The sequence below is a fragment of the Psammomys obesus genome, unplaced genomic scaffold (assembly GCF_907164565.1).
Source record: "Psammomys obesus unplaced genomic scaffold, mPsaObe1.curated_primary_1811, whole genome shotgun sequence".
Taxonomy (NCBI): Eukaryota; Metazoa; Chordata; class Mammalia; order Rodentia; family Muridae; genus Psammomys; species Psammomys obesus.
In genome coordinates, this window is record NW_026590701.1 from 6926000 (window position 1) to 6997344 (window position 71345).

Here is a 71345-nt window from a genome sequence, read left to right on the forward strand (position 1 = left end):
CCTTTAGCAACTGAATCCCTTCATAGGCCCCACTGGAATCTTTTATGATGTTGTTCATTTTTAAATAATGATCTATTATATTGTTTATTTGCAGTGCTGAGGATTAAACCCAGAGCCTGGCACATGCTAAGCTTTAAGTGTTGGGTTTATGTGACTTATTTTGGAGAAAATATTTGTAAATTCCCAAATTATAGTTACATTAGTTGCTTTCTTTCCTCTTTCCTTTCTTTCCCTTTTTGGACTTTTGTTTTTGGATGGATTTTCCTTTTGCATTTTTGACATAGATCTGCTGCCACTGCCTTCATAGTGCCGGGATTAAAGTCACGTGCCATCACCACCCTGCTCTTAATAACTTAACATATTATGTATAGCTCTGTCTGGCTTGGAACACACTGTGTAGACAGGCTGCTGATGTTTCTACCTCTGCTTCCTAAGACAAGCATATGTCACCAGACTTGCCAATATAATTTTATTCCTAAAAACTGAGTATGTGGAAGTTAATATGATGCAAGAGAGTTTGTTTCTGTGGTGATGTCTACCAAGTTGCCAACAGAGTTGTTGCTCTGTACCATCAATTCAAATAGAAAACCAGTAAAAAGATAAAGAAATTTTGTATCATTAATTTTTGTATTATTAATCTGGCTGTGTAGCTCAGGCTTGCCTGAAACTTGTCTCAGCCTCTGAAATATTGGGATTTTATGGGTGTAACATCACACCTTGCTACATGAAAATGATTTTTAACCTAGAGACCACTGAAAAGGTCTTTAGGAATAGTTGAGACAGGGTCTCAATTCCATAGCCTGGGGGCCTGGAATTCCTGTCCTACTGTCAGCTTGCTAAATACTGGGCTCGATATAGAGCACCATACCTGGGTCCAAGATAGGGTTTTGAGTGGACTTTAAAGGATTGACACAGATTGGTGTGCCTGTGTAGTTTTTCAGAGACAGGGTTTCTCTGTGTAGCCTTGGCTGTCCTGGGCTTAATTTGTAGACCAGGCTGGCCTCAAGCTCACAGAGATCCTCCTGCCTCTGTCTCCCTTGGTGCAGGGATTACCATCATGTGCCACCACACCTGGCTCTAAAAGCGTATTCAAAGGTAGAAACAGAGGATTCCTCCAGATCCCCAGCCACTAACATCTTCGCTAGAAGAAAGGCAATTCAATAACACAGGTGTTTGTTTTGTTGTTCCCCTCGTGTTTCTCTGTGTATGAAGAGGTGATATGTGAATAGGTGGTTTTGTCAACACTGCTCTTTGAAAGGGGGAGTTTATCTATCACTGTTGTAAAGAGATATTTAGGTCTTTGAATTTGTCTGAAAGTAAATATAAGAGGAAGGCGTGGTGGCTCACTGGAGATGCTGAGGCAGGAGGATTGCTAGTCCAATGCTATCCTTGCCTGTAAAAGCCAGGCCTTCGGGAGTTGCCTAGCTAGACCCAGTCTCAAAACCACAAAACCACATACAAATAAAACAAGAGACCTCTCATGGTTATTTGGATTTCAATAGTTGCCAAATTTGGTGGGTTCTGCACCCCTTGATCTCAGGGAACTCTGTTGCCTTATTGACAAGTGTGCTGGGCTATGAATTACTTTGACAATTGAGTGCAAGGCTTCGCTATTCTCGAAGCATGGCTCCCCACGCTTGCCGTAATCTGGACGGGACCATTGCATCCTGCGGGTGTGTTTTTGCAAGAGGCTGAGAGAGGGGAGCGGAGGGTGTTGTCGGGCAAAGCCCGGAGCCCTAGAGGACAACTGGCTCCCCGAGCCCGCCACCTGTCCGTCCTCCTCTCCTGACCCCGTCCCGCCCCGCGGTAGCAGCCTTGTCTGCACGGCTCCCTCGGGAGCAGGTGAGTGGCGGCGCCTTGCTCCGAGCACCCCCGTGGCCCTGGGGCGGTGGCGGTGGCCGGCCGGGGAGGTGGCCTCGGCGCACAGTAATGGCAGCGCTGTGAGCCGGGGAACGCGAGCTGACAGCCGCCGCCGCCCACCCTCCAAGCCGGGGGCTTCGTCCTTCACGCCTGCGGGTTGCCTCCCTCCCCGGGCCCCTGTCCTCGCCCTGCTTTTGCAGAAGGTAACCCCGCTGAAAGCTGGGAGCCGGGCTGCGGGCTCAGGGAAACTTCCCTTCCCGGCGAATGGGTGGCGGGGATGGGGCGGAGGAACGGAGTTAGGGGCGACCTGGAGGAGGGGAGCGGGCTGAGAGCTGGAGGCGCGGCAAGATGGTGTCCTGTGAGTGACCTCGGCTCCCCGGACTGCTGACCCTTAAGCCAGGCAACCCCTGGACCAGATCCGAGGCCTCCCGGATCCACTGCCGGCCGCCCCTCCCTCGGCCTCATTTTCCTCTTAAGGAGGGAAGGTGAGAGCGTGCTCTCGAGCTTATTTACGTGCGCACACGGAGACCAAAGTCTCTGTTAAAGGGGGTGGCTTCAGTCTCATACATCCTAGCCACGAGTATTTTCACTTTTGTTTCCGCAGACAGTGAAGATTGATAGCTTTGGGGAGGAGTATTCTACGTGCATGCTACACCTCCTGCCTCAACACTTATGGGCTGGTGAAATAAGAGCCTGAGAGTCTCTCCAGCACTTGTTTACACAGTAGAGTCTAGACCCTTTCCTACCTTTACGTGCATGCAAGTAGAACGTCTTTGAATTTGTATTGCTATCATAAGTTATCCCGTCCTCCTTGGCTAGTATCACTGGCTGGATGGCAGCACCTTCTAACTTTCAATTTGAAGACAACTACTGAGTTGCAGATGTAGGTCAGTGCTACAATACTTGACTAGCATGCAAGAAGCCCTGGGTTCTACCCCAGCACCGCCTTCTGCAAAAAAAGTGTGTGTGTGTGTGTATTGCTTATTGATTTTTCAATAGAAAACATCCGTGCCCTATAACTTACTTCAAACCTACATTCATACACAATATGGGAGATCACTTTATTTATTCTCTTCTCTCATCTCACAAAAGTGACCCAAATCACCTAAAGTTTGGTTCTTTTGCCCATATAGAGTATTTGGAAGTCCCTTCACAAATGAGTTAATAGTAGTGCACAACTTTTTTTTAAATTACTCCCTCTCCCCCCATGGTATATATGAGGTGTGGGAGGGTTTGGTGTGTGTGGCGGAAGGGGCACTGTCTGCTTATTTTGTTTTTTGAGGCAGTGTCTATTATAAAGCTCTGGCTGTATGGGACCCCTGTGTAGATCAGGGTGGCTGCCTGAGCCTCCTGCCTCTGCTTCCCTACTACTGGGATTAAAAGCTATCACAACCAATTTTCTTTTGAGGGTCTTGTTGCGTAGCCCCGACTGGTCAGTTAGTTACTCAGTGTGTAACCTAGCTAACTCCTTTCTTGGGAGTCCTACCTCAGCAGGTACTGGGATTGCAGATATATGCCACCAGGCCCTGCTTCCTTTAATTTTCTATATTTTATCAATATATTGTGTAAAGACATCCTTTATCCATGTCTTTTAATCTTTCACCATGTGTAATTGAGCTTATCTGTATACCATCTTTAAAGTTAGTTTTCCCTTAAAATGAACTGCTTTCTGTGCTCAACAGTATTGTAGCAGTATTGTAGGCCTTTTTTAGTTTTGTTTTAGAACTCTGCTTCCAGAGCACCAGGCCTAATTGTGCACCACCCCCGTTTGCTTGCCTGCCTGTCCCTCCTTTCTTTCCTTCTTTCTTTTCTGGAGACAGGGTTTCTCTGTGTAGCCTTTGCTGTCCTGGACTTTGTAGAACTCAGAGACCAGCCTGCCTCTGTCTCCCTGAGGGATTATGAGAAATGGTTTCAGATACAGTGGTTAGGAAAAGCCAGTCTGAGGTGACCTTTGACATATTTGAAAAAGCCAGAAAGAGCAGGTCTTTGGAAGTTCTGAAGAAACTTTCTGGAAGAAATGCAAATGGAAAAGCCACAGGTAGGGTAGAACCAGAGTCCAGCCCAATAGAAGCAGCGCAGTGAGGGTGGACCCTGCCATAGCCAGGGGCAAGAGTTTGGTTTTTTTTTTTTTTAAATAACTGTGCCCAGTCTCCTGTTCTCCCCCTCCCCACGTTTGTAACACAGCACAATCATCACTTTTTTTTTAAAGATTTATTTATTATTTATACAACATTCTGCCTGCACAACAGATCTTACTATAGATGGTTATGAGCCACCATGTGGTTACTGGGAATTGAACTCAGGACCTTTGGAAGAACAACCAGTGTCCTTAACCCCTGAGCCATCTCTCCACCCCCCCCAAGAGTTTGGTTTTTAAAACACATTTAAATTTTGGATTTTGATTTACATTTTATTGTTGTTAAAAGACCCTCCCCCCCTTGGGTCAGAATTTTGTCCTTGGAATATTAAAGGACAAGTATCAAGGTCTCAAGTTTTGAAGATACTTGTTGAACATCTTATGGTGTAGATAAGAGTGAAGTTGGTGGAGATAGGGTGTCGCTTAGGGCTCAACTGGGAGGATGATGGTACCATGTACAGGGATGAGGAAAGGGTTAGAGAATCATGAGTTTATATAGCATTGAGTTGGATTGTGTGTCTTGAGTTGACTCAGTTCAAGTGTTGTCCAAGTATGAAGTTTAGTGCCAAGGTTAAGGACTCATTCAGTTTGTTCTTTGATTTGAAGAGTTTTTTCAAACACCAACTCTAGAATTGGCAACTGGGATAGTGAAAAGTGAGACAAATCTGTGCCCTCATGAACAGTGGGAAGAGAAAGATGGATGCAGGGAGTTTTATCAGTCTTTAACTGGTAGTCCAGATTCAAGATTGGAAAGCGTAAATAGGGCATAGAATTAAAACCCTCTTGTGTCCCTGTTAGTTTTCCTTGGAGCCAAACAGGGTTAACTTTCTTACATGTTTCCAAAGATATATTTGTTTGCCTTAAGCAGGTGTGTAAAAATGGTAGCACATTTTACTCTGACACTTTGTATTTTTCACAATATTAAATATTATTTTAAAAGTTACAAAGAGGACAAGGACGCCTGAAGAAAGACTAGGGAGAAATGTAGGGAACTGCAGCATTCTCTAATCTGGTCTTTGCCCTCTTTGAGTATTTGACTTACAGATGGAAATTCTGAGAGAGAGCGTGTGCTTAGTTAACCCAGGCAAACACATGAACCTTGTAGCTCAGACTGGCCTATTTCCTGCATCAGCCCCTTACCTGAATTAACATGGATTACTGGTGTGTTCACATTGCCAGCTCAGATGTAGGTTTTTTGAAAAACATTTATTTATTTACAAGAAACTTGTACTTTTCTATATTGCCTGCCATTTTATGTGTGCCAGAAAATGTTCAGTAGTGATTAAGAGAAACCTTTTATGTGTACTATCTGCTACAGTAAATTTTTTATCACAGGACCAAACCCTGAAATTTAGTATTAAAAGGACTTAAAACTGGTAAGGTAAAAATGAGGAAAATGCCAGGCCTGGTGGTTCAGTTAGACCTGTGATTCATCCTAGCTACTTGGGAAACTTAAGTAGGAGTACAAGTTCAGGATCTGCCTCTGGTACGGAATAAGTTCAAGGTCAGTTGGAACTTGTTTTAAAATAAAGGGCAGTGGTGGCACACCCCAAATAAACAAGTAGTGAAAAAAGGGGTTTCTTTGTGTGACAGCCCTCACTGTCCTGGCTGGCCTAGAACTCGCTGAGATCACCTGCCTCTGCCTCCCCAGGGCTGGGTTAAAGGCTCCAGCCACCACCACCCAGCCTCATCTTACTTCTAAAGTGGTTATTTAGCATGCATGAGGCCTGGGTTATACTCCTTAATACTGCACAAAAGCAAGGAAAGTTAAGAGAAGAATTTTGGAATGTTGGAAGTTGGGAATTAATTCAGTGGTATACTTACCTAGTCCTGTTGACTCACCAGCATCAGAAAAATAATTGGAATATTAGGAAATAAAAGGTGACTGGTGTTTGAGGTGTGTGGCTGATTTATGTTTTGGGTATCCTTCCTTCCGTCCTTCTGTCCTTCCTTCTTCTTTTTTTCAGGCAAGGCCTTACTATGTAGCCCTGCCTAGCATGGAACTCTGAAGGAATCTCCTGCCTCAGCCTGTGATTAAAATGTGTGCCAGCACTCCTGGGCCTGAATTCATGATCTACATAGATTGAAGTCTTAGTAATATATCATGTTAAATTGCAGAAGTTATAGCATAATTCTTGTGTTGCTGTATCTAAGAGTTTTGAAACCAGATGTGGCTAGCTTGCTTGTCTAGTGTGCATGAAGACCTGGCTAATTCCAGCACTGGGGAGGTAGAGGCCTCAGAAATTGAAGGGCCTGAGTTGTGTAAGACCATACCTGAAAAAAGAAAAACAAAACATTTACATATAATTTTTAATTGGGACAGACTTACTGGGTATTAGAACATAATGAGTCTTACTTACAGTTTTAGGACAGTTGTTGAGATTTTTGTTTGTTTGTTTGTTTGTTTTTTTGAGACAGGGCATCTCTGTAGCCCTGGTTATCCTGAAACTCACTACATTAGACCATGCTGACCTCAAACTCAGATCTGTATGCCTCTAAAAGGTGACACCCACCTATGATTCTTTAAAAAAAAAAAAATTACATATATTATTTTTATTTTTTTATTTTTTGGTGTTTAGAGATTGAGCTTCTAACACAACCTGATCTAGAAGTTACTAAGGGATGAAGAGTAGCCTTGAACTTTCCCCTACCCTCCACCTCTGATTGAGATTAAGGAGTGCTCTGCCACATCCTGTCTTGTTTCTCTTGTGTTTAACTCTCTTGGAAAGTTGTTTACTGCTTTGAATTCTGTCAGCTGAAAATTTTAGAGCAGGGGATAGAGGTTTTTTTTTTTTTTTTTTTTTTTTTTTTTTTTTTTTTTTTTTTTTTTTAAGTTGCCTTATACTTTATCTATTTTAACTTGACCTGGTCTTGCTGCACTGCTTAGGCCTGCCTAGAATTCATCACTTCTCCCTGCCTAGGCTACAGGTGTGTGCAGCTAGATGCTTGCATTTTTACTTTTCTGAAGAGCTAATTCATGCTCTTCTCTGTGTTGTATTTGTTCTTTATCTTTTTAACTTTCAGTTAGCCGTCTTAGGTGAATCTGTATGAAAATTGGTCTTTTTTTTTTTTTTTTTTCTTTTTTGAGACTGCTCATTCTTCTTCTTCCCTCCAGAGTTGCCTGTAGTTTAGGCTGGTCTCAAACTCAGGCTATTGAGTACTGTCACGCATGGTTTTATAACCCATGGTTCCCACATGCCAGGCAGGCACTCTTACCAACTAGACATCACCCTGCTCACAAGATGGTTCCTGACTAAAAACTATTTAGTCCACATGGACTTTTTGTTGTTACTGCTGTTATTTTTGCCTCTTTGTTTTTAATTAATTTTTTAAATTAATTACAATTTATTCATTTTGTATCCCAGCTGTAGCCCCCTCCCTCATCCCCTGCCTCTCTTTGTTTTATGAAGATTAAACAGTCAATTTCTAGGTCAGAGAAACACAATTTTGAAAGAAAGTATTTAATACTTTTTGAAGTTATAGACAACAGTGACTATAAGACAGACATTAAATGTGTTGTATGTTATGCTTAAATCTCTTAAAAAATTAAGGGTGCAGATGCTAATGTCCAATTTGAAGGTTTTAGTTAATCAAGGGACTTTCTTTAGACTTAAACATTGTTAGCCATTCTTAGTGTCATTAAATTATTGCTTCATTAGCATATGTCAGAATTTCCCATAAAACAGGTTGACAGTTTATCATTTATTTCTCTAATCTGCTATAAACTTAGACTTTGTAACATCTCCAGCATTCTAGAATACACTAAATATTTAATAGGTATCTACTAACTCAGTAAAGTTTTTGTTCCAGTGTATTTGTTTTTAACTGGGTCTGTGGTGATGGGGAGCACTTGATAAAGCCTGCATTTATGTGTGAACCAGCAGTTTATACCCCATTATTTTTGCATTATCAATTTTTTTTTTTTTTACAAACTGAGTAGGTTGTATTTCTGTATTTAGATATTAAGCAATGATTAAGGAGTAGAAACACACAGACATACAACTGCAAGTCCAAAAAACTCATTAATTTGAAAGTGAGCAAAAGGATTCGGGGTATATGGGAGAGAGGAAAGGAATGGGTAATGATGTAATTATACTATAATCTCAGAAAAATTTAAAAGTTAAAAATAAAAAGATATTCACTTCTTAATGCAGTATATAATGGTAGGGAGCCCTGCTCTTGTGTAAAGCCAATACAGCTTATTCCTAGTACTAATTATCACACTTAGTATTAAGTGTGATAAAACCTGTACTACCTGACTATTTCTAGCAACATATGTAAACCTCTCCTTGCAGCAGCAGTTTTATTCTCATACTTTCTAGTGCAAGGCTAGCCTGCTTGCTAGCTAGTTATCTGTCCTATAGGGGCTGTCTGTGACATGAACTCAGTGGCCTGCTCTTTGATCACCTCTCCCTGGGGGGTGGTGCAGCCTTGCCAGGCCACAGAAGAATATGCAGCCATTCCTGATGAGACCTGATAAGGTAGGGTCAGGTAATAGGGGAGGAGGACCTCCTAGGGAGAGAAGAGGGAAGGTGGGTGGGATTGGGAGGAGACAAGGGCGGAACCGCAGTTGGATACAAAGTGAATAAACTGTAATAAATAAATGAATGGTTGAATGAATGAAAAAGTTTCTTTTGCATTATTATTTTAATGTAAGTTGCTTTTCAAAAGAAATGCCCAGCTTACCATATTTGTATATTTTGTGAGGAAGTGTTATAGGCTACTTTTTAAAATCTTTTTTTATTTAATTATTTTTATTTTTATTAATAATTACAGTTTATTCATTTTGTACCTCCCTCACTCCTCCCCTCCCAATCCTACCCTCCCTCTTTCCCACCTGTGTCCCTCTCCCAGTCCACTGATAGGGGAGGTCCTCCTCCCCTTCCCTCTGATCCTAGTATATCAGGTCTCATCAGGAATGGCTGAATTGTCTTCTTCTGTGGCCTGGTAAGACTGCTACCCCCTCAGGGGGAGGTGATCAAAGAGCAGGCCAATCAGTTCATGTCAGAGACAGTCCCTGTCCCCATTATTATGGAAGCCATTTGGATACTGAACTTCCAAAGGCTACCTCTGTGCAGGGGTTCCAGGTCATCTCCATGAGTGGTCTTTGGCTGGAGTATAAGTTTCAAAAAGACCCCTGTGCCCAGACTTTTTGGATTTGTTGCTGTCCTTGTGGAACTCCTGTCCTCTCCAGGTCTTACTATCTCCCACTTCTTTCATAAGATTTCCTGTACTCTGCCCAAATTTTGGCTATGAGTCTCAACATCTGCCTTGATACCCTGCAGGGTAAAGCCTTCTAGAGGCCCTAATGGTAGGCTCCTGTCCTGTTCCCTGTTTTCTCCCTCCTCCGATATCCATCCTCTTTGCCTTTTTGAATGAGGATTGAGCATCTTAGCCGGAGTCCTCCTTCCTAATTAGCTTCCTTAGATGTACAGATTTTAGTTTGTTTATCCTATATTATATGTCTAGTATCCACTTGTGAGTGAGTATATACCCTGTGTGTCTTTCTGCTTCTGGGATACCTCACTCAGGATGATCTTTTCCAGTTCCCACCATTTGCCCGCAAATTTCATGATTTCCTTGTTTTATATCTTTTAGTAATATTCCATTGTGTAGTTGTACCACAATTTCTGTATCCATTCCTCAACTGAGGGGCATCTGGGCTGTTTACAGCTTCTGGCTATTACAAATAAAGCTGCTACAAACATGATTGAGCAGATGTCCTTGTTGTATACTTGAGCATGTTTTGGATATATGCCTAGGAGTGGTATAACTGGATCTTGAGGAAGCGCTATTCCTAATTTTCTGAGAAAGCACCAGATTGATTCCCAAAATGATTGTATAAGTTTACATTCCCACCAGGAGTGGAGGAGGGTTCCCCTTTCTCCACATCCTCTTCAGCATGAGCTGTCATTTGAGTTATTCATATTAGCCATTCTGATGGGTGTAAGGTGAAATCTCAGGGTCATTTTGATTTGCATTTCCCTGATGACTAAAGACGTTGAACATTTCTTTAAGTATTTCTCTGCCATTTGATATTCCTCTATTGAGAATTCTCTGTTTAGCACTGTACCCCATTTTTAAATTGGATTACTTGATTTGTTGCTGTTTAACTTCTTGAGTTCTTTATATATTCTGGATATTAGCCCTCCCTTTCCCAATCTGTAGACTGTCATTTTGTTCTGACAGCAGTGTCTTTTGCTTTACAGAAGCTTTTCAGTTTCATGAGGTCCCATTTAATGATTGTTGATCCTAGAGCCTGTGCTGTTGTGTCTTGTTGTTTAGGAAGTTGTCTCCTGGGCCAATGAGTTTAAGGCTCTTCCCCGCTTTTTCTTCTAACTGATTTAATGTGTCTGGTTTTATGTTGAGGTCTTTGATCCACTTGGACTTTAGTTTTGTACAGGGTGATAAGTATGGATCTATTTGCATTTTTCTACATGTAGACATCCAGTTAGACCAGCACCATTTGCTGAAGATGCTATCTTTTTTCCATTGTATGGTTTTGGCATCTTTGTAAAAAATCAGGTGTCCATAAATGTGTGGGTTTATTTCTGGGTCTTTTATTGGGCTCTATTGATCCACCATTCTGTTTCTATGCCAGTACCATGCAGTTTTTACAACTGTTGCTCTATAGCACAGCTTGAGCTGTATGCATGTATGTGCAACATGTGTGTGCCTGTAGGATCCCCTGGAACTTGGCGTACAGATGGTTGTGAGCCACCCTGTGGATGTTGGGTCCTTTGCAAGAGCAACATTGGTAAACCATCTCTCCAAATTCAGGAAAATCTTAAATAGAAAGTACAGACCACATAAAAGTAAGAAAAAATTGAAGGTATACTGTTTTCAGCAGTAGTATAGTTTTTGTTTTTTAAAAAATGAATGCATGGATAGAAAAATAATATTGTGCTGGGTAGTGTTGGCCCACACCTTTAATCCCAGAACCAGATAGATCTCAGTTCAAGGCCAGCCTGGTCTACAGAGTGAGTTCCAGGATAGCCAAGGCTCTACAGAGAAACCCTGTCTCAAAAAAATAACTGAAAGTGTGTGTATGTATGTATGTATGTATATATACATACATATATATATATATATACACACTTTGCTCAAGAAGAGCAAAAGGACACTACCTCAGCCCTGTATAGTACATTTGATGTGTACTTATAAACATTGCTTTTTGTATTCATGCTGTTTAGATGTTATTACTTATATAACCACTGCTTATTTCTTAGACCAATACTTTCTTTTAACAGCTACATTTATGTGTATTCACATGTGTGTCACACTTCCTTTGGAAGTAAGAGGACAACTTGAGTCACCTCTTTCATCACATGGCAATGCAGGGATTGAACTCAGGTTGTTGGGCTCAGAGACAAGCAACCTTGCCCCCGATGAACCTTACCAGCCCAAGACTTGCTTTTCTGATTTCTGAGGTCTAATAGACTCTCTCTTGTCCAGGCTAAGATTCTCCCTGTTGGTCTGGAGAGAGGGATTCTCTTCCTCTTTTTCTAAGATAGTTTTTACTCAGGAGCCTTGCCCTGAATTCACTATGTAGACCAACCCACCTCTCTCACCCTCCTAAATGATAAGATTTCAAACACATAAGTGAGTATATACCACGTGTGTCTTTCTGCTTCTGGGATACCTCACTCAGGATGATTTTTTCTAGTTCCTACCATTTGCTTGCACATTTCATGATTTCCTTGTTTTTAGTTGCTGAGTAGTATTCCATTGTGTAAATGTACCACAATTTCTGTATCCATTCCTCTGTTGAGGGACATCTGGGTTGTTGGCTATTATGAATAAAGCTGCTACGAACATTTTTGAACAAATGTCCTTGTTTTATACTTGAGCATGTTTTGGATATATGCCTAGGAGTGGTATAGCTGGATAATGAGGTAGCACTATTCCTAATTTTCTGAGAAAGTACCAGATTGATTTCCAAAGTGGTTGTACAAGTTTACATTCCCACCAGCAATGGAGGAGGGTTCTCCTTTCTCCACATCCTCTCCAGACATAAAATATAGGATAAACACACTAAAGTCTGTACATCTAAAGAAGTTATGCAAGAAGGAGGACCCTGGGTAAGATGTTCAATCCTAATTCAGAAAGGCAAATGGAATAGACATTGGAAGAGGGAGAAAGCAGGAAACAGGACAGGAGCCTACCACAGAAGGCTTCTGAAAGACTCTACCCAGCTGGATATCAAAGCAGATGCTGAGACTCATAGCCAAACTTTGGGCAGAGTACAGGGAATCTTATGAATGGGATGATACAAAGACCTGGAGGGAACAGGAGCTCCACAAGGAGAGCCACAGAACCAAAAAAATCTGGGCCCAGATTTTGTGAGACTGATTCTCCAACCAAGGACCAGTCATGGAGATAACCTAGAACTCCTGCAGAGATGTGGAAGCTCAGTCTCCAAGTGGATACCCTATTAAGGGGAACAGGGACTGTTTTTGACATCAGCTCAGTGGCTGGTTCTTTGATTACTTCCCTTTGGCGGGGTGTGGGAGGCAGCCTTAACAGGCCACAGACAATGTAGCCAGTCCTCATGAAACCTGCTAGGTTAGAAGGGGAAGAGGCCCTCTCCTATCAGTGGATTTGGGGAGGATATGGGAGGAGAGAAGGGAGGGAGTGTGGGATTGAGTAGGGATGAGGGAGGGGGCTACAGCTGGGATACAAAGTGAATAAGTTGTAATAAATAATAAATTAATTAAAAACATGATTTCAAGCATGTATCACCATTTCTAGTTCCATTAGTGGCGAATGGAGAGGGCTATTACTAAAAGGGCTCAGTGGAAGCCAGATAGATTTAAATTTTGTTTGCTAATTATGTGTAAATGCTTGTCTTTTTATCTTTGCTATGCCAGACTAGTGTGTTACTAATGATGGAACACACTCAGCCAAGCCTGTTTATTTGTATTTATTAGTATTATTGGGTTTTTAGTGTAGCACATGCAGATTTTTTTTTTTTTTTTTTTTTTTTTTTAAGAAAAAGTGTGAAAGAACTCCAGAGTGTGGAGAGTATGGAATTCAAGAATTATTTCTGGTGTTTGAAGACATGGTCTCATGGAGCCTAGGCTGTTTTCAAATTTACACTGCACCTAAGTAGGGTGTTGAATTCCTAAAACTTCTGCTTCCACCTTCCAAGTGCTAAGATTGCAAGCAAACTCACTAGCTAGAATTTTATCCTTCAAAATGCAGAGAATAGTAGTATCAAATGAGGCTTATGAGGAATTGAGATAACGTATATTCAGAGCTATTATATATATGTATATATAAATGTATATATATACACGTGTGTGTGTATCTGTATATTTACGCATGTATATAGTAACAGTTTCTGAGATAGATGTGTTTGGTAACATTGTTGCTATCATTATTAATGGTGCTGTAATGGAAGCTGTTAAGCTGCTCCATGTCCCTCAAAAATTGGTATGAGTGTGCATGTGCACCTGCATGTGTGTAAGTGTGTGTGTGTGCCTGCATATACATGCTGGCTTGTGTGGGCCTGTGTTGTCTGTGTGTGTGTTACTGAGGATGGTACCAAGAACCTTATGTTTGGTGAGAAGTACTCTACCAGAGCTATACTTTTAGTTCATCAAATTTCTTTTTATAGCTTGTTATGTTGGATTGCTTTTATCCTTTTTTAAAATTTATTTTTATAATTTATTCACTCATATCCCAGTTGTAGCCCCCCTACCCTCATTTTCTCCCAGTCCCACCATCCCTCCCTCTTCCCCTCTTTCTCTTCTATTTCTCAGAAAGGGGGAGCCCTCCTCCCCTCCCATCTGACCCCAGCCTATCAAATCTTATTAGGACTGCTTGTATCCTCTCCTCTGTAGCCTGGCAATGCCCCACAACCAGGGGGAAGTGATCAAAGAGCAGGCAACAGAGTCCATGTCTGAGACAGCCCCTGTTCCCCTTACTAGGGAACCCACATGGAGACTGAGCTTCCATGGGCTACATCTGAGTCTGGGTGCTGCCCATGCATGGTCCTTGCTTGGTACATCAGTACAGGAACCCATGGGCCCAGATTTGTTCGCTCTGTTTGGTCTTCTTATGGAGTTCCTGTCTGCTCTGGGCCCTTCTAGTCCTCCACTCTTTCCTACAACTTCTTGTGCTCTGACCAAAGTTTGACTGATTCTCTGCATCTACTTCAATCCTCTGTTGGGTAGAGTCTTTCAGAGGACATTTATGGTAGGCTCCCATCCTGTTCCCTCTCTTCAACCGCTTCTAGTGTCTATTCTGTTTGTCCTTCTGAATGAGAATTAAGCATTCCTAGGGTCCTCCTTGTTTATCTTCTTAAGGTATGTAGATTGTAGTATGTTTATCCTATACTAAATGGCTAATATTCACTTGTAAGTGAGTATATTCCATGTGTGTCTTTCTGCTTCTGGGTTACCTCACTCAGCATAATCTTTTCTAGTTCCCACCATTTGCCTACAAATTTCATGATTTCCTTATTTTTAATAGCTAAGTAGTATTCCATTGTGTAAATACAATTCCATTGTGTAGATACAATTTCTGTATCTATTCTTTGATTGAGGGACATCTAGATTGTTTCCAGTTTCTGTCTATTATGAAGAAATCTGCTATGAACATAGTTGAAGAAGTGTCCTTTTTGAATGGTTGAGCATCTTTGGGGTATATGCTCAGGAGTAGTATAGCTAGCACTTGAGTTAGCACTATTTCCAATTATCTGAGAAAGTGCCATATTGATTTCTAAAGTGTTTATATAAGGTTATATAATGTTTCACTACCAAAAGCAATGGAGGACTGTTCTTTGACTTGAGTTTTTAATCTTAGATTAAAAACTGATGTGTGTAAGTTGGAATCTCAGAGTCATTTTGATTTGCATTTCCACCATTCAATATTCCTCTGAGAGTTCTTAGTTTATTTTAGTTTGTACCCCATTTTTAAATTGGGTTATTTAATTTCTTGAGTTCTTTATATATTTTGGATATTAGCCCTCTGTCAGATGTAGGATTGGTGAAGATCTTTTCCCAATTTATAGGCTGTCGTTTTGTTCTGTTGGCAGTGTCCTTTGCTTTATAGAAGCTTTTCAGTTTCATGATGTCCCATTTATTAATTGTTGATTTTAGAGCCCAGGCTGTTGGTGTTCTGTTCAGGAAGATATCTTCTTTTCCTATGAAATCAGGGCTCTTCCCCACTTTTTCTTCTAACCAATGTGTTTGGTTTTATGTTGAGGTCTTTGATCCACTTGGACTTTAATTTAGTGTAGGGAGATAAATATGGATCTATTTGCATTTTTCTACATGTAGACATCCAGTTTGACCAGCACCATTTGTTGAAGATGCTATGTTTTTTCCATTATTTGGTTTTGTTTTCTTTGTCAAAAACCAAGTGTCCATAGGTATGTGTGTTTATTTTTCTGCGTCTTCAGTTCTGGGTCCACTGTCCTGTTTCTGTGCCAGTACTATGCCATTTTTATTACTGTTGCTCTGTAGAACAGCTTGAGATCAGGGATGGAGATACCTCCAGAAGATCTTTTATTGTAGAGGATTGTTTTAGCTATTATGGGTTTTTTGTTTTTCCATATGAAGTTGAGAATTTTTCTTTCAAGGTCAGTAAAGAATTGTGTTGGTAATTTAATGGGAATTGCATTGAATCTGGAGATTGCTTTTGGTAAGGTGGCCATTTTTACTATGTTGATCCTACCAATCCATGAGCATGGGAGATTTTTTCATCTTCTGATATCTTCTTCAATTTCTTTCTTTCTTCAGAGACTTGAAGTTTTTTCATACAAGTCTGTCACTTGCTTGGTTAGAGTTTTTATTTTTATTTTTTTTGTGGCTATTATGAAGGGTGTAGTTTCCCTAATTTCTTTCTCAGCTCGTTTATGATATGTATATAGGAGAGCTACTGATTTGAGTTAATTTTGTATCCAGCCACTTTGCTGAAGGTGTTTTTCAGCCATTCGCGTTTCCTGGTAGAAATTTGGGGGTCATTTCTAATAGCTATTCTTTGACATCTTCCTTTTCAATTTATGTCCCATTGATCTCCTTTAGTTGTCTTATTGCTCCGGCTAGGACTTGAAGTACTATATACTGAGAGAGTGGTCAACCTTGTTTTGTCCCTGACTTTAATGGGATCGCTTTATGTTTCTGTCCCTTTAGTTTGATGTTGGCTGTAGGCTTGCTGTATATTGCCTTTACTATATTTAGGTATGTGCCTTGTATCCCTGATCACGCCAAGACTTTAAACTTGAATGAACGTTGGATTTTTGTCAGATGCTTTTCATCATCTAAGGAGATGATCATGTGATTTTTTTTTTTCTTTCATTTTGTTTATATGGTTTATTACACTGATGGCTTTTGAACCATGCCTGGGATGAAACCATGGTGAATGATAACTTTGTGTTCTTGGATTCGGTTACTGAGTACTTTATTGAGTATTTTTGCATCAATTTTCATAAGAGATTGGTCTGATGTTCTATTTCTTTGTTGGGTCTTTGTGTGGTTTAGTTATCAATGTGACTGGCCTCATAGAATGAATTTGGTAATGTTCCTTCTGTTTTCTATTTTGTGGAATAGTTTGAAGAGTATTGGCATTAGCTCTTCTTTAAAGGTCTGGTAGAATTCTACATTGAAACCATCTGGCCCTGGGCTTTTTTTTGCTTGGGAGACTTTTGATGACTGATTCTATTTCCTTAGGGGATATAGTACTATTTAATTTGTTAACCTGATCTTTATTTAACTTTGGTAAGTGGTATCTATCAAGAAACTCCATTTCATTTGACTTTCAAATTTTGTGGCATATAGGCTTTTGAAGTAAGACCTTTGGATTGCCTCAGTGTCTGTTGTTATGTGTCCCTTGTCATTTCTGATTTTGTTGATTTAAGTAGTGTCTCTTGGCTGTTTAGTTTGGTTTTTCTCAAAGAACTAGCTCTTGGTTTCAATGATTCTTTTAATTGTTCTCTTTGTTTCTAATGTGTCAATTTTAGCCCAGACTTTGATTATTTCCAGTTGTCTACTATTGGGTATGTCTCTTTTTTTCCCCCTAGGGTTTTCAGGTGTGCCATTAAGTTGCTTGTATGGGATGTCACCAATCTCTTTATGAAGGCACCTAGTGCTATGAACTTGCCTCTTAGCACTGCTTTCATTGTGTCCCATAAGTTTGGGAATTTTGTGCTTCATTTTCGCTGAATTCTAGGAAGTCTTTAATTTCTTTTTTTCTTCCCTGACCCAGCTGTCATTGTGTAGAGAGTTGTTCAGTTTCCATGTGTGTAGGTTTTTGCTATTTTTGTTGTTGAGGCCCAGCTTTAGTCTATGGTGGTCTGATAGAGATACAAGGTAATTATTTCAATCTTCTTGTATCTGTTGAGGCTTGCTTTGTAACCTACTATTTGGTTAGTTTTGGAGACCGTTCCCTGAGGTGCTGAGAAGAAGTATATTCGTTTTTGTTTGGGTGAAACGTTCTGTTAGGTCCATTTGATTCATGATACCTGTTAGTGTCATTTCTCTCCGTTTAGCTTCAGTTTCATTATCTGTCTTTTGAGAGTGGGGTGTTGAAGTCTCCCACTGTTAATGTGTGGGGATCAAGGTGTGGTTTAAGCCTTATTTTTATTTTTTTTCTTTCTGTTTTTCAAGATAGGGTTTCTCTGTGTAGCCTTTGCTGTTCTGGACTCACTTTGTACACCAGGCTGGCCTGGAACTCAGACATCCCCCTGCCTCTGCTCCACAGTGCTGGGATTAAAGGTGTGTGCCATCACTGCCCAGAGGTTTAAGTTTTATTATTGTTTCTTTTACAAATGTGGGTGCTCTTGTATTTTGGGCTTTGCTGTTCAGAATTGAGATGTCACCTTGGTAGATTTTTGTGGACATGTTTTCATATTTCTTAGCTATGCACAAAGCATTAGGCATATGTAAAGGGGTAGCCATATTTATTCTACTTTTGTATATTGTAATTCATCATGTATATTTACATAGTGTTATAAATGGAATTTTGGTCTAGAAGTGTTTTCAAGTATAATATAAAATTTCTATACTTATGATTAGGGTTGGCTTTTTTTTTTTGCAATAACTAAATATCTTTATTTTTTAAACTTCTTCCTTTTTTTCTTGTATTTTTAAATTTATTTATTTTTTTTTGAGGGTTGTGCTCTGTGTGGCCAAGTGTGGCTTAGAACTCATGATGTCCTTTTTTACCTTCCTCAGTGGATATACTGGAGATTATGGATGTGCTGCAGGCATATGCTATCACACACTTGCCTTTTTGGTTTTTTGAGACAGGGTTTTTTTTTCCCCCCGTGTAGCCCTGGCTGTCCTGGAACTCTGTAAAAAAGGCTCACTTCGAACTCAGAGATCTGCCTGTCTCTGACTTAAGGGCTGGGATTACAGACTGGTGGTTCTTAATTTGAACACTAAGAAAACTGAGGCAGGAGAATTGGAAATTTTGGCTACACAGACACTTTCTCAGAAAAACAAAAAACAAAACCTTAGTTCATGGCCATACCACTCTAAATGCACTGCATTTTATCTGATCTCAGAAGCCAAGCAGGGTCCTCATTTTTAATCAGTGGATAGGGAACCCCCTCCCCCAGAGTATCTGTGATCCTATGTTGTTAGTTATAATTATAATAAAATTGGATGATAATGTGGATTTAACATGGACCTCACCATGCTACTCAAGTCATATATATCCCGAGGTCGGTGTTCAATCCATCTATTTCCTTTTTTTTTTTTTTTTTTGAGACAGGGTTTTTCTGTGTAGTACTGGCTGTCCTAGAATCGCCTTGTAGATCAGGCTGCCTTGAACTCACAGAGATCCACCTGCCTCTGCCTTTCCTTCCATGTTCCACTATGTCTAGCTTAAAAAAATTTTTTTTTAACTGTTCATTGGTGTTTTGCCTGCATGTATGTCTGTGTGAAGTTGTCAGAAGCCCTGGAATTGGAGTAACAGACAGGTGTTAGCTGCCATGTGGGAGCTGGAAATTGAACTCTGGTCCTCTGGAAAAACAGTCAGTCCTCTCACCCCCTGAGCCATCCATTTTTGCAGCCCCTATGAGACCCATCTTAAAAAATAAAACCATAGGTTGCAAATATTTCCGAATTATTAAGAGAGTTGTTGCCAGGTGGTGGTGGCTCCTGGAGTTCAAGGCCAGCCTGGTCTACAGAGAGTTCCAGGGCAGCCGAGGCTACACAGAGAAAGCCAATATATTAAGCCGGCCTGGTGGCACACCTGTAATCCCAACACAGGGATTAAAGGGAGGCAGAGGCAGGTGGATCTCTGTGAGTTTGAGGCCTAGTCTACAAAACAAATGAAAACAATCAAAAATTTAATAAATAGATTAATAAATAAAACAATGTGTCTCACACTGTAACTATGACTGGCTTGAAACTCATATCACTTAGACTATCTGTATTGTCTCAGCGTCCCACCAAGATTATAGATAGGAATGTACTACCACATCTGGGTCTTTTATGGTTTAGGGCTCATGGTGCTCATGAGGCCTCAGGTTATGTGTGTTAAACTCATGAAATGGAGAATGAAACTCAGAAGAAATCTGAAAAAAAAAAAAAATTAAAAAAAAAAAAAGAATTTTGCAGGAATTCAGTGGGACCCAATCTGATTGAGAACGCGAAGTGTGTTCTAGTATTTATTAAAGAACAAGAATGAACTCATGCATACATGTACTTAAACTGTGTTTCAGCCAGTGAGGGACTGATAAGCAGTGGTGGTCCCTTGGATATTATATTGCCCCATGACATCATAGCCTTCTTAGTTTGTGTGAGTGTGCATTGTGATGTCCACCCTATGGAATAGACTAATAAGTCCTTTGGAGTATATCTCTTAAGTGATGCATGGTGGTATATGGAGATTGAGCCCAGGGCCTTTCACATGGTAGGTGGCTGTACAGCCTATATTTTTATGCACCTAGGAGGTGGGAAATAGGGTTGTGGTTGGGCTTCTGAGTGTTTCTTGGCCTGTTTTCTCATCCTTCTTTAAGTTTTCCATGAATAATCCATTTGAAGGCTTTGGAGAAAATGAAGCAATTAAAAAAAAAGTTCTTTGAAGTTTTTAAAGGGTAAACAGATAATCTAACAGATAATTTTTGCGTGTTCTTTATTGGATTAGTGATTGATGTTTCACTAGGTTGGTAAACCTTGGATGTTCTCTTGCGTTTGCTTCCACCTCTTCAAGCATGTGTTATCACTATCACACACTTAGACCCATTCTCATCAGTAATCTCATCGGGGAAGTGTTAGTCTGATTTTATAAGGATAAACACAGACCGCAGCCATTAAAATTACACACTAAGAGTAATTTTCATGCATAGTGTATGTCTCCCTTATCAAGAAAGTTTCTATGAAACAATTGGAAATTTTATTAAGTATATTCATATAGGCTTAAAAAGGAAGGTTAACAGAAAGAAAAAAGTGAGACACTTTAAATGTGAGTGTGGACTCAAAGGAGAGTTACCCTCGAAAGTTTCTTAAAAGCATCTGAACATTGCTACATTTTATAGGAGTTCGGTGAATTATGTGGAGGGGAGTGTTAAGGAAAAGAGCATTTTAGGTAGAGAAACAGGAAGGATTTATGATCCAGGTTAGTGAGTCAGTCAAGTGACCTCTAAGCAGAAAAGTGACAGGATTACTGTGTCAAAGAGCTTCCTCAGAGCAAGCTGTAATGCTAGCTGCCTCGCCTAAGCCTTTTCTGTATCCCTCCCTCCCTCCCTTCCTATCTTTATTATTATTATTTTACAGTTTATTTACTTTGTATCCTGGTTGTAGCACTGTTAATCTCTCTTCCTTTCCTATCCCTTTCCCCTAGTCCACTGAAAGGGGAAGTCCTCCTCCCCTGTTGTCTGACCCTAGCCTATCAGGTCCCATCAGGACTGCCTGAATCCTCTTCTGCTAAGTCGCCCCATGAGGGAAAAGTGATGAAGGAGCAGGCAATCGAGTTTATGTCAGAGACCGTCTCTTCTTCCCTTACTAGGGGATCCACATGGAGACCGAGCTGTCCATGGGCTATGTCTAGGTCCTCTCCATGCATAATCTTTTGTTGATGCATCATTTTCTGCATTCCCCCCTGGGTTTAGATTTTTTTGTCTTTGTTGGTCTCCTATCCCCACTGGGTCCTCCTATCTCTCCTTTTTCCATCAGACTCCCTATGCTCTGTCCAAAGTTTGGCTGGGTGTAGTCTTTTAGAGGCTGTCTGTGGTAGGCTCTCATCCTGTTCCCTCTCTTCTGCTGCTTCCAATGTCAATCCTGTTTTACCTTCCAGCATCCTCCCTAGGGTCCTCCTTGTTTATCTTCTTTAGGTCTTTAGATTTTAGATGTTTATCCTGTGTTATATGGCTAATACCCACTTATAAGTGAGGATATACCAGACGTGTCTTTCTGGTTCTGGGTTACCTCACTCAGGATGATCTTTTCTAGTTCCATTATCCATTTGCCTGCAAATTTCATTATTTCCTTGTTTTTAATAGCTAAGTAATATTCTATTGTGTACATGTACCACAATTTCTGTATCCATTCTTTGGTTGAGGGACATCTAGGTTGTTTCCAGATTCTGGCTATTACAAATAAAGCTGCTATGATCACGATTGAGCAAATGTCCTTATTGAATGGTGGGCATCTTTTGGATATATGCCTAGGAGTGGTATAGGTGGATCTTGTAGCACTATTCCTAATTTTCTGAGAAAGCACCAGATTGATTTCCAAAGTGGTTGTACAAGGTTACATTCCCACCATCAGTGGAGGAGGGTTCCCCTTTCTTCACATCCTCTTCAGCATGAGCTGTCACTTGAGTTTTTGATCTTAGCCATTCTGATTGGTGTGAGATTGAATCTCAGAGTTTTGATTTGCATTTCCTAGGTGACTAAGGATGTTGAACATTTCTTTAAGTGTTTCTCTGCCATTTGATATTCCCCTGTTGTGAATTTTTGGTTAGCTCTGTACTCCATTTTTAAAATTGGATTATTTGGTTTGTTGGTGTTTAATTTCTTGAGTTCTTTATTTATTCTGGATATTAGCCCATTTTCAGATGTAGGGTTGGTGAAGATATTTTCCCAGTGTGCAGGCTGTTGTTTTGTTCTGATGACAGTGGCCTTTACTTTTTAGTTTTATGAGGTCCCATTTATTGATCGTTGATCTTAGAGCCTGTGCTGTTGGTGTTCTGTTGTCTCCTGTGCCAATGAGTTCAAGGCTCTTCCCAACTTTTTCTTCTAACAAATTAAGTGTGTCTTGTTTTATGTTGAGGTCTTTGATCCACTTGGACTTTAGTTTTGTGCAGGGTGATAGGTATGGATCTATTTGCATTTTTCTACATGTAGACATCCAGTTAGACCAGCACCATTTGTGAAAGATGCTGTCTTCTTTTCCAATGTATGTTTTTGGCTTCTTTGTCCATAGGTGCTGGGGAAAAAAAAAAAAATTAGGGAAACAACCTTCACAATAGCCACAAATAAGATAAAGTACCTTGGTGTAACTAACCAAGCAAGTGAAAGATTTGTATGGAAAAAAACAAACAAACAAACAAACAAACAAACAAACAAACCAAAAAACAAAAAACAAAACAAAACAAAACAAAAAAACCCTTCAAGTCTCTGAAGAAAGAAATTGAAGAAGATATCAGAAGATGGAAAGATCTTCCTTGCTCATGGATCAGGAATATTTGTGCTCAGCTCACTTACTCTAAAAAAAAAAAAAGTGTTCTAAAAAGTGTGTTTGTGTGTATGTGTGCGTGCACGTGTGTAAGGGCACACTGATGGAGATCAGTCAACCTGTGGGAGTTGATTTCCCAGTACCAGGTATCAAGCTCAGGTTGGAATTCCTGGTGTGTTGTACACCATACTGTTTTTGTTTTCTTTGGAAAAGGTTTAGGTTAGGCTACTTTTCTGTAACATTGGTAGTCTTTTGCTCTAAAAATCAAATGACTCATACTTACAGCCTGTTTGCCAGTTTTAGAGCATTTTTTTATCTTTAAATTTTTTGTTACAAAGTGTTTGCCTGGATATATGTATTCATACCATATACATGCCTTGTACCCATGGACACCTGAAGAGCGTGTCACATCCCCTTGAATGGAATTACATGTGCTTGTGAGCAGCCATGTGGATACCGGAAACCAGGATCCTCTGCAAGAGCAGCCAGTGCTCTTAACTGCTGAGCCACCTATCTCTCCAGCCCCCTCTTAAAGTAAATGTAAATAAACTTTTAAAAGCATTCATTTTAGGAACATTTACCTTTCTGATGCTTTATATTCCCTTGTGTATAAATAAATTCCCACATGAAGAACCCAAATAACAGAATTTGTGGTCACAGTCTTCTTACTGCTTACTCATTGTCTTTGCATATTTTTTTATGTTGAGAGTTTACTTAATTTTTTTCTGCAACATACTATATGAAGCGTATCAGTCTTTCAAACCACATACTGCTTATCAACAATTTGTTTAATGATTATAAAAAGGTGATAGCTAAATTTTGTGTTCCAGTGTTCATTTGTGATTCTAATTCTTTTATGTGTCATGTGACTCAATTATGTGGCACTTTAAATATTTATTTTTATTATTTTTAATTGTGTGCACGTGTGCTGGAGTCTGTGGAGGTCAGAGGCATGGGGTCCCCTTGGAACTGGAGTTGCAGGCGCTGTGAGCCCTCCAGCATGGGTGTTGGGAATCCTGTTCTGGTCCTGGAAGAGTAGTAGTGCTCTTAACTTCTGAGCCACCTCCCCAGCCCCAATAAACATTACCATTCTTGTGGAATTCATGTTTACATTGTTTTTAATTAACAGGTTTCAACACTAACCTCGCACAATGTCTTTAAAACCAAGAGTAGTGGATTTTGATGAGACGTGGAACAAGCTCCTAACTACCATCAAAGCTGTTGTTATGTTGGAATACGTTGAGAGAGCAACATGGAATGACCGATTCTCGTATCCTTTGGTTGAAGCCATAAGAAACAGTAAATTAAAGCTTGTTGAAAAATGAAAACAGTCCTCATTTAGAGAGGCAAATGGGATGGCCATCAGAAGAGGGGGAAAACAGGGAACAGGACAGGAGCCTACCACAGAGGGTCTCTGAAAGACTCTACCCGGCAGGGTATTAGAGCAGATGCTGAGACTCATAGCCAAACTTTGGGCAGAGTGCAGGGAATCTTAGGAAAGATAAAGGGGGAGATAAAAGACCTGGATGGGATAGGAGCTCCACAAGGAGAGAGAAAAAAAGAAAAATCTGGGCACAGGGGTCTTTTCTGAGACTGATACTCCAACCAAGGACCATGCATGGAGATAACCTAACACCCTTGTTCAGATATAGCCCATGGCAACTTAGTCCCCAAGTGGGTTGCCCTAGTAAGGGGAACAGGGACTGTCTCTGACATGAACTCAGTGGCTGGCTCTTTGATCACCTCCACCTGAGGGGTGGTACAGCCTTACCAGGCCACAGAGGAAGACAATGCAGCCAGTCCTGATAAGACCTGATAGGCTATGGTCAGATGGAAGGGGAGGAAGACCTCCCCTCTCAATGGACTGGGGGAGGGGCATGGATGGAGAAGAGGGAGGGAGGGAGGGTAGGATTGGAGGAGAGGAGAGAGGGGGCTACAGTTGGTATACAAAGTGAGTAAACTAATTAAAAAAATAAAAGAAGTATGAACACTAAAAATAGAAAAAATGAAAGCAGGCTTAAAACGTTAGGTATAACGGTTAAGATATATTTCTGTCAATTTTGTAGCCATCAGTTTATTCTAATCTTCCATCCAGCAGATCCCCAGCACCGAGTGTGTGTGTGTGTGTGTGTGTGTCACTACTGTGGTCTTTGAGGGTGTAGCAAACAAACCGAACTGCAGGCAGTTAACATAAATGTCGGGTCTCTCTCTAGCTTTCACTATTTTCAAACTCACAGGTCTCACAAATGCTGTTATTATAGATGTGAGATTCCATGCCGGGTTTTATCAACAACAATCTAGTGACAGCACTTTTAGAAAGAAGATTTAGTGAAGAAAGATAACAGGGTAAAGTCATAGAGAAGTCTGGAGTACATAAAGGCTGCTGCAGTTAAGTGAAACTTCTCTGGGTTAGTCTTGGTTATTCTAACAAAGCTCATGAGAAAAAGTGAATTTGGGAGGTTCAATCTATGGTCATTTGTCCCCTCTGCCTTGGCTGGTGGTAAGGTGCTCACAGCTTTGTGGAAACTTGTGACAGGAATCTGCTCATCTTGTGGTGGCTAGAAAGCAAAGAGGAAGGCCTTAGTAACCCAGTGTCTCCAGTGAACAGCTCTAACCAAAGTTCCCCTTCTGCTAGGCCCTACTTATTTAAGCCCCCACCGCTTCCTAACAGCTTGGCAGAGAGTTAGACATGGGCCTTTCCTAGACATTTCTCAAATCCTAGATGATAGTATTGTAGGTAGAGGGTAAATAGCAAATTTGACTAAGGTGAAATTGTTTGCTAATTAGGTTGTGTCCATTTGTCTGTCAATTGGGAGTTTTATGTAAAAATGCAGCTTTATCCTGCACTCTTACGTGACTACAGTCTGCAGGACCTCACTAGTGTTCCCTTTTAATGTTTCTGGACTAATTACTGCCCTTGTTATATGGGACCTCTCTTCTTTAGAGAAGCTCTGATTTCATAAGACAGAACTGCTATTTAGCTGAACATTGATATAATAGAGAAATTCCTTTAGACTAACAAGAAATCACTTAATTTATTATAACTGTAGTTGTCAGTGAGAATCATTTGTTTGATGTTCTGTGTCCCAGACACTGATCAGAAAGTGCTGCTGCTGTTTCTGCAAGGCTTCTTTACAGCTTGCAGTGATCTAATGTTTGTCAGATAGTTAGGATGATGCTATTACTGTGGAGATTTGCTTGTATGTAGTCTGTGTACCTCCTGCATGCTTGGTACTGATAATGGCCAGGAGAGAACATCAGATCACTGGGAACAAGTTTTGGATGGATGTGAGATGCCATGTGTGTCCTGGGAATTGAACCCGGGTCCTCAGGAAGAACATTCAGCACTCTTAACCACTGACACATCTCTCTAACCCTTATGAACTTTGCAGGGTCACAGTGGTAATTGGAACACAGACAAAAATTTAATTTTATCCAATTTTTCTTTTGCAGCACAGTATATCTAGAGTATAGTATGCATTCCTCTGAATTAATCTTTTAGGTAGTTTTCTGTGAAACATTTTGAATCATTTGGGGGACTCTAAAGAGAAAATAGATTTTGTTCTACATTTTACAGAAGTGCTGATTGGCTCATAGGTGACTTTAAACACACAACTTACCTGGAAAATTACTCTTTAAATAACTCTTCATTTTGTCATATTTTCATATGTGCATATATGTGTGTGTGTGTGTGTGTGTGTGTGTGTGTGTGTGTATACACATGTGTATGTAGGTGTATTTTTTTTCCCTGTCTGGGTATTGTGGCTCACACCTTTAATCCTAATATTCTAAGAAGCAAATGCAGGCAAAACCCAGGTTTCTGAGTTCCTGGCCTGGCCCTGTCTGGTCACAGATCAAGGTCTAGGCCATCCAGGGCTATATAGTAAGACCCTGATTTAAATCAATAAAAGTATTTACAGTTTAAAATTAGGGCACCACAAGCTACATTCAGAGGCTCAACATTTTATTTTGAAACACCTTTCCTGTAAGTGCCTTGATTCCTGTCCCCTTTACCAACCATTGTTGGTTTTCCATAGAGAAAGTTTAAATTTTTAACTAATAGATATTCATATCTCTGTTTTCTTTAATATTGACTAATGCTTTGTAGTTTAAAGTTGTTGATGGTAAATAGTTCCAACATTTTGTATTCTTTAATAAGGTTTAATATTATGTATAATGTGGATCTGCAGACAATGTATGGGTGCTTTCCGAGGCCAAAACATTGAATCCCTAGAGCTTAAAGCAGTTATGAGGGGCCCAAAGTGGGAGCTGGAATTGCATTTTGATCCTTTGCAAGAGCTGTACATTCTGTTAACAGCTGACCATCTCCCGCCCCCCATACTGTATTCTTTTAAGTAGAATATTCATTTTATAAAGGTTTATTGTACTACAGGGAACAAGTGTCCAGGTTACAGGGAACCACAGTATACAGCTTATTGTTTCCTTTTTTTGATGCTGAATATAAGTATCATGTTTTGACTATGCAAACCTTAATAATCCATCTAGAGATATCTATGCTTTATGTGTGGCCTATCCTGAACCACTTGGAGAAAGACTTTATGTGGAAACAAAGATTTTTTTGGAAAATCACGTTCGGCAATTGTACAAGGTAAGGGATAATATAGCTGTGCTATGCATAGGTTACAGCTGCAGAGTTATTTAACCAGCTTACTGATTTTCGGTGTAAAATCAGATTCCAGGTTTTTTTTAATCTTTTTTTTAAATTTTAAACTTCATTATAAGAAAAAAATGATACAAATTTTTAAGACACAAATGAAATAAACCAGACCCAAATTTCCTAAACAATCCTGGCTGTGTTTAAGATCTATGAACAAAGCATCATTACTTGCTTCACAGGGGAAATCAGTTTGGTTCTTCAGGGTTTATACCTGTTACACAATGGAGCCATCATCACAGATCTCACTTATTTAAATGAGCTGTTATATCCCTTACATGGTCTTTAGATCATTGGAACTGGAAGAGGTAAGTTTACAGCCTGAGCTGGAATCTTGCACGCTACCTTGATGGTGGGGCAACCATCAGATCTCACTTAATGGTCAAACAACACAGCCTCTGCCCTGAGAAGAAAGAAATACCCTTTTGACCCAGAAGGCTGACCACTGGAGGAAATACACTGATTTAAATGCATGTTTATTGTCCATTGTACATACTTTTTAGTGTTTTTTGTGTCTATGCATGTATCAGGTCATGATACATGCATAAAGTCATAAAGTTCTTTTGATAAGAACTTTAAAATTATTTCAGTGATTACCATGCTACATTGGGTCAAAAATTGACTATTATAAGCTGATGAACTTGGCTATTTATAGCTAATAATCACGTAAGACATTTATTAATGTTGGGATTTATTAAGTTAGGCTGTGATTATTTTTGTTTTTTGAGACAAAATATCATGTTAACCAAGATGGCCTCAGCTACTAAGTAGCCTAAACTGGATGGCCTTGGAACTCCTGAACAGCCCTACCTCCCAGGTACTGAGAAGATGGGAAAGATATGTAGGTCTTTTGTTTGTTTGTTTTGTTAGTCTCACTTAGTATCCCTGGATAGCCTGGAAATCACAGAGATGTGGATTAAAGGTGCATGCCACCATGCCCAGCATAAAGTTTTTGAGAAATAGAACCTAAGCTGCTTATGGCTCAAGCCTATAATTCCATCACTGGAGAGGCTGAGATAGGATTGCTGTGAGTGCAAGGTAATCCTAGACTACACAGTATTCTGGGCCAGCCAGAATACTGGCTATACTGGAATACTACAAAGTCACATTATCTTTTCTGTTTTGTTTTGTTTTTGAGACAAGGTTTTTCTTTGTAGCACTGACTGTCCTGGACTCGCTTTGTAGACCAGGCTGGCCTGGAACGCACAAAGATCTGCCTGCTTCTGTCTCCTGAGTGCCAGGATTAAAGTTGTACGCCACCACCACCTGGCAAAAGTCATATTCTTTTAAATAAGAGCTGAAAACTGGCTAACAGCTGGTAGATTGCTCACCTAATGTGAAAACCAGGTCTGCTCCCTAGCAGTGCACAAACTGGTTGTATTGCTGCACAGCTGTAATCCCAGCAGGAGCATTGTTACAGGCCAATCTAAGCAACAAGAGGCCCTATCTCAAAAACTTTTAAAATAATTTATGTGCAGAATATAATAGAATTTATTATTACTATTTTTGTGGTGCTGCAAATTGCACATAGGACTTTGCTCATGCTAGGTGAGCATGCTACCACTGAGCTACAATCTCAGCCCAGGTTTTCTATTACACTACAGTCGTTTGTCCTTTTATTTTGGAGAAATCTTTGAATAGTCACTTTCTATTCTAAGGCTCACATATTTTCCCAGTTTCATTTGTACTAAATATAGTTAAAATATAATTTATAATTATGTGTGATAATGCTTGATTTGTGCAATTTTAAGGAGTTTGATTCCAACTATTTTATAATTTTACTATAATGAAAATGATTAGTACTTTCAAAAGCAAATGTTTTTCTATTTAGAGAGTTCTGGAGTCTGAAGAGCAAGTGCTTGTTATGTATCATAGGTATTGGGAGGAATACAGCAAGGGTGCCGATTATATGGACTGCTTATATAGGTGAGTGCTTTTACATCGACCACTTAGCAGGACTACCTGCATTCATAACTCATTTTAAGGTTTACTTTTATGTATATGGCTGTCTTACCTGCTTGTGTGTCTGTGTATCACTGGCATGCCTGATGTCCTCAGGCCAGAAGATGGCATTAGATCCGTTTGGACTGGAGTAACGGAGGGCTGTAGATGTTAGGAATTGAAAAGCGGTCCTGGAAGAACAGCCAGTGCTCTGGATCACTGGGCCTTCTCTCTGCCCCAATATTATTTTTACTGTATATTATTCTAATGAGTTTAGGAATAAGTTATATTATCTTCCATTGGACTGTGGATTACTAGGGACAGGTACAGTCAGAGCATAGCCAGAGAAGCAGGTGTGTGGCCCTGAGGAAAAGAAAAGCAAATGTTTGTGACTCTGTTTCTTCAAATTGTCTGGAACACATATTAAAACTCCAGAGATGAGTGCAAAAGCTCAGATTGGATGATGCTCAGTGAAGCATGTAAGCCATGTTTCTAAAAGACGAAGGTACATTTCAGGCTTTCTGAGGCCATTGCTAAAGTACTTGGTAGTTTTCTTTAAGGTCCCCTGGGTATGTTAATTCAGCCATAGTCATGCTCCCTGCTCTCCTGTCGTTCTGTCTTTCCCCATACTGCTCCATTCCCTGCAGTTGCATTCCTTTCTCTGGATGAGTGGTTCTGATAGATTCTTTTTAAATTTTCCTCTTTTCTGCATGGTCTCAGGCTTAGGTCTTATATTTCTGTGGTTCCTTGAACTGATCCTATTTGATTCAGTCTTGTAGACAGTAGCAATAAGAGCGGTTGACTGTTGCATAATGATGGAACTTAAATTTTAGGAAACGCCATTGATTGTTTCAACAGCAAAGTTTGTATGTACAGAAGGTAGTATGGCTATGCCATCACTGAGCACTATAGTCTGTAGTGCTCTATAGAGCCGTTGTAAGTAGTCCATCTTTGAAAATGTCTGTCCATGACTATTGCCGAGTAAAGCAGACATTTGTTTATTGATAGAGTAATATAAATAGCAAACACAGATATGAAGTTCATGTTTCTCTTATTCTTGGGCCTAGGAGTCCTTTCTGGTAATCATTATGGCCTGATGGATGCAGCGTTTAATTTTGCCCTGTGCTTTGTGGCTTGTGTCACAGATGTGCCCAAGTTTCAGTTTCTGACCATGGAGAAGCTGAAGACTCTCCACCCTGCTCTGTGGCAGTACCTATCATAGTGTCGAAGCAGCCTCCAAGTCTCCTGGCTTTTTGTTACTCTTTGTCTTGCTGGTTATTAAGTATAGTTTACTTAATCTAATTTGCCTTTGTATAAACTGGACTTCATAATGGCACAGTGACTTTTACAAGGGCAAAAGACATAATTAAAGAATTGGTTTACCATGAAGTACAGGTTTATTGTGGCTTTAACTTTATTATGAAAGAGTGTTTCTTTTAAGTATCATGAGTTTTAATGAAGGTAACCCCCTGCTAGATGGTAAGTATTGGAATTTGGAGAGTGAGTATGTGCCATTGCTTATATGCATGAGCCTTTAGTGTAGACTGTGCACTATGCAATAGGGGTCTCCCTGTATGGTTTGGTAAAGAGCTGCTTTTGCTTTGTTAGTTTGCTTGCATGTAATTTGCTTGGTGGTCCTGTTCATCAAAATGAACTAAGAATTTAGTACTATTTTAGTTATTATGCTAGTACTAGTTGTGAGCACCTGCACATGTAAAACCAGATGAGATTGGTAGTGACTTTGACATCAGCCAGTTAGTTATGTCAGAACTGAAAAAGCAGTCAGGCTTCAGGGCTTATTCATTATGTTATTGTATAGTCTTTCTATATGCATATCTTTTTAATTTTGAGACAAAGTCTCATGAGCCCAGGTTGACCTTGAACTCAATCTGTAATTGATTATCCTAGAATTATGGTGTACACCACCCATGACTAGTTCATGTTATCTTCCATGATTAACTAATCTGTCTGTAGCACTGAAGTAGAGCTGGTGATGCCTGTGGGAGTCTCTGTCCTCTCTAGCACTGGCATTGTATAACTGATGAAGTCATTCTTTCTAATTGGATTGGTAGGGTGAATAGTAATGAGAGCCTTTTACAGATGACATAATTGATAGTATTAGGAGAAAACACCTATGCAGTGTTTTTCTCCTGTCTTCTGGGTCTTGGTTTTTTGTTTTGTTTGTTTGTTTTTTCGAGACAGGGTTTCTTTGTGTAGTTTTGGCTGTCCTGGAACTCTATAGACCAGGCTGGCCTCATAGAGATCCGCCTGCCTTTGCTTTCCAAGTGCAGGGATTACAACAGACATGTTTCACCACCACCCTACACTCATTCTTGTTTCTAGTCACAGTCTGTAGAAAGTGTATAGTGAAGTAGATGTAAAGAAAGAAATAACAGTTTCCTTAAATAGCTTTTGTTTTTCTGTTTTAGCTTTACCAGGTGCACAGTTATTTAAAAAGTTATATGAGATTATTTAATCTTCAAATTTATCATTGTTATTTGTTTTGAGACAGGGTCTTGCTCCCTGGCCTTAAACTTTGTCAATTCCCTAATGCTGCGGCTGCTGATGTGTATACCAACTCTAGCAGCCGCTTATCTGTGGCATTCATGCCTTTTACAATCTGGCTCAGGCTGCCTGTTCAAATTTGTGTTTCAATGTTACCTTTTGCAGGCTGTGATGTTTAGTCTGTTTAAAAGGAATCTTTTTAGAACTTGATAATTTCCTGCTGCTATTTTTTGATTGGTACAAGAAAGGGTCCTTACTTTGCTACCCTTATATTTCAGAGAGGAACCAAGCATTTAAAAAAAAAAAAAAAAATGGCAATGAAAGAAAAGGATTGTGCATGTGGTAGCAGATACTGTGTAGTTGGGAAAACATTGTGTTCTGTGTGGGAAGGTAGAATTAATTCAGGAGATCAAGGCAGGTCTGAAAGGGATGATACCTGAATGAGAGCAGCCTGACATGATAAGTCCAGCTGCAGGGCATTGCAGGCTATAGATTGGCTCTTGGTGTCTATTATTCCCATTTCAGTCCTTTCCTTAGCTGGAAGGCATGGTTAGGAATACTATTGGAAGTCATGAGCACTGCAGTGAGAATCAAGGCAGAGCATACCTTCTGTTTTCCAGTGCTGAAAGCTAAACCAGGATAAATTCTTTTTGTCACTTTATTCCTGCTGTCTGAAATGCCAAGTGGATTCTTGATGGTTTAGTAAGTCTTGTAGAAAGTCCAGGGTTAATAATTTACTGTTTTCATTTCTTTCTAACTTGTATATATTTTCTTTTGGAGTCATCACTGACTTAGTCTGTGAGTTTATGACCCTGTTAGATTACTGTTCTAGAGCTGTTATTTGCTTTCCTAACTGATTTTGACTTTACACCAGCGGTCCTTGCATTTGATTTTCAGGTATCTCAATACCCAGTATATTAAAAAGAATAAATTGACAGAAGCTGATTTACAGTACGGCTATGGTGGAGTAGATATGAATGAACCACTTATGGAAATAGGAGAGGTAAGAATTTGTTTAAATAACTGTGAACATAAATTTGTATCTGTCCCATGGCATGATCAAAACCCGAGGATAACTTTGTGTCATCAGCCTGTCTCCCTTCCTCCCGTACATGAGTTGTAGTAGTTGGGCCATCTCTATCTAGTATTTAAACAATAAGGATTTTATAAAACCATTTTACTAAGATTTTTCAGTGACTGTTAAAGGCCTTGCACCAGTGAGAAGGCTGTGTGGGTAAAGTACCTACCTGCCTGCTAACTAAGTAGGGCTGACAAGCTGGGTTTGATCCCTGGAACCCACCTAATGGTAGAAGGAGAGAATCAACTCCAGAAACTTTTGCTGACCTCCACATGTTCACCAACACACTAATAATATACAAGCACATATGCATATACACACAATAATAATAATGTTTTGCCGGGCAGTAATGGTGCACACCTTTAATCCCAGCAACCTCGGAGGCAGAGGCAGTGGCCAGAGTGAGTTCCAGGACAGGCAGAGCTGTGACACCAAAAACAAAACAAAAACAAAAAAAAAAAACAAAACCTTGTCTCAAAAACAAAAAATATTATTTGTCTTTAATATTATAATTTTGATGTGATGACTGCTTCTTTGAATGAGAAGTTATTTTTCCTTCAGATTTTTTTTAAGCCAAATTTGAACAAGCTTTCTTAAATACTGGCCAGGACCATAGGTGTGAAGACTCCCAGAATATGGCTTTTCTTCACTCAGTGTTTCCTTTTATTTTAAAATATCAGCATTTCAGTTGATGGGTATTTTTATTTAAAAAGAAATCCTTGAACGGATGTTAAAAGGAAAGCTACCTAATTCAGCCTTGATGATGTGTGTTTTTCCTGGCAGCTAGCATTGGATATGTGGAGGAAGTTAATGGTTGAACCCCTTCAGAACATCCTCATCCGAATGCTGCTCCGAGAAATTAAAAAGTGAGTTTGGGTTTTTCTCCTCAGTGAGCTGATTTTAGTTTATTGACTATGATCTGTTAAGTTGATCTTTATTAGCATGTAGGGGTTTTTCCGTCAATTCTGATGAATTTTTAGTTCACTTTAATTTCTTTCATCAGTTTTTCACTCTTAAGGTTTTTCTGGTTATTTCTTGCAGCTAATACAAAATGGGATTGCTTTCTTGATTTCTGATTCAGGTAGTTGGCTATTAGCATACAGCAGCACTACTGATTTCTGTATGTTCTATATTCTGGAAATGAATATACAGTTACTTTAATAGTGTTTTTTTTTTTTTTTTTTTTTTTTTTTGTACAAAATTTGAAGTATATTCTATGCCTCCCGCCCGTCAAGGCCATCTGTAAACAAATACTTTTTTGCTTTTTTGTTTTTCCAATTTGAATGCTATTTAATAGTTCTTTCTCCTGTCTGATTATTGAGGCTGGAATTTCTAGAGGTGTGATGAGGAAAAAGATCAGAGCAAGTCTGCGTCCTGTTTATCCCTTCCCCTGGAGGAAGGCTTTCTTCTCCCCATTAAGCATAGTGTGATGTAGACTGAAGCCCAGATGCCTGGTGAGAGAGCTGAAGAACTGTCTCAGGATAGTCATAGCATATCATTCCCATCAAATCCCATGTGTGAGATGATTTCTGATTTATATTAGCAATAATAATGATAATGAAAAATTGTTTCAAGCTTCATGCATTTTTGACCTTGTAATTTTAATTAGGGCATTAAGTTAGCAGCTGTACAGATGTCTGTATTCTCAAGCATATTTTGTGTTATACTTTGTTGTTTTAGTGATCGTGGTGGAGAAGACCCAAACCAGAAAGTAATCCATGGGGTTATTAACTCCTTTGTTCATGTTGAACAGTATAAGAAAAAATTTCCCTTAAAGGTAAAAAGCCTATTTCAAAACATGATATGATCTCTAAGTTCTGAAATTGTTCTAGTTTTTACTAATACAATTTTAATTGATTTTCAGTTTTATCAGGGAATATTTGTGTCTCCTTTTCTGACTGAAACAGGAGAATATTACAAGCAAGAAGCTTCAAATTTATTACAAGAATCAAATTGCTCACAGTATATGGAAAAGGTAAAAGAAAAAACACCTCATCTGCATTTATGTGTTACACACTTAGCAATATTTTATTTAACAGTTATTATATTTAATATTGTTGTACTGGAAAAGGTTCTGTTTATTCTTTCTCCTAAGGAAAAAAATACTATTTTAGTTACAGCATTAAAATTAGTATAATATGGGCTGGGTAGATTGCTCAGTGAATAAGAGCACATATAGCTCTTGTAGAGAACCTGAGTTTTTAGTTCCCAGCACAACCACTTGTAACACTAGGTCCAGAGGATCTGATGTTCTTTTCTGGACTCCATGGGCACCTGTAGTCTTATGTACATGCCCATACAGAAATACATATAACACATATTTTTAAGAGAGTCTCTAAAAAGTTAATGTAAAGTAGATATTTTACTGCTGTTAAAGTGTGGTGACCAGGTGACAACTTGAGGATCGGATTCAATCCTTCTATCATGGGAGTTCTAGGAATCAAACTTAGGTCCTTAGACTTCTCTGTCAAGGTCCTGACTCACAATCACCATGAGGTTCAAGCACCAGAACTGCATAACTTAGCATGGTGATACATGCATGTAAGCCAGTATCTATAGACATAGATCTATAGACATAGAAGATCAGTAGTTTAAGGTTTTCAGCTATAAAAGGAATTTCAGTCCAGCCCAGAATCCTATGACCCTGTTTCTAGTATAAGTAAATAAAATAAACATAAAAAAGTGGAAAGAAAAAGTAGAGGGCAAATAAAATAATCTGATTAACTCTTGGTCTGCAGAGTTTTAAACACTGTGTCAAACCTCCAGGAGAAATTTGAAACCCTATTAATATTTTCATGGTAAGTAAGAAAGTGATAGTCATTTTATAAAGAGATCTGAGAATTGTAAGTGGATTTTGCAGATTTCTGTTTCTTGATATTTCAAGGCCAAGTCTTGCTCTGTGAACTCTTCTGGTCTTCCAGTCGTGGCCTCTTGCCTTCTCCTCCTGACTCCTGGGATTACAAATATGCTATGTCTGCCTTAGCCAGATTTTGGGTTGTAATGTTGAGATTCAAACATTCTGCTTTTGGATGATTTCTCTTAGTTGGTTTAACTGAGAAGATAAAATATTCTAAGAGGACTAGCAGAAGAACACAGTGAAACACCTTTTGAAATCTAGAGATCTCTACTTTCTTGGCTGGGCAACAGTGGTGAACTTATTTAATTCCTGATCTATAAACTGACCTCCAGGACAGCCAGGGATACACAGAGAAGCCCTGTCTCAAAACAACAACAACAATCTAGAGACCATTATTTTCTCTAACTACTCATAACGCTCGCCTTACAAGTAGCTGTCCCAGTAGAATAGAAATATGGGTGTCCCTTCCCTGGCCTTGAGCCTCACTGACTGTTCAAATGAGATATCCAGATTTTCTTTTCTTTAGTTCCAAGCAGACCAACCAGCAATTTTTAAAAGGTCACATCTACATAATTTCCCTAGGGTCAATTAAGTCCAGAAACTTATTTCCTTAGCTTTACATCAGAATGGTTTCCTAGTCTACACAAGCACATTTATTCGTGCCTTGCTAGCATAATCTTCCTATCTACAGTATTGTAATTTTGTTCTTTATTGACCTGCATTTTATTTGGATTTGGTTTCTTTTCATACGGGATAATCTTCAAAAATAAAAGGTCTTGGTTGACATATTGACTCTATAAAAGCCTTTAATGTGACAGTTAAGTATTAAACACTTAGCAGTATTATTTAATACTTAACTGTAGTTCCTCCTTCATAAAAATAGAAACAAGGAAAAAGAATTTACTTCATGTAGTGATCTGTAAACTGTACTGTTTGGTGTTGGGTTCCCAGTATAGCAGATGATATGGGCTGAGCGGTGAAGGTGTTGTTGAGATGCAGTGGTGAAGACCTGAGGTGATTCATACATTTGAGTTGAAATTGGTTGTGTAAAGCTTTTCCATAACCTTAACTGCATTCTCCACAAGGCATCAAGATTTGGCTGATGTCAGACTTTGTAACATATTTCATGATATAATTCTAATATAAGGATGTATTTCTGTAGGTTCTAGGTAGATTAAAAGATGAAGAAATTAGATGTCGAAAATATTTGCATCCAAGCTCGTATACTAAGGTGATCCATGAGTGCCAGCAGCGGATGGTGGCAGACCACTTACAGTTCTTACATGCAGAGTGCCATAACATCATTCGGCAAGAGAGAAAGAACGGCAAGTGTACCCGGGAATGGGGAGTGGAAATTAAATGATAGACTTGTCCATTTTTCTGCAGTTTTCGTCTTATCTTAGCACACATTAATACTCCCGGGTATGTTGTATATTCTTTTATGACTATAGGTTAAACTTTTGGAAAAGCATTTTCAATGTACAGTTTAAAGTAAAAGATGAGTTAGGAAGAAAAAAAGATTAATTAGGAAAATGTGTTTATGCTTTTATATTTCACAAGGGCTACTTTACTTAATGTGTTGAGAATTCCTTATATGCAATATGAAATAAAATCAGGAAGGATAAAACAGAAGTGTTCGATCTAACTCAGTTTAAAAAGCAAAAGTACACTGAGATACCAGCAATGAATGCTGAAAACATCTGTGGGCTTTGGATGTTGTTTGTGTGTGTGTGTATTGTACTCATTTGCTGTGTACTCTAAAAGAATATAGGACATATTAGGAAGTATGAAGAATACCAGGAACTTCTTGTACCATGGGATGAGAGTATAAATTGATGCATTCATATTGCAAAGCTAATTCTGATACTAAAGCAATATCTATGTATATTTCATGGTCCATGAGTCTCCTAGGCATGGGACTCCTTAATGCAATGTATGAGTATATAAAAACATATAAGGGTCTTCATAGCAATGTTTTTTAATGACTAGAAGCAACCTACATGTCCAGTGATGCTTATACTAGTCACTATTACATAAGAGTAGAAATGAACACATGAAAACTAAACACAGCACAGGTGAACCTTATATTGTACAAAAAAAAATAAGATCAGATAAAAGTTGGGAATTGTTTGGGAGCTCAGCCTGTGGTTCAGTAGAGGAGCAGTAGAATTGATGGATGAAGGGCATTTCTAGGTATAGGTAATGTCTGTGTTGTGGGTATTGTGTGTCATGTGTAATAATTCACAGAGCCATATTGTTAAGAATGTATAGTTGTCTGCATGTATATTACACCTCAACATGTATACACTCAACACAGTATGTGGAGGCATCATTTCTCACCGTTAAGTGTCACAGAAACATTTTTTCTTTTTCCTAAAGATTTTTTTATTTTTATTTTATATGCACTGGTGTTTTGCCTGCCTGAATGTCTATGAGAGGATGTCAAATCCCCTGGAAGTGGAGATACAGACAGTTGTTAGCTGCCATGTGGGTTCTGGGAATTGAACCCTGGTCCCCTGGAAGAACAGCCAGTGCTCTTAAACACTCCAGCCCCTTCTTTCCTCTTAAAATTTTTTTATTTATTTATATTTTTTGTGCATTGATGCTTTGCCTGCATGTATGTGTATCTGTGTGAAAGTGTTAGAATTGGAGTTACCAAACAGTTGTGAGCCAATGTGTAGGTGCTGGAAATTGAACCTGGGTTTTCTGGAAAAGCAACCAGCTCTAACCGCTGAGCCATCTTTCCAGCTCTTACTGCTTGGCTTTCTGTTTAGAAAAATCTGCTCACAAGATTGACACATCAGAGTACCTTTAGGGATTTATACTACAGATATTCTTGCCCATATTATTGATTACAACATAATTTCCCATTAAATTTTAAGTAATTGTAATAAAGTTGTGAAGTATGTGGAATTGTTTTATGTACCAGTATAAAATACTTTTAAGATACTCTGCAGTTACCAGTAACACACATAATATACCATACCACTTGAGTAAAAAAAGAAGAGGAAGATGTGTGCATTCTTGAAAGTTCATACATCATCATTACCTAGTAAGCCAGGATGTTGCTTTCAGGGCGGGGGGGGGGGGCAGTAGGTAGCTGGCACTGTGTGTGTTCAAGTGGTGATGGCATTCATCCTCAGCTTCCTATAACCCTAAGGCATGTATTCCGTAAGAAGGTTGTTTGAGAACTTTATAAATTCTTCCTCTCAGACATGGCAAATATGTACGTCTTACTCCGAGCTGTGTCCACTGGCTTACCTCATATGATCCAGGAGCTGCAGAATCACATCCATGACGAGGGCCTTCGAGCTACCAGTAACCTCACTCAGGAACACGTGAGTCGGGGGTTAGGGTGCTTTCTCGCAGCCAGGTTTATACAGGTTTTCTTTTGACCTGGTTTGGTTATAAAATAGGATTTTGTCATAAAAAACTAATAGATATTCTAATGTTTGAAATCTTGAACTTACTGAGCTCTCTTTAGGATTGTTGAATTGTGAGAAAACCACTGTTGCTTCCTAACAACACTGATTGCCAGTAGCATTTGTTAACCTTCCAAAAGGAAATTATTTGCAGTTTCTTTACAATTATGTTGCTTTGTAAGTGGCAGTTAAAATCTCCCCTGCTTCTATGTTTGCCATTCAAAATCATGCAGTCATGTGCCCTTACCTTCCCTAACCCTTATTTTTCTGAAAAGGCCTTTGCCAACCAATGACCTTGTATTGTTGCTGTTATTGTGAGGCATGTTCAAAATTTTTTGCTCAGTTTGCAGATTCAGAGTATTGAGTGACACTGAACAAAAACTGAGCCTCATTTCAAGGTGGAGATGTAAAAATATGCATTTGCAGTGATCCTCAAATTCAGTCATTTTCTTTCAAGAGGGAAACTTTTGAAAGAGGTGGGGGAGTTGAGGGTCAGGGAGGGGTTAATTCTACCCAACTCCAGGATCTCATTCTCATTCTAGAAAGGTACAGGTTTTATAATCCTTCCTCTCAGAATCCAGTCTTTCTTTATGTAACTCTGTAGATTTAGGGATTCATCCTGTGACCCTTAAGGCATGGTGTTCCAACATGAGTGTGTGGGGTTATGTGGCAGAGGACCTGCTAGGCCTGGTGTTGAATGGCAGTTCCATTTTAGATAGAAGAGTCTTAGAGTTTTAAGACCAATGTAGCTAGAGATGCTAGGGAGTGGGGAGGCGTATAAGTATAATTTGAGGGTGTAAGCATTTATTCTTCGCCAAATTTTATTCTTAAACATCTTAAAGTGTAGCTTTATACTTTGTATTTTATCTTTTTAGATGCCAACACTATTTGTGGAATCAGTTTTGGAAGTACATGGTAAATTTGTTCAACTTATCAACACAGTTTTGAACGGTGATCAGCATTTTATGAGTGCTTTAGATAAGGTAACTTTTAAAATTTTTTTTATTTTTTGTTTTTCAAGGCAGGGTTTTTCTGTATGTAGTTTTAGCTGTCCTGGAACTTGCTATGTAGACCAGGCTGGCCTCGAACTCAGAAATCCACCAGCATCTGCCTCCCAAGGGCTGGGATTAAAAGGAAGCACCATCACTGTCCAGCAATAAGGCAACTTTTAAACAAATAAATAACACATGCAGATGACATATGTACATGGGATTTTCTTTAAACTGTGATGTGGAGTTTCAACTGGGTGTATTTATTAGGCATTTAAGTTTGAGGTCCTTAAGATACTGAAACCCAGGTTAAATTTGAGAGTTTTAAGGTGGTTACAGTGAACATCTATAGAGTTTCCTGTGTCATTATTACTCAGTTGTTGCTACACTGGTGTACATGGTCTTAGTATCCTTTAGTACTGATAGTTTCCTTGTATAGTCTGACAGTGGCAAGGCTGGCATTTTACTTGGCATTTAGGCTGTATTCATTCTTGGTTTGAAAGACACCAGGAATTTGAGTTAGTATTTGACATTGGAAATTCACTTATAGGTTGTGAGGTATTAAAATGTATTGATCACATGTCAGTAATGGGTAGCAAATAACATCCTATAATGGGGAAGGGCACAGAAAGTCTTACTTTATGATAATTTGGTTTGTGGAGTAGTCAGCTTTCCATCACTGTGACAAACACTGAGCTAAGCAGGAAGAGTTTTTTTAACTCTCGGTTTCGCAGGTTTCTAACTAATTGGCCGTGTTGCTTTGGGCTTCTTGTGGTAGGCATGTTCACCTCATGATGACCCAAAGAAGCAGAGAGGGAAAAGAAGGATCCAGGGGAGCCACTGTCCGTTTTAACATGGAGCCTTATGAGTTCCTGGGGAGATAGCTCAGTCTCCAGCACCTATGTCAGAAGAGCAGTGTGATAGTGTAATCCCAGTGCTGGGGGTGGAGAGGGGGTGCTGTTGAGCTAGCTCAGCCCAGTGTGCCCTCGGTCCCAGGGACAGACTCTGCTTCAAAACACAAGGTTCACCTTGCCTTCACATGTGCATTCACATGGATACTCCATTAGGAGAACACTGCACATCCACACGTGGACAGAGAGGGAGGTAGCCAATCCATGCTATGATAGACATGATTACACGATCCTCAGCCCTCTGTGTGCTTTTGCCTGCTCTGGAAACTAACCACTGCACTGCTTTCTTGTTTAGGCCCTTACATCTGTTGTAAATTACAGAGAACCCAAGTCTGTTTGCAAAGCACCTGAATTGGTAAGTTTAATTGCCTAAAAGTAGTCTCATGCAAAGTCAGTAAAGGTTAGTAGACCGGCAAATCAATTTGTCTTGTATACTTTTTTTTTTTAGACCACGACAATTGCCTGCACTACATATAGCTTCAATTTATGTATAGAATGCACTAGGCCATGTGCCCTTTCTTATTCAAAGGAGAAAGAATTCACAAAGAATAGCAAAAGAAAAAGAAATGCTTCTTATTATGATCACTAATTGCTGATTAGTTTTTTTTTTTGTTTTAGTATTCTGTATATTTAAAACTTACCTGAGCATGCATATTTTACATTCATAATTTTAAAGCATAACTTTAAGACGTAACAGCTCACAGTATCTGTTGAGCCACTTTTGCCTTGTTTTTGTTTCATTGCTGGTAACTATTCACTGGCTTGTTTTCATGTTTAGGCTCTTACATCCTCTCTAAGTGACCTCTGTGTTGTCACCTTTGAAGTGTCTTTCCAAAGGGTCCTTTGTAAGAATTATTACCACTTTCTTTTTGAGCTTGCTAAGTACTGTGACAACTTGCTAAAGAAGTCAGCCAAGGGGATGACTGAGAATGAAGTAGAGGACAAGCTCACCAGCTTCATCACTGTTTTCAAATACATCGATGACAAAGACGTTTTTCAGAAAGTAAGCCAAACAGCTCAAATTACAGCTAGCAGCTTTGCTTTGCTTTGACTTTCAAGTCATAATTAAAGTAACCATTTACATTTTCCTGTAGTTCTATGCAAGAATGCTAGCAAAGCGTCTAATTCATGGGCTGTCTATGTCAATGGATTCTGAAGAGGCCATGATCAATAAATTAAAGGTAACAGAAGTCTTTAGTATTATAATATCATAAAAATCATTATACCAACAGCCAAAGATGCTCACTGTATATAATGACTGCATCAATCAAGGCAGTCCAGTCGTTAATGTGTGTGCATACAGTGGGCTGTGGAAGTGGTCAGACATAACTGTATTTGCATACAGTGCTACATGTCAGCACAAGACTCAAAGGTCCAGAGGTTTTCATGATTCAGAATAACCTCCAAGTTCAGTATGATTAGAAGACAAGCTTCTGTTCTCCTCCTTCAGTCCTGGCTGATTATTCTCAGTTTGGGTTATATGCTTTGCAATTGTTCCCCAGCAAGCCTGTGGTTATGAGTTCACCAGCAAGCTGCATCGGATGTACACAGACATGAGCGTGAGTGCTGACCTCAACAACAAGTTCAACAACTTCATCAGAAGTCAGGACACGGTGATAGACCTGGGGATTAGTTTCCAAATATATGTCCTTCAGGTATGACAGCACTTTGTTTAGTTTAAGAATCATTTTGACAATGTGATATAAAGGGTCAGCAAATGACTTCTGTTATGCTTTGTCAGCTAGTGAATGGTAGAATACCCTTATAGACTTGGAATAAAATGCGTCCTGATGGTAAGGGCCATAGCACTGTCAGCATTCCGAGAAAAGAAAAAGGTGCTTCAGCAGCTCAGCATTTAAATGGTTGCCTGCAAGGTAGATGTCTGTCTACTGAACTTATTATTTTGCTGTTCCTTTTCTAGGCTGGTGCATGGCCTCTCACTCAGGCTCCTTCATCCACATTTGCGATTCCCCAAGAGTTAGAAAAAAGTGTACAGATGGTAAGTGTGCAGGAAAGATACAGGTAAACAAAGGCATTATAATGACTGTGTGTGTAAACAAAGGCATTATTGTAATGACTGTGTGTGTGTGTGTGTGTGTGTGTGTGTGAGAGAGAGAGAGAGAGAGAGAGAAAGGTGTATTTCAGTTTGGGGTCTGTCTGTGATACATAGTAACCCTACCAGCTTCTAAGCACTTGTCAAATTCATAAAAGTTTTTTTTTTTTTTTTTCTATTTTACGAAAGTCTTGGGCTAATCAGGTGGCTGTGTCACTGGGTGATGGCACCTGCCACCAAGCCTAACACCTGATCAGGCTTCCAGACCCCACATGGTTGGACCCCACATGGTTGGACCCCACATGGCTGGCACAGAACCAGCTCCTACAAGTTCTACTTTCACTTTCACAGGTGGCCCCTGGTACAGACAACAAACACTCAGTGTGCATTGTTTAGAGAAAAGAGAAAGCTTTATTGTCATTCTCTTTTTCCATTTGAATTTTGAGGCCATGTTTATGCTTCTTTTAATTCTGGTAACATTTTAATTTTCCTTTAATTGAGTGAGATACCAGAAAATAATATATCAAAGGCACGCATTCAAGTGAAAAACCTCTTTAAAGTGGACAGAAATTCTAGGAGGCTGACCTTTTATAGGTTGTCCCTGACTCCATATGTATGGACATGGGTGTGCACACACATACAAATACATAAATATAATTATGTAATAAGCAAACAGATAAATATATATTTTAAAAAATAAAATGAAATATAAAATATGAACTGGGAATATAGCTCTTGCAAGAAGCTCTGAGTTCCACCCAGCACAAAACCAAGTTTTCAGGAGGTGGGGCATCTATGTACCCAGCTAAAGGCTAGCCTGGAATACATGAGACCCTATGTCAAAAAAAGAAGAAAACATGAACAATTTGTTTTGGGACTGTTCTCTTTTACACATTCAAGGAAGGAGTGTTTTTTTTTTTAAATTTTAATTTTTTATATTAATAACAGTTTATTTACTTTGTATCCCAGCTATAGCCCCCTCCCAGTCCCACCCTCCCTCCCTCATCTCCTCCCATGCTCCTCTCTAAGTCCACTGATGGGGGATGTCCTCCTCTCCTTCCATCTGACCCTAGCTTATCAGGTCTCTTCTGGACTGGCTGCAATATCCTCAAAGAGCTAGCCACTGAGTTCATGTCAGAGACAGTCCCTGTTCCCCTTACTAGGGAACCCATTTGGATACTGAGCTGTCATGGGCTATGTCTGAGCAGGGGTTCTAAGTTATATCTATGCATGGTCCTTGGTTGGAGAATCAGTCTTAGACAAGCCCCTATGCCCAGACATATTTGGTCCTTGAGCTCCTGTCCTCTCCGGGTCTTACTAACTCCCTCTTCTTTCATAAGATTCCCTGTACTCTGCCCAAAGTTTGGCCGTGAGTCTCAGCATCTGCTTTGATACACTGCTAGGTAGAGTCTTTCAGAAGCCCTCTGTGGTAGGCTCCTGTCCTGATTCTCAGGAAGGAGTTTTTAAAATTTTAAAGATTTATGTTCTATTTAATTGTGTTTGTGTGTTTACCTATATTGTCTGTCTGTAGTTTATAGACTTCAGAAAAGGCTGCGGACTAGCACCCACAGGCCAGTTCAGAGCTGACTATAATTCCACTTCCAGGGCATGTGATATCCTCTTCAGGCCTCCACAGGGACCAGGCAAACATGTTGTGCAGGCATATATAAAATGAAACACCTGAACACATAAAACTAAATTATAAACAACAATACAACCAAGTGGTAAAAGGAAATCTATCCCGCTACCATGACCTTTATTAGGAACCCCCTTTTACCTTAAAAAGGTTGCATCTCTGTACCTGTGTTACTTGCCTTTTGTTTAACTGTATTAGAATTCAGCTTATATTAATAGTTCTACACTGTTAGTGCAAGTTTATTGAATAAGTGAGGTGTTCTGACTTTTCTCCCTACTTGTGAAATATGTGCAGGTACCCACAGAGGTTGGGGGATCCCCTGAAATTGGAGTCATGTGCAGCTATAAGCCATTTCTTGTAGGTGATGGGAACTAAAACATCATTTCCAAGAAAAGTGTGCAAATACTGATTCATCTCTGTATGCTCCTGTCCATACAATTCTAAATTTAAATGTACGTCAACAAGACTATGGGTAGAGAAATACCTTGAGCCCCAAAGCTTTGTTCATGTCATTGTTGACAAGGATGTTAAATCCTTAAAACCCTACTTTATTAACTGCACACATATGTTGGTTAAGCTTGTTCCTTTTGGGAGGCTTTGTGCTGGTGAATGTATGGTTTTCATGTTGAAATGTATGATGGTATATTTGGTCTTTAAATACAATCTTTAAAGTCCAGGTTAAGATTGTTAACAGTGATAAATTGCTATTGACATTATTTCTGAATTTATGCAAAGAACTAAAGTGTGCAGGTGCTGAGGTTTGGGGAAACTGGACAAGCTGTAAATAGAGAGCTGGGGTGGGTAGGACTGATGCTCAGTGGGTGAGGACTTGAGGACCCGAGTTAGGATTCCAGTGCCCCATGCTGGGCAGGGAGAAGACACAGGATACTGGGGATTCCTGCCTGGCCAGTGCAGCTGAGATAGCAAGCTCCAGATTCAGTGAAGTCCCTGTCTCTAAATAATGTGGGAAAGCAATTGAGGAAGGCGTACCTGTGGTCACTTCTATCCTTCACACACACAGGCTGGGATAACTAACATGCTGGCATGTCATAGCAATTTAAATTATAGCAGAGAAATATTTTCAGAGATGTGTCTACCCTGCATGGGCAGTCAGTTGCCTGAGTTACTCTGCCCTACCTTGTTTACTGTTGTTTCCCATGGTGCTCTCAAATTCCTGGGCTCACACAAACGTGTCTCGGCTTTGCATGTCACTGGGACTGTTAGGTACACATCACAGCACTTGGACACACTGTATGGGTAGAACACTTTAAGTGCACTAGTCTAGAGTGAGCAAGTCACTGCTGACCCTGCACAGTCGCCAGAGCTTGACACCAGCACACCTACATAGCAAGTGGGTTATTCAGGATCTGGAGCAGGTCCTTGGGACGAGGTATATCATTAGGTGGATTAAGATGCTTTTACCTTTTCAGTATTGTGATAAATAAGTTTCAGGACCTAAAAATAGCTTGGCATCTCTCTCTTTCAACAGTTTGAATTGTTTTATAGCCAGCATTTCAGTGGAAGGAAGCTGACGTGGTTACATTATCTCTGTACAGGTAAAGAATGTTTAATTACTTGTTTAATGATATTTACCTGATTGTGTTAATTTAGAACTACAATTACTGTATTCTAATTCTAGTTTTAAATCTAATCTACTTTGCACCATTTCCCTTTCTGGTATCATTTATAATGCTGATAATGATACTCATTTTAAGACATTCCTTGATTTTTATAATGAAAGTAAATTTTTTTAGCCAGTCAATTTTAGATATTAAGGAATTTGTTTAGAAAAGCAGACTGATGGGTTAGATGGTTTTGAATACGTGTTCTCCAAAATTTTCTTAGCCCGATCCATTGATTTACACTCTTGTCACAAAGTGTTAGAGTAGAAGCAGTTGTTCTAAGTCTCAGTGCTAAGTCTCTGCCTTAGTCTCAGCTCGCTGGAGGAGGCCAGTCAAAGCAAAGGCACATACTCTCTTAGACTTGGAAGGTCGGTAGATTAGCACTCACAGGCTAGTTCCCTACTCTGCTTCCAGGAGATCTGATACCTTCTTTAGGCCTCCACAGGGACCAGGCACACATATGCAGACATACATGCAAGGAAAAACACCCATACACATAAAACTAAGTTATAAACAATGACAAAAAGGGAAATGATGAAAGGAAATCTTTCTACCATGACCTTTATCAGAAACACCCCCTTTTACCTTAAAAAGATTGTATCTCATTACCAATGTAACTTGCCTTTTGTTTGGCTGGTTTAAGTCTTAGAATTCAGCTTATATTAATAGTACTGCACTGTTTGTACAAGTTTATTGACTAAATCAGGTGCTATCATTTTCTCCCTACTTGTGGAATATGTTTGGTCTTTGCATTTTTATTTTAATTTCAAACTTATGTAGATGAAAATAAATATGATACACTTTGATTATATTTCTCTCTGTGCTCTATATCCTCCTTCTGAAATTCTCAACAAGTTTCCTTCTTTTTTTGTTGTCTGAGTGTGCATATGTGTGACCCACTGCGTTTAATTTAATAAGAGTTGCAGAGTTGCAAGGATGAGCCCCTAGTTGACAGGGGCTGTTGATGAGCTCAGACACGTGAAAGTCTGAAGCAGATAGCTGCTGCAAGTTCATGGGTATATGTCATACCCAGAAGACAATGTTCAGAACACTTTTCATCCTCCAGTTCTTCTTATCCTATCGGTTTTGCTAGGATATAGATGTCCATTTAGGGCTGATCATTGGTAGTCCTTTATTCTCAAATTATTTTAATTGTAATTTGTGTTTGAGTTATACCTGGGTACACATGTGAATGTGTTTACACTTGGTTTGCAATGGAGGTTAAGGGTCACCATTGCCTGACTTTTCTATTTATTTATTTATTTATTTATTTATTTATTTATTTATTTACTTTTGAGACATTATCTCTCACTAAATCCAAAACTCACCAGTTCAGTTAGACTGACAGCTAGGCAAAGCCAGCAAGCTTCGGGTATCTGCTTGTCCCGCCCAGTCATTGAGAATGCAAACGTGTACCCTGGCCTACCTTTACGTGACTGCTCGAGAGTCCAACTCAGGTCCTAATGCATTTGCAGCAAGCACTTTATCCTCTGACGGTTGTATGGTTTTGTTTCGAACTTTAAAAAAATTGCCTGTTAGTGGAAGGTGGCACCTTTAATTCCAGCACTTAGGAGGCAGAATTAGTTGAATCTCAGTGAATTTGAGACCATGTTGCGCTCTCTCTCTCTCTCTGTCTCTGTCTGTCTGTCTCTCTCTCTCGTGTGTGTGTGTGTGTGTGTGTGTGTATGTGTCTGTCTGTCTGCCTGCCTGTCAGTGTCTGTGTGTGTGAAGTACACCCAGGCATGTCACATCAGCATGTGAACATCAGAGGAAAACTTTGAGAATCTGTTCTCTTCTTCCACAGTGTGGGTACCAGGGTTGAACTCATGCCATCACACTTAGAGAATGCACATCCGTTGGTGGTAGTTCCTGGTTATCTCTTTCTGTCCTTTTCCTTCTTCAACCCAGTTTTGTTTTGCCTTGCCTCCCCTGCCGGTCCTCGTTAGCGTTCCTGTTGTTTTTTATCTAGAGTTACTGCTTAAGCTCTGACAAAGTCAGAATAAGTGAGCTGTTACTACATGCTGCAGCCAGTACTCCAGCCTGACAACCCCCATGTCCTGCCAACAGGAATTGGAATGCCTGCACATCAATTTTAACATGTTTGCTCTTTTAGGGGAAACAGTCCAAAATATCAATTATGACAGCTTTGAAATGAAAGCAATTTGGATGATCAGTGTTCTGTCAATTTCTGTTTTAATTGTAGGTGAAGTTAAAATGAACTATTTGGGAAAACCATATGTAGCTATGGTTACGACCTACCAAATGGCAGTGCTTCTTGCCTTTAACAACAGTGAAACTGTCAGCTACAAAGAACTTCAAGACAGCACCCAGATGAATGAAAAGGAGCTAACCAAAACAATCAAATCACTGCTTGATGTGAAAATGATTAACCACGATTCAGAAAAGGTAATGTTCCCAAACCTCTAAGCACATGAAGGCTCTTTTCTGAGATATTGGCAGTTTTAAGGTTTGTGTCATACATGTGACTCTGTAAATTAGCTTAGTGACTTCACCACGAGGGCAGGCTTTGCCAAAAATGAACACAGTATGATTGGGGGGTCAGCCTGATGCGTCAGAGCCTCCGCAGCAACAGTGTCCTTTAGAAACAGCTCACTCGTCATAGTGTGCTTGGTGCAGCATTTTCAGACAGACAGTAGATACAATGGCTGCACCTGAAATTAGCTTCTTTCTAGAGAGAAACTGATTTAAATTCTGGCAAATGTGAAATCAGAAAAAAAAAAATTTTGTTTTAAATATAGGAAGATATCGATGCAGAATCGTCATTTTCATTAAATATGAGCTTCAGCAGTAAAAGAACAAAGTTTAAAATTACTACGTCGATGCAGAAAGATACACCACAAGTAAGTGCTTGTTTGAATGTCATTTCTTCTAAAAATACTTAAGCAGTGGATCGAATGAATCCATTTTATACTGAGATCAAGCAAACCTTTGCACTCTAAAATATGATAAAGCTTTTCTGGCTTATTCTTGCTTGCATTTGTTGGCCTTACAATTAAGTGCCAGCTTAACCAGTATATTAGTGTTTAGAATATAGACATTTTAGGTAATGGTGCTCTGGCTCAGTTATCCGTCGAGTATTGACACGTGTCGATTATAAATAGTGATAGGTTTTGTTGTGACAGTTTCGTGTGTGTGTGCAGTATGTTTCTCTCATTCCTCCTACGGTGCTGCTGCCCACCCTCTTCCCAAGCAGCTCCTCTACTTTGTTTTTCTTTTGATGACTCCATGAGTTTAATTAGGATTACTTGAAAGAACTTGGGCAACTTACCAGTATGTACACTACTGAGAAAAATATATCTTTCTTAGCAAACATGAACTGTTTATGAAGTAGAGGTGGATGAATAAGGAAGAGAGAAAATATATTAATATATGAATGAGAGGATGAATGAATAAATAAATGCACGAATATAGGTATTGAATCAGAACCTTGGATGTGCTAAATGAATGCTCTGCAACTGAGCTATATCCCCAGCCCCATATTTTATCTTAAAACATAGTTTGGGCTTGTAAGTGTAGGTCAAAGGTAGAGTACCCGCCTAGCTTATGGGTTCCTGAAAGACGGGAAGACAGGGACTTTCGGAGGGTTAGATTTTCTTTGCCTTCTCTCTAAAAATGCCTTTCCTGAAGTGATATGCTTTCAAGCTTGAAACTCATTTTTGTAAAAATATGTTAGGCAATGCTTATGAAATCTGTGCGTGGCGCACAGCTTGCCCTGCAGTCTGCCTGGCATGTGGCGCCAGCAGGAGGTGGGTTGAGGCTCTGACGAAGCACTGTGATTGGCTTTTTGACTGAACTCAGCAGTGATCATTGCTTTAGTCTGGAGTAGGCTTCATTCAAAGACATTGCTGGCTGTGGGATGAGAAGTAGCTATCAGGTCCTTGGGATGAATTCCATGACGGGGGTGGGGGCACGCATATTAATTGCCCTGAGTCTGAAACTCTAATGTGACAACAGTCTCCTTTTCTGTAGAATGAACAATCTCAGGGATTTGTCTTTAAAAACTGTTGCCCAGTCCCTTGTCCTCCAGCACGGTCTGCCTCTGTATATGTCTCAAGCAAGCCCTTCTTATATTTCATTGGTGATCACCGTTTTCTGGCCTATCTTCCCTCTGTGCTCCGAATGAGCCAGAAGAACCCTCCCCTCAATCCCCAGCCCTAGCTATCTAGTTTGTGCACTTGTTGCAAATCACTGAACTCGTTACAGCCTCATCTGAAAGCATCTTGGCATAAAGGATAGCTAGCTACTAAAACAAGAGTCTTGTCCTTTACTATTGCTTATTTTTATTACATTATAGTTCAGAATGGTGTAAACTTCAAAAGTAACCTAGCTTTATTCTTACAAACTATCTGTAACCTGCTAGAGGTGTTATAGGATGTCTTGTGATTTGGGCACAGCCCTAGTGTATGTTTTCTTGTTGTTGCTTTTTCCTAGTTTGTCTGGTACAGTATATATGTTTTCATGCATGTTTGGCAGTCAGGTCAATTTGGATGTGGTTTCTTGGAGCCATTCTCCCTCCCTCCCTTCCCTTCTTCTTCCTTCCTTCCTTCCTTCCTTCCTTCCTTCCTTCCTTCCTTCCTTCCTTCCTTCCTTCCTTCCATTTTATTATTCTCTATGATAGCCTTTGTAGACTAGGCTGGCCTTGAACTTACAGAGATCCGCCTGCCTCTGTGTTGGAATTACAGTCATATACTACCACACTTGGCCTTCTTCCTTTTTATTTTTAGATAGCATTTTCCCCCCCAACTGTAAAAGGCCAACTAGTTTAGGCTGACTGATATGCAATGGCATTATAACATGCCTGGGTGCATACAGAAAACATTTCACCTTCTAAGCTAACTCCCCAGCCCCTGAATTTTTTTTTTAAGTTTGTTTGTCTCTGAGTGTTTTGCCTGCCTGCATGTTTGTTTATGCACCATATTCATGCTTTAGTCTGGAGGGACGGACTTGTCCACAGTGTGAGCAGCTGGGAACCAAGCCTGGGTCTTCTGAGAAAGCAGCAATGCTCTTAACTGCTAAACCATCTTTCCAGTTAATAGTTAGATAATTAGTTAATAATTAGAACCACTGATTGTAATATTAACTGGAATTTTAAAATTCACCAATAGGAATTAAAACACATTCAATGACAGTGTCCTATGTGGTGTCTCCCATCCATTTTTCATAAAAACAGGAACTGGAACAGACTAGAAGTGCTGTAGATGAGGACCGGAAAATGTATCTTCAAGCTGCTATTGTTCGTATCATGAAAGCGCGCAAGGTGCTTCGGCACAATGCCCTCATTCAAGAGGTAAAAGGGAAAAGCTCTTGGGATTTTGTAGTGCACTGTATTAAAATTGAGACAGGACTAATACTGGCCAAATAGCATGAAGAAATATTTGTTTCTGTGTTAGGGCCAGCTTTGCTCTGTTTTGAACTAGAGAGCCTAAACTTGCCAATTTGTTAAATCTCCTGTCCATCTGGAGACAAGAACCAGTCCAGTGAGCATTCGTTCATTTCCTTTACACACAAGTATTTGTGTGCAATGAGCATCCTAGGGCTATTCCTCAGTGCAAAGATCTCCATGTGCACAGAAAGAAAGGTTGTGGTATTAAGTGCATCGGAATAAAAGCAGACTGAGCATTTAAACAGACTTGGGGGCACATTGAATATGTAGGTGGTGATGCCATTGGTAATTTCACTTATGTGTCAGCTTTACTGTTTGGCCATATCTTACATTCTGCACTTTATTTCCTTTATAATCCAAGCATTAGGATTTTATTTTAGCTTGCCCACAGGCTTACTTTTATCATCTTGTAGAAACTGATAGCTCTGGCTAGTGCTCTCCCTGTGTACTACCTTGTTCTATGCTAAAGCAAGTGTTGCAGAGTACTGTGTTCCTTCTTGCTAGTTAGGTCTGTCTGTTACAGAGCCAGGTTTTCAGTTCAACATTCACACACCCTTTTCTTTTAGGTAGGACTGTTGAATCCTAAATGTGAGGTTCCATACAGCTGATTTGAAATGGATGCTTATGCTGATTAACTAGAATAGTCTGACTGCTGTCTCTCTCACAGGTGATCAGCCAGTCAAGGGCCAGGTTCAACCCCAGCATCAGCATGATTAAGAAGTGCATAGAAGTTCTGATAGACAAACAGTACATTGAGCGCAGCCAAGCATCTGCAGATGAGTACAGTTATGTCGCGTGACACCCTCTCCTGGTGCGCGTGTGAGGTCATCGTCACCATTCGGTGTGCTTCTGTGGGAAAAAGCAGGCCTGTGCCTCCATACTTTGGTCATTTGGCAGCCCCCGTTTTTCTGCTGTTTACAACATCACCAGTGCCACGTCATGAGCATCAAAGAAAATGCCTAGAGATATTTCAAGCTCATGTCATTATGACATTTCTTAAAACTTTATTAAAAGAATGAGTGAAGTATTGCTGAAATGTGGAATTTGGTTGGGTACCATGCTTTCTCCCCTTCACGTTTGCAGTTGATGTGTTTTTTTTTTTTTAATGTATCTTAAAAGGACATAAAATAAAAACTTAAATATTGTAATATGACAGATAACCTAATAATTGTATCTACATTAAAATGACAAACATGATGTTGCTGCTTGTCAAATAAAAAAAATAAAGAAACCATGCCTTTTCTATGTCATGGAATATCAGGTTGGACAGAAACAGGGCACTTATAAATGCCTGTGAGTCATCTAAGCATCTACAGTATTCTGTCTCGTCGATGAAGTCACACGGGCTCCTGTTTAACCATCAATTAAAACTTCCAGGTTTTTGTTTTTGAATACGTAAAGTTGTATTTGGTGTAAAAAATGTTCTTTGTGAAATTGAGCTAAATGGCATAAGCAACTTTTCCATTTTGAGGATGTAATTCCATCAGTGGCTTTGGTGATGTGCTACACCACAGAAACGGAGCAGTGGCTACTGTGCAGTGACATCAGCCTGGCAGAGAAAAGACTGCATCGACATGATGGCTAATGCTCATCTCCCAGAGGTGTGGGAGGCTGTGGTTACAGTGACTTCCTGCTCTCCCTGCCTGCTGCTGGCACCCCTTCCCCAATGCAGGTGACTCCCCCATCTAAAGTCGGTAGCGGTGCCCCTCAGCACGCTGGTGCATTGTGCCAGGCACCTTGTATAGGGACACGAAATTTCATCCACTTGTTTATTATAGATAACAGGGGCATTAACATACTCTGGTCTATCATATTATCCATCTGCCATCCCCATGTCATATTGCTGTTTTAAACCAGAGTGTTTATATCTCTAACAGATAAGGCCTTAAACCCACAATAATATAATATTCTGAACAAATAAACAGTACTTAATTTACATTCTCATGTGGTTCATATTTAAATTTGTTTAATGGTTGGTTGATTGCACCTTTTCATGTATCTCAAGCACTGAGAGAATCTACTGTATTTCTAATGACTTCTACTGTCTTTGTTATCTTGCCTTTCTACCTCTTGAGGATAATGGCAAAGCATATACTATTGTACATTCATGGTCAAAAAACAAGGCCCCTGTTTTGATGACTTGTTGAGAATTTTCCAAATTTATAAGTATTAAATTAAATCATAACCTGATACTAATTGTCAAGAAATATTATATTGAAGAGTGGTCAGAATATTTGTGACAAATTCAAGTTTTCTTCACGTTTTCTCATTTACTGACAAGCAGAAGGAAGAAAGGAGCTCAGGTAAGTTGAGGTTCCATTGAAAAAAGTAGAAATGTATTCACTGAATTCTGTTCAGCCCATTCCCCCCTCACCAGGACCCCCAGGCAAGAGGGCCAGCTTGGCCTTGCTGACTGGAAAGATTACCTGTCAGGCTCTGCTCATAGCCACACCAGTGATTGTAGACAGAGTGAGTGGGTCATCTACTGGAGGGTAAGAGAACTGGGAAGGGGCTTGTTGCAAAGAAAAAAGCCTTGTTACAAAGAAAGGTAATATAAGCAAATTTTTAAAATCACTTCTTACTCTGTAAGATGATTCATGATACCATGCCTGAAGATGAGAGTTTGATTCCCAAGACCCATGTTGTATAGGGAGAAAAATAACTCCCATAAGCATTCTCTGACTTAACACACATGCATACATACATACCAATGCAGTACAAAGACTTTTAAGTCAATACTGATATAATTAATGTCTTTGACAGTAGTTTACAAATAGCTCATCCATTCTTTTCTTTTTGAAATAACATTTTGATCACTGTGGGAATAAATTTATTCTGTAGTTTAGTCCAATTTGAAGATTTGCTTTGGTAAATTATCAGTGTCTTGTTTAACAATTGATCAGTTTCACAATTGATACATACTACAATGTTGTAACATCTGTATCTGCTTTTGAATACAAACTAGCAAGTGTTCCCAAAAAGTTATCTTGTTTAAACTTCAGATAACCTTTAGAGGCAGGCTGTTTCTTGTATATCTACATACAAACACTTTTTTTTTTTTTTTTGTCCCTCTCTCCCTCCCTTTCTTTTCCGCAAGACAAGGTTTCTTCTGTTTAGCTTTCCACCTGTCTCTGCCTCCTTGAGTGCTGGGATTAAAGGTGTGCATTACCATGCCCATCTGGTCTATTTGTGATCTCTAAATGTAAGTAAGTACTGATGAAGAGCCCCAGATACCACAGACTGGGACCTACAACGTTTCAGTCTCCATCTTCATTGAAGTTCTGATCAATTGATCAGTCTTTATATAATGGTCAGCATAAGCCATGGCTGTCTTCCTCCAAGAACTTTAATGAATTACCTGTATTAGAGTGAATGGGCAGTGTGAAAGTTAAGTAGGCCTGGACACTAGTGGTAATGACAATGGCTGTTGCCAGAGGGACTTTCCCATGAACTGTTGTATTGGGTTGGGTGACCAGGCAAGAGACAAGTCAAAATGATACCCAGGATTGCGGCTATGGGTATATTACTGAGCTCCAGCCAAAGAGAATTATGTTTTAGAATTGTTTTATATGAGTGTTTTGTCTGCAGGTATGTGTGGGTACAATGCATGTAGTTAGTGCCACAGAAGTCAGAAAAGGGCATGGGAACCCCTGGAATGAGTTACAGGCAGTCGTGAGCTACTGTGTGGGTGCTGGAAATCTAACCTAGATCGTTTCTAAGAGCAACAAATGCTCTTACTGCTGAGCTATCTCTCTAGCCCTAAGAATTCTTTTTTGTCCTCTTTGGTTCTATTTTGAGGAGAAGTGAAAAATTGCCTACCTAGCCTACTTAGGGAGACACTGAGTATTATTGGAGATAGAGAAGCGGAAACAGCAGCTCCATCACTGTAGCCTACCCTACAAGAGCTGGAGATCTGGCGTGTACTGCACAACTGACAGGCTGGTACTGGCTTCCAGATGTGGTCTGAGTCTCTTCTGGCTGGTTCTGCTCAAAGACTCAGCTTTTGCGTGTTGGGGGAGGGGGGAGTGAGAATCTTTGTGAATCTCGTTGGTTTCAGGGACTTGACTAAAGCTGTTGAGTTGTTTATTTCTTGAACTTAACACACCTCCCTGAAGGGTGGAGTGTTTTACCCTCCTTTACAGCAGTGATTTTTCAACCTTCCTAATGCTGTAATCTTCATGTTGTGGTGACCCCCAACTATAAAATTATTTTGTTGCTTCTTCATAACTGTAATTTTGCCAATATTAGTAAGTATCTGATGATGCAACCCCAGAAATGGGTTATGACCTGCATGTTGAACTGCCGCTTTAGAGCATCTAGTGCTTAATGAGTTTTTGTTTTTGTTTTTTCTCTCTTCCATCCATGTGGGAGGGACACCAACCTGGGCTCTAATGCACTCTCTCAGTTTCTGTCAAGTTGTCTAGCTACCTTCTGAGGCTGGAACTTAGTGCCCAACCTAGGATGTGAGCCACACCTTTTTTCCAGGGCACCTGCTCTCCACACTCCGTTACCAACAGCTGTGTTTTTGGTGTTCCCAATGCCTAGACATTAGCTGAGTGACTTTCTGACTTTCTGAATTTACTCTGACTCTGACATTAGGTTCTGAGTTGGCTGCGGGCCTTGCTGGAAGGAGATTTCAGGTATACTGATAGTATTCCAGTCCTGACCACGTTTGTCTCCAGACTGTCTTGCTCCTGTGTGCTTCATGCTCATTTGGGTCTCTAGTTCTCTGAAACTGCAGAGGACATGTGGTTCCTGCTGACTTGCATAGATTTTTTTTTAAAGAACACTGCAAGCTGTGTTCCTCTTTGACAGTGGCTTCTCATCACTTTTTGCAGCAGGTAACAAACTCCTGGGAAGCACCTGCTCTTACAGACAAACTTACTGTCCACCAGCTTCCTCAAGAAGCACACAACTGCCTCTCAGTTGAGGATCACAGATTATTGGCAGGAGGCTGTGCTAAGACAGCTTTGGGCTGGGATGTGGTCCATGGCTTATGGCTTATGGCCTGGCACAAGTTCCATTTCTAGAGGAGTTTGTCTCGGAGTTCCTCTTTCTCTTTCCTACCCTCTCCCTTCTTCCCATCCCTCTCCTACATCAGCTGGCCTCAGACTTTTAAGACCTCCTATCTTAGTTTACAAATTGCTGATGCTGCAATTATCCTGATACAGGGTTTTCTTACATGTGTGGCTAAAATACACAAGTCAGTTTGACCTCCAATAGGAATGGTTTTTTTCCCCCTAAACTGGCTTTAAAATTTTCTCTTTTCAGCTTGTCGTATTTGTAATACCAGCACTTGAGAGGCCAGGGCATGTTGACTGCCATGAGTTTGAGGATAGCCTGGGCAATAGTGTGAGACCCTGCTTCAAAAAAGCTGACAGGGCTGCAGAGATGGCTCCTGCAGAGAACTCATGCTGGGTGTCTCACAACTGCCTGTAACTCCAGCTCCATCCAGGAAATCCAGTGTCCTCTTCTGAGTCCACCTGCAATCACCTACATAGACCTAGTCATACATATACACACAGTTAAAAAATAAGTCTTAAAAAAATTAATCATTTGGAGGCTGGGGATACGTTTGGAGATAAGGAGCCTGGTTCAATTCCCAGCACCCACATGGCAGCTCACAATTATCTGTAATTAAAAGTTCCAGGGGACCTGATACCTTTATACAGACATGTGCAGGCAGAATACCAATGTGCATAAAATAATTAATTAAAAGATTAATCTATTAATGAAGTAAATTTATTTTTTTCTTCCAGGACCTTTCAGGGTATAACAGTGGAACAAGGGCCTGGCTTCCAACCTCAGTTCAGAAAACAACAACAAAAGTTAAAAAAACAAAATAACTGCCCCCTAAATGGGTTTGGTCGTGCAAACCTGCAATCCCAGCACTCTGGGAGGCAGAGGCAGGCAGATCGCTGTGAGTTCAAGGCCAATTTTGTCTACAAAGTTAGTCCAGGACAGTCAAGGCTATACAGAGAAAACAAAACAAAACAAAAAACAAAAAAAGAAAGAAAGAAAAAAGAAAAGAAAATGAAAGAAAGAAAAGAAAAAGTGTCTAAAACATCATAGTTTTTGGTTATCATAAAAAGTGGCTTCCTGCAAGTACTCCTAAATCAGAAGGGTTGTCATTTCCTCAAGACAAGGCATGTTTCTGACACCGAGTTTGGTTCAAGCCTGGAGTTCTAGCTTAGAATTGTGTGTGAAGTATCCAGTAAGACAGAGATTATTGGAGGCTCTTGCAATGGCAGCCCAGAAGTGGGAGAGCCAGCAAAAACTGGCTCAAGAAGAAACTAGATTGGGAAGTCCTGTCATCACTCACCTGACCTGCACCAGGCTGGAGATCTGTCTCCCTTTGGTGGCTGCAAGTAGAGTGTTGTGCTAGAGATATGAAATCGAATGGTAGTGTTTTTGTCATGTTGTTCTGGTAACCAATGCAGAACCAGACTGCAAGAACTGATGCTACAGAGCCTTTCTTGTTCAAAAGGGCTCTAATTCCACATCCAGCCCACGAGGCAACAACACAAATGCAATGTGTTGAACGCGTCATCTCTACCTAGTACCTGACAGAAGTTGACTCTGAGAAAATGACTTGATATCACCCAGTGAGCAGAAGCTATGGCACTGTGAAGAGCCTACATCAGTTCCCTGGCTCTGTGTCGAGCATTAAGGAAAGTTTGCCTTTGGTGGGCTGGTAGCCACAAGAAATAGAACTGTGGTAGCCTGATGTGGAGGTGCACATGTGAATCTGGCGCCTGGGAGGCTGACTCAGGGTTGGTATTAAGGCCAGTAAGATTTGCTCTTGAATCCATTTCTATTTCCTTCCTCTTTTTCTTGTCTTTTTCCCTCTCTTCCCCAGGTCTTTCTATGTGGCTCAGCCTGGCCTCCTACTCACCAAGTATCCTAATAGGCAGGCCTCAGGAAGCAGTCTTCCTGGCACAGCCTCTCTGAGTTCTGGGATGAGATGTGCGCACTACCACACCTGCCTTTAAAGGTATTTTCATGAATATGGCACCAGAATACCCAAGAAGAAACCTCAAGGTTTTTGATAAAAATGTTTCAGAGCTTTCTTGTGACTGGAAAGAACTAAACGTCTAGAATTCAGGGAAGACCTTGATAAATCAAGAGTGAAGACAGGGATGTGGACAGGGGCTTGTGTTGCCAGTGGGACTGGAAATAAAAGTAACTTTTCTTCACCAGATTGTGGTTCTCTTCTAGGAAGCTCACTGCTGAATGAACTCACCCTTTCCAGTTCTTTCTGAACTCTCCCTGGTTGGTTCAACTCAGCTCTTCTGGCTCAAACTCCTCTCCAAGCTCACAGATACAGTCTGGCTTCTCTTGGCTCCTCACTGAATTGCTCTGCTTGGCCTGAAACTAACTCTGGTAATCTTTCCTAATCTTCTGCCTCCTTCTTATTCTCTGGCTTCAAGTGCCTCTGCATAAACAAACTCCACTGCACTGCACCACACCCAGCTGAACTGACTGAACTCCACGGACTCCACTGCCTTCCCACTGAGTGCCAACTGATGACCTCAATCCAACCGAACTGCCTCTCCCTAAAGCACAGATGTGTCTGCCCAACACTAGGTCCAGATGAGAACAATGCCCATGTCCTTAGCCATTAGTGCCACTGCCTGCATACATGGCAGCAGGCCTCTATGTCTGGATCCTAAGCACCTTTCTCAGAATCCATTCTGAGCACTCATCTATTTGTCCAGGCAGGAGTTTTCTCCTGCCTTCCTCTGGGATGGCCTGAACATAGTCTCCCACATGACCCATAATGTCTACCTGGGGCTTCAGGAGCACACAGACACTGCTAGGATCTGCAACATGGGCCAATGTGTTTTGTGCATTTGCCCTTGAATACTACAGCATAAATAAACATAGAGATTTTCTTAAAAACAATATGACAAGAATTTAAAAGAACCAAAAAAACCCACGTCCTCAGTAGGCAGATGTGCTACACAAAGGAGGGAGGTGAGAAAAGTGGCCTGTTTGCTGATATGTGGGGAGACTCAAACACTCCTGCTGTGTGCTGTGAGCTGTGTCCTGTGAGCGACAGTGCTGGCCAGGCTGCTGCCGCACCTGGCATCTGGCACACACACTTGGTTCTGGCTCCAGAGTGGCTGGTTTCGCTGTTGCCAGAAAATTTGCCTCATGCTCATGACCTGCTGATGTGTGGTTCTCCAGACCTAAGGATGGAAAAAGATGCAGTAAGGTTGGAGGCAGCTTGCGATGGGATGTGACAGTGAAGTTGCAGAAGGAGATAAGACTTCTAGAAGAGAGACTTTTCCAGAGATAGTGGACACCCATGCCTGCTGGAGAATCTCAGAACCTGTCCTACAAAATGACATCTGATGAGGCCAGGGTCAAGTGACAGCTCCTGCAAAGAGCAGCCTCTGGAACCTTCTCCCAGAACACCCTGTTCTGAACCTTCCTCACAGGGTCTCAGACACCTACCCCAGGCTTTCTCAACCTTGGGCTCTGAGGCTTCTTCATCCTTCCACTGGGTCAGAACCATATGGACATGAACTGCCAAATCTGAGAAGGGCATGTTCCAAAGTAAGTAGGCCAACAGCTGGTTCAGAAGGGGTTAAATCTGAGGACTGGCAAAAATCCTCAGGGTGCATGTCTAGCCATGTCTCTAGGAAGGCACAGTATGGTTAACCAAGTCAGAGGCCTGGTCTCTCTTTGCTTGTTCTCCTATGGGCCCTCAGGGAGGACTCCTATGCAGAGGATGCTCAGGCCATATGCACATGGGCACAGTGGGCAGAGATGTGAGGTCCAAGTGAGCAGGGTGTCTCTATACACCAGATGTCCAGGCTCTGATGGAGGACAGTTGGAAAAGTCTGCTTGGTATGGGCTAGGGTGAAGATATAGTAGTGGTTTTCAACCTCTGGGTCGCGAGCTCTTTCTGGTCCACTGACTCTTTCATAGCGATCACCTAAGACCATTGAAAAACATAGATATTTATATTATGATTCATTTCAGTAGCATAATAGCAGTTATGAGGTAGTAACAAAATTAATGTTATGGCTGGGGGTCACTGTGACTTGAGAGCTGTATTAAAGGTTGCAGCATTAGGAATGGCAACAGCCACGGGTACAGAGTCTCACAGGAGCCGTTCCTAAGCTCCCCAGGGTCCCCTGTACTCTTGTGAAGCTCCCCTGTGCTTGTGTGAACCTCACCTCCTGCAATTGTCCTCCCCTCGGAGGCCATGCCCCAGGCTTGGAACACTCTAATGGAAATCAAAAAGTGTATGAGACCCAAGCTTTGGCCAGTGCTTACCCTTGGCACCCAAATATCCTCAACTCTGGGAACTAAAGCTCTCCCTCTAGACACAAACCCTACTTACTTCTTTTTTCTGTCATCTACTTTATTAAAATGGCAAAAGAGTCCATGGCTGGAGGAGGCTAGTAAGGTGTCAACTGCAAGATACTGTACTCACTCTCACACCCCCCCAAACACTAAACTGAATGAAAGGCCAGGGCTCTGGAGGTTTGTTTGCTCTCTGAATTAAATAATAAGTGTCTGGGGATGTCCTTGCACACAGCAAGGGCTTTATTTGTGTTTGTGAATGAGTAAACTCCGAGCAGATCTTTCCCAGATATGTCATTCAAAAGGCAATTCATACCCATCCTTTAGGGAACCCTGATCTGGATACTTTAATGTTAGGACACACCAAAGGGGATCCAAAACCCTTTTGCACATATGGGAATATTGTTTTGCCTGTGTTCTCAGATAATAGGGTTTCAGAGTAGCAAGCTTGTTCATGACACCAGGGACAGTCAACACACGTGAGGACCTCAGCTCTGGTCAGCTTGTTATCCAGAGCCAGATCTGCAGTAAGTATTGCCTGCACTCATGCTACTGGGCCCTAACAACTGGCTAGGAGACCACACAGGCTCAGATTCTGGCAGAGCACCCTGAAAACCTGCTAGGAGAGGCTGAGACCTCTGTACTTGGTCAGTCACTTCCCAAACAGCAGTTCTAGTACCTACTGGGCAGTGGCTAACCGTTGTTAGGTGTACAGAAAGGCAGGGACAGAAAGAAGGGATTCCCACCCTACAGGGAAAGGAACTGGGTGGTCCATCAAAATGTGGTACTTTGGCAGGCTCATCCAGGGTCAGGGCAAACTCATTATCACCCTGAGGAGGTTCATGGAGAGAAGTTCCAGACAGGGACACAGTAGTTACCTCCCAACAGACTCACAATCATACTATACGGAAGTTCTTTTCAATAGTGAAAGCTAAACATGCATCCCATATGGGGTCTCCAGTAGCCCAGGGGGCCTTTAGAGAGGTCACCTCCCCTGTGTAGTTCTGTCCTGAGCTATGCTGTGTTACATTTGTATCCTCATAAGAAGATGACCAGGGAAGCAAGGTGCGCATGGTGGGCCTTTCCTGAGGCCTGAGCCTTGTGTAGTCTGAATGCAGCAAGAGAACATCCTACTTAACAAGACCTCCAGACAAGAGCTTGCTGGAACTGCCTCCAAGAAGTTGGCTGCTACATTTTTAGTTCTATGGTTAGATAAGTGAGATCATTTTTTGGGATCCCTTTTACCTGAACATCTTTAGACAAGACCTTCCCAAAGAATCCTTGAGATGCTGAGTGCTTCCCCTCCCACTTGTCCAGAGTAGAAGTGTTACTTTACCCTGTCTCACCTCAACCTCCCAAGACAGTAGTAGGTGCGTGCAGTGGCTTCAAGGAAACATTTTAAAGGTGCCTACTGCTTAACTCTGTTTGTATCCTCAAACTTAACTCCATATTACCCTAACCCTGTCTGTATTTCTTTTGCTCCTGTGTTGAGTGTGTGAGGAGGTAAGGCAGTGGGATATCAGTGGCTGTGTGTGTATACATTCATGGCTTTGATCTCAAAACCATTTATTCCAGTGCTCTTATATAGGGACTGTCTTAACCAGATCAAATTCCTTTCCTCTTGTTCATTTTAGGTTCAATCCCAGAAGGTTGCTGTGGTGGTTTGAATAGGTTAGGCCCCATAGATTCGTGGGTTTGGCCACTATTAGGAGATGTGGCCTTGTTGGAGTAGGTGTGGCCTTGGAGAAAGTGTGTCACGGTGGTAGGTGCAGGCTTTGAGGTCTCCTACGCAAGCTCACCCATTCTGCTGCTTGTGGATCAAGATGTAGAACTCTCAGCTCCTTCTCCAGCACCGTATCTGCCTGCGGATCAAGATGTAGAACTCGGGGGCTGGAGAGATGGCTCAGAGGTTAGGAGCACTGACTGTTCTTCCAAAGGTCCTGAGTTCAATTCCCAGCAACCACATGGTGGCTCACAGCCATCGGTAATGAGATCTGGTGCAGGTGTAGATGCAGGCAGAAGAATGTATACATAATGAATAAATAATTAAAAAAAAAAGATGTAGAACTCTCAGCTCTTTCTCCAGCACCATATCTGCCTGTGTGCCACCATGCTTCCCATCATAATAATAATGGACTAAATCTCCAAAACTGTAAGCCAGCCCCTGTTAAATGTTTTCCTTTATAATAGTTGCTGTGGTCATAGTGTCCCTCTCAGCAATAAAATCCTGCCTAAGACAGTTGGTGTTCTCAGTAAACAGCTGTCTCGGCCCGACTCGTCAGCTCAGCAGGTAGACGCTGGTCCCGGCACTGCTTTAGAATTGTCTCACAACAGGTATGGTTCCGTCTCTTTCCATCTTGCAGCATGTTTTTCAAATTGAAGTCTGATGTTTTTGTTTTCAAAGGATATCCAGACCTAGCAGAGTAGAAACTCACAGTGACATGCCTGTAATTCAGCAGTACCTTGTGAACAGGCGATGAGAATGAATGGACTGCAGCAGACAGGCCAAGACAAAGTCTACTCTTCAGCTTCTGTATATGGATGTTCTGTCTGCAGGTATGTGTGCAACGCATGCTTGCACACCAGAAGAGGGCATTGAGCCTGTAAATCACCGTATGGTTTCTGGGAAGTGAACTCAGGACCTCTAGAGGAGCACAGTAGGGCAGCCAGTTCTCTTATCTGCTGAGCCATCTTTCCAGGCCCTGTCAGGCTTTTATTTTTCCCTCAAACAGGATTTCTCTGTATAGCCCTGGCTGTCCTGGAACTATCTCTGTAGATCAGGCTGGTCTTGATCTCAGATCTCCATGCCTCTGCCTCCCAAGTGCTAGAACTAAAGGTGTGCACCACCAAAACCCAGCTCTGCCAGCTTTCTTTAAAAGCAGTTTTCTGCTTTTAAAATAAAGCACCACAGGTACACATCTTTCCCAGCAGTTGTGAGAGTAAAGTTGTGAGACTAGTTTACTCACTCTGAGGACAACCGAACCTGTACTGGGGCCTCAGCATCTGTGCACACTTCTTCAGAAGCAGTCTTTAGAGACCCCTTGGCTTTTCCTTTGGCAAATGAGCTGGTAAAAAAGCAAGCAGAAGTAAATGCTGACATGTCAGAGATGAGGTTGGTAACACTGGTGCCATATAGCATGGAGAAGCACGCAATGAAGGCTGCCACCAGCATCTACGGCGAACACAGTTCCTGATTTTCCCTGCATTTAAATGGCCATTATATGGGATTTTTATCCAGCCCATTGTCTCCGTATAGTTAGGAGGTGTTGGGGAAAATGTTGTGACATGCTGAGATCCACTGCAGCGCCTCAAACATGCTAGGCAAGTATCCTGTCACTGAGCTGCACTATGCCAGTAATCAAGGGTGTCATTTCTTGACACATGCCCCTCTTTAAAACATCCTGGATTTCCTTATAAATTATCTAGTTCTACTGTCCCTGTCAGCATCTGTGCTCCTTGATGCCCCTCCTCTTCTCTAATCCCCCATCTCCTTTCACTCTCCAGCATCCCATTTCTTCCTCTCTTCTCAGTGTTTAACTTTCCCTGTGTTCCCAGTGGTCCCTGCTGCAGAATTACTCAGTGTTGATCCCCTTGTCAGCCTACCTACTGAGATGACCTTGGCCAGTGATCTTACAGGTTAACATTGTCTACAAATGTGTTGGGACCTCACAAGTAATTTACCACTTTAGACAGAAGACAATCATTAAATACTCCTAGGAAATCTGTGCCCTACAATTCTGTAGTCTTTCCTTGAAGTGTTTTAGTGGCTTTTGTTACAGAATTGCCCAGTTCTATGAACCTAGGAATCACAGACATCAGCAACTTTATTCTGAAAGTTTGCCAGAACAAAAAGCAGTGCAGGAAAAGACACTGGAAAGAGATCCAGAGAGACCTGAAATGGCTGCTGAGCCTCAGCACTGCCCCATGTGGAGGAAAATGACACAGTACAGAAAAGTGTGCAGTGCAGTAATTAGATTATGGAGAAGAGCATCTGAAGGCCAGATTTCACTGATATAGAGGCTAGGTTTGAGTGTCTGCTCTCTGTACGCCCAATAATGACCTTTGCCAGTGACTGATTCTGAAGTGAGTCAAAGGAGGCTGTTCAGGGCTGCTGCTTCACTTGTAATCCTTGCAGGCACCATGGAGGCCCCTTGCTTCCTAGGACACAAGCCCTGGAGGAGCCCCAGACAGACAGGCAGGAGGAAGCACACACTGTGAGAGAGGCTGGTGTCCTGAGCCTCCTTCTTGGGGAACTAGGGCTCTGATCCTGTCTCAGCTGGGGACCCTGCTGCCTCCAAATCTAGCTTAAAATAACCCCAAAGGCACTTTTAAGGCAGTGCGAAGACAGCAGTGTTATGGACAACTGATGACTACCAGGGACAATAAAGCTTTGTCACTACAAATGTGATGGAATCAGAAAGTGATTTCACTTGCTTGAGATGAGGACTTTGCTCAATTTGATGTCAGTCCAATGAGACACCTTTCTCTGAGAGAAAGGCTGCAGGCAAACAGACCAGGTAGTGCATCATGAATAATGAGAAACACTAACCCTCATTTTAAAAATAAATAATTAATTAATGACAATTTATTCATTTTGTATCTTGGCAGATAGGCTACAGTTAGAAGGGGAGGAGGTCCTCCCCTATCGGGGACTAGGGAAAGGGCATAGGGGAAGAAGAGGGAGGGAGGGTCGGACTGGGAGAAGACCAGGGAGGAGGCTGCAGCAGGGATACAAAGGGAATAAATTGAAATAAATGAATGAATGAATGAATGAATGAATGAATGAATAAAAAATAAATAAATACATAAATAAAAGGAATCAGTTCTTTCCAGTTCCACTTAGGACAGTTCATTTATTTTGTGAAGGTCCTAAAATTCTGCTAGTTGAGCTCAGTGGCAGACCAGTTAACTGTCATGGACAAGGCTAGTATTTGATATCCAGAGATTAAAAAAAAATAACACATTACAGAACATGTTCAAAAATTACTAAAATAGGGCTGAAGAGATGGCTCAATGGTTAAGAGCACTGACTACTCTTCCAAAGAATTGCTGGGTTTGATTCCCAGCAACCACATGGCAGCTCACAACTGTCTGTAATACCCATTTCAAGGGATCTGATACCTTCACACTAATACACATAAAATAAAGTTAAATTATTTTAAAAATTACTAATTGCTAACTTTAAAATAAAATTATTTTAAAAATTCAGGGTTATTTTAAAAATGACCCTGAAAAGAGAATAAGTTAGGAAGGAAAAGGGAATTTAAATGGATACCTATGAAAAACAAAACAGTGCCATACTGATTAAAAGGATGTCAAGCATATAAAACAAATAAAATCAAAGAAACTACAAAAACTCTCTGTACATCAGTGACCAGTTACCTGTTGAAAAACAAAACAAAACAAAACAAAACAAAACAAAACATTGGCAACAAAGTGGAGATGGACCAGTTTGTCAGCCTGCGAACAAGCCCAAATCCATGTTCAGTTTATCAAAGAGTGAACAGAGATCTATCCAACCATCCACACATGAAGTGAACTCAGAATGGACCATAGGTCCACATGTAAAACCCCAACAATTAAACTTCTAGAAAAGCTGGATGTGTTGATGCATTCTTTTAATTCAAGACCTTGAGAAGCAAAAGCAGAGAAAACTCTTTGAGTGGGAGGCCAGACTGGTCTACCTACAGAGTTGCAGCCCAGCCAGGGCTCCAAAAAAATAAAATAAAATAAAATAAATAAACAAATAAAATAAAATAATAAAATAAATAAAATAAAATAATAAAATAAAATACCTTCTCTCCAAAACAAACTAATAAACAATCTTCTAGAACAAATCATAGATGTTAATCTCTGTAGCCTGGTAATGAACAGAGTTCTTAGTCTGACACAAAATATCCAACCTCATGAATGAAGAAAGTGTCAAAATGTCAAAATGATGGACCTACTAATACTTGTCCGCTGGTGCAGCAGTAAAAGAGGGTGCAGTGGAAACTGCTAGCAGGATGGGAGCCAGCTAGAGAGGGTCCTCTGAAGGGTCCACCCAAGAGGGAATCAAAACAGATGCTGAGACTTGCAGGGAAACTTTGTGCAGAGCACAGGGAAGTCTTATGGAAGAAGGGGGTGGGGGATGTGAGGACCAAGAGGGGACAGGAGCTCCACAAGGGGAACAACAAGGCTAAAAATATCTGACCCCAGGGGTTCCTGCAGAGACTGATGCACCAACCAAGGACCATGCATGGAGAGGACCTAGACCCACTGCTCAGATGTAGCCCATAGGCAGCTCAGTCTCCATGTAGGTTCCCGAGTAAGAGGAACAGGGGCTGCCTCTGTCATGAACTCGGTTGCCTGCTTCCTGATCACTTCCCCCTGGCTATGTGGCCTTGCCAGGCCACAGAGAAAGATGATCCAGGCACTGCTGATGAGACTGGATAAGCTAAAGGTAGATGGCAGGGGAGGATAACTTCCCCTTTCAGTGGACTAGGAGAAGGGGAGAGGGTGGGACTGGGAGAAGTTAAGTGAAGTGGCTACAATCAGGATATACAATGAATTAATTGCAAAAATTAAAAAATGGAAAAAGAAAGGATACCCAAGGCTTGTTGTGGTATGTAGGTGGGCTCTGGTAGTGCCATATTGCCCAGGCTCTTGTTGATTGTGTTCTTATGCTGGCCTTTAGCCATCTGGTGTTGGCTCTGGTAGCTGTGCCTAGGTGAACCTGAATGTTTCTGGGGTCCTGAAGGCCTCTGCTGGCCATGCTGGGTGTGCCCCTCTGCTGCTCTGGGGTCTCTGGTGTCTCTGGGGGTTGTGCTCCAGGTGGCTCAGGCAGAGAGGAAGTAGGTGGATAAGGCTCTCAGCTGAATGTTGCTCTCCTTGGGATGGCAGACGATGAGGTCAGAGACTGTGTACAGGTCAGCTCTGCTGGTTGTGTCTCAGGTGGGTCAGGCAGATCCTTATATTTCTTTATCTTGTCACAGTAACTCCACAGCTGCTACTGGTTCTGGCCCCTGCTGTGTTGAACTGGCATACTCTTGATTCCCTGTTTTATCTGCAAGCTGGATTCTAGCCTCAGTCAGGATGAGGGTCTCTCAATTAACTTCCTACGCAAGTGGGCCCCAGCCCATCTCACCCTTCACAGACATCTCTTACTGAAGCTAAACTCCTATGTTATGAGGTAGACTTTATGAAGTATGGACAGTTGCCTCCAGAGAACTGAGACTTGTCTAGTTTTTTTTTTCCAATAAAAAATGTCATGGTGACTTCCGGGTGGGGTCCCCTTCTTTCCTAGGAGGCTATTCTGAGCAGATCTGTAACCCCGTAGAGACCCTGCACAAGCTTGCTGGCCTCACTGGGGAGACAAGCTAAGGGCTTGTCTAAAGTCACATGTGATGTACAGCCATTGATGGCAGTCATCAATGCCATGACTAGCAGAGAGACACCAAGGCATGGGGAGTGCAGTTGCGTTGTTTCCAGGCCGTATCCAAAAACATAGGAGGAAATATAAACCCTTGACCATGTTACTCACTGTTTGTCCTCAACACTGAAGAGAAGCTAAGCATTCCTTCCCGTCAATCAGCATGGTTTAAACAACATCAATAGCATGAAACACCTCTGAAAACTCTGGCCATTCCTCTCTTCAAATTAAGTGCTGTATATGGGCAATGGTTTGTGTGTACCTGGTTTTGTGCTTGTGGGAAGCAGAGGTCTCATGACGCTGTGATTTGTCCTCGTCAGACCCTGACACAGCACTGCTTTATGATTTCAGAGCCTGAAACTAAAGGAGAAACCCCTTTCAATGACACCTGGTCACACTGACTGCAAAGCTCATGACCTCAACTATTAGATCTCAGCTAACTGCAGTCAACCTCAACTATCTGTATTTCTAGCACCACTCCCAGGCATAAACTGTTTTTTTTTTTTTTTTGTTTGCCTCTTTTCCTCCAGGATGGTCTGTCTCCATGGAGCCTCTCAGAGAACCAGTGTCCTCTGCTTAGGTATACTGCATTATGGAAGCATGCTGAGTGGAAATCATAACCACAATTGAGACAATGAAAAAGAAGCACCAAGAGTTTATTAAAGACAGTATATTCACACAAAATTAAAAAGAACCAGAAGAGCAAAAAGGCTGTTTCTCAAGGAGAAGCCAGCTGGATGTGGAGCTGGGAAAGCTGCTGGGTTGAAATGAGGTAGTGATTGTGTGTGTGTGTGCGGGGGGGTGGGGTGGTGGTGGCAGGGACCAGAACTGGTGCTGTCTGCAGAACCAGTGGAAGGTAGACCCCCATTGGTGACAGAGGGGGGCAGGGCCATTCTAAAGGGGTAGAAGGGTGTGATGTGGGAAAGGCCCACTGTATCTGCCGACGTGGTGAGACACAGGTGCCAGAGCTGTTCGGGCAGTGCTGCCTGGACTCTCCTGCCACATCTGGCTGCAACAGCAGAGGGGCCTCAGAACTTTCTGGTGGTTTTTGTGCTCTCTGACTCTGGTGCACAAGCTGGTTCTGGCCCCAGAGTGCCTGATTTCACTGCCGGCTAGCACACTTCAAGCTCTGGATCTTCGGATATGTGGCTCCACAGATCTAAAGATGGAGACAGATGTGCTGCTGATGCAGTCATTGTGAAAGGAGGAAGTGGCATTGGGTTGCAGGAGGAGACAAGATCCCCGGGATGAGACCTCCTCTCAGCCTTTCCAAAGACAGAGGAGACCTATACTTGCAGGGAATCCAGACCCTGTCCTACAAAAGGACGTGTGCCCAGACCAGGGTCCAGTGACAGCTCCCGCAAACAGGAGCTTCTCAAGCCTCCCCCGGAGCACCAGGTGCTGAACCCTCCTCACACACAGGGTCTCAAGCATCTACCTGAGTCTTTATCATCTTTGGCCTCTGACTCACTGACCCCTTGTTCCTCCAAATAAGTTAGGAGCATATGGACACGAACAATGAGGTCTGAGTATGGCATGTTCACAATCAAGTAGGTTTTCATCTTTCTCAGAATGGACAGGCATGAGGACTGGCAAAAGTCATCAGGATTCTTGTCCATCCATGTGTCTAGGAATATACAAATGGTCCTGGGAAAAGGGGAGAGACTCAATGGTAGTTGCCATTCTTTCATTTTCCAACCCTCCCTTGTCTGGATGTAGGAAACTACTGCATAGACGATATCTAGCCCGTATACATATGAGTATGGTGGGCAAGGCTACAAGGTCCATGTGAGCAGGGAGCTTCACAAACCCCTTTCTCAGCTTCCAATGGAGAACATCTGAGCAAGCCTGCCTGGCATGGGTTCGGATGAGGGTAGAGTTTCACAAGAGCACCTAAGGCCACATATTTCTCACCTGCTCCCCGATTGCAAGCACCCTGCCCATACAATATTTTCACCCTGCAAGCAATGCTTAGACATCCGTATGTTACAAGAAGGAAGTACTGTGGCACCCATGCATAGGCCATCCCTTGGAATGCAAGGGACACCACATTGGAACCCAGCCTGTCCTCCTCTTCCAAAGCAAACTTACTTCTTTACTTGTTCATCTTCTTCACAATAAGGGTGGAAGTTATCATACCTAGAGGAGAACAGGATGAATGTCACCTGTAAAGTCCCAGGTTTGCTACCTAAAGAAATCTAGAAGGCAGATCGATTCCTGAAGAATAATCAAAACACAAAACCTGGAAGTTCTGTCTGGTCTCAGAATTATTAGTTTACCTGAATACAGTAGGTGTTTCAAATATACTAGTGCAATGGGTGAACACAAACATCTCAATCCAGACATCTCAGTGGGCACAGCGTCCCTCGGGTTGCCCTCCACGGATCTCCACTCTCGACACATCTCTACTGGGCACTCCGATAGGAGTTCTAGAACCTCCCTTACAAGTGGGAGAAGTGCTTTCATCAAGGCCTCAGCAATTTGGGTACGGGGATAGAGAGCTCTTTAAAGGTGCAGGGGACAGCCTCATTCATTCAGGTCTCGGCTCTGGGACCTTGGGCCAACCCTGGGAGAAGCATTTTCTGACTTCATGCTGCAGCGTCCTGACAGTACTCTAGACTTTATCAGCAGACAGTGCTTCCCAGAACCAAGAAGAGGATCTGAGCCCTCTGGGCTTGGAGGTGGGCACTCACCGCTTGAACAGCAGGTCCAGCACCTGCTGGGTGGTGGCAAACCTTCGGTATGTACACAGGAAGGCAGGGACAAAGAAGGTGTCCCCAGCCTGCAGGGAAGGCACCAGGTGGTTCACTAGCTTTTCCACCACATCTGCACTGATGCGGGACTCTCCACAGGGCTCCTTCTGGTCCTTTGGGGCAGAATCCTCCTTAGCCTGA

The 71345-nt window shown here is 41.1% G+C and overlaps 2 protein-coding genes across 6 annotated transcripts in view; one reads left to right on the forward strand and one right to left on the reverse strand.

The window, feature by feature from the left end:
• Positions 1–1745: 1745 nt before the first annotated feature.
• Cul2 (cullin 2) lies at positions 1746–53660 on the forward strand. Of its 5 annotated transcripts, none has more exons than XM_055608609.1 (22): positions 1912–2063; positions 2465–2747; positions 23759–23899; positions 27136–27238; positions 29136–29230; positions 32648–32753; positions 33612–33694; positions 34509–34605; positions 34693–34803; positions 36848–37010; positions 38899–39023; positions 39983–40090; positions 41303–41362; positions 41882–42010; positions 42102–42188; positions 42510–42662; positions 42929–43006; positions 46186–46252; positions 48522–48724; positions 49078–49179; positions 51510–51626; positions 52390–53660. In XM_055608609.1, the coding sequence occupies exons 3-22, from the start codon at positions 23781–23783 to the stop codon at positions 52519–52521; spliced, it is 2238 nt and encodes a 745-aa protein (XP_055464584.1). In that variant the 5' UTR covers positions 1912–2063; positions 2465–2747; positions 23759–23780; the 3' UTR covers positions 52522–53660. The 5 variants fall into 5 exon arrangements, with proteins under 5 accessions (XP_055464586.1, XP_055464584.1, XP_055464585.1 ...); XM_055608610.1 differs by having other exon boundaries at positions 2465–2743; XM_055608611.1 differs by lacking the exons at positions 1912–2063; positions 2465–2747 and adding an exon at positions 1746–1842.
• Positions 53661–69563: 15903 nt separating this feature from the next.
• The window catches only part of LOC129677883 (ral guanine nucleotide dissociation stimulator-like), a 2101-nt gene continuing 319 nt past the window's right edge, over positions 69564–71345 (reverse strand). The window contains exons 2-5 of the mRNA XM_055608516.1: positions 71145–71341; positions 70543–70590; positions 69890–70098; positions 69564–69610 (exon numbers count right to left, since the gene is read on the reverse strand). Of these exons, the coding sequence (XP_055464491.1) occupies positions 69564–69610; positions 69890–70098; positions 70543–70590; positions 71145–71341 (501 nt within the window). The remainder of the gene's footprint in view (positions 69611–69889; positions 70099–70542; positions 70591–71144; positions 71342–71345) is intronic.

Excerpts from the sequence above, each read along its gene's own strand:
- Cul2 (XM_055608611.1), top strand. The coding sequence starts at position 23,781 with ATGTCTTTAAAACCAAGAGTAGTGGATTTTGATGAGACGTGGAACAAG. Across the intron at positions 42,663-42,928 it reads TCCAAATATATGTCCTTCAG|GCTGGTGCATGGCCTCTCAC; the intron begins GTATGACAGCAC and ends TTCCTTTTCTAG. Across the intron at positions 46,253-48,521 it reads GTTACATTATCTCTGTACAG|GTGAAGTTAAAATGAACTAT; the intron begins GTAAAGAATGTT and ends TTTTAATTGTAG.